This window comes from Cherax quadricarinatus, chromosome 95 (genome assembly GCF_038502225.1).
Source record: "Cherax quadricarinatus isolate ZL_2023a chromosome 95, ASM3850222v1, whole genome shotgun sequence".
Classification (NCBI taxonomy): domain Eukaryota; kingdom Metazoa; phylum Arthropoda; class Malacostraca; order Decapoda; family Parastacidae; genus Cherax; species Cherax quadricarinatus.
Genome location: NC_091386.1, coordinates 11,960,985 through 12,033,073, shown reverse-complemented (window position 1 = coordinate 12,033,073; position 72,089 = coordinate 11,960,985). Strand labels below are relative to the sequence as shown.

General features: G+C 48.8%; 1 long non-coding RNA gene across 1 annotated transcript; it reads left to right on the top strand.

The window, feature by feature from the left end:
- The first annotated feature begins 35,170 nt into the window (after positions 1-35,170).
- On the top strand, positions 35,171-66,028 carry LOC138855458 (uncharacterized). The gene is made up of 3 exons (XR_011394699.1): positions 35,171-35,371; positions 48,536-48,801; positions 65,258-66,028. It is a non-coding gene; the product is annotated as an uncharacterized lncRNA (long non-coding RNA).
- Positions 66,029-72,089: the final 6,061 nt, after the last annotated feature.

The following is a 72,089-nucleotide window of genomic DNA, read 5'->3' as shown; positions in this document are numbered from 1 at the left end:
GTCACACTGGCTGTCCTTGTATGATGCTGGTCACACTGGCTGTCCTTGTATCATGCTGGTCACACTGGCTGTCCTTGTATCATGCTGGTCACACTGGTTGTCCTTGTATCATGCTGGTCACACTGGCAGTCCTTGTATCATGCTGGTCACACTGGCTGTCCTTGTATGATGCTGGTCACACTGGCTGTCCTTTTATCATGCTGGTCACACTGGTTGTCCTTGTATCATGCTGGTCACACTGGCTGTCCTTGTATCATGCTGGTCACACTGGCTGTCCTTGTATCATGCTGGTGACATTGGCTGTCCTTGTATCATGCTGGTCACACTGGCTGTTCTTGTATCATGCTGGTCACACTGGCTGTCCTTGTATCATGCTGGTCACACTGGCTGTCCTTTTATTATGCTGGTCACACTGGCTGTCCTTGTATCATGCTGGTCACACTGTCTGTCCTTGTATCATGCTGGTCACACTGGCTGTCCTTGTATGATGCTGTTCACACTGGCTGTCCTTGTATGATGCTGGTCACACTGGCTGTCCTTGTATCATGCTGGTCACACTGGCTGTCCTTGTATCATGCTGGTCACACTGGCTGTCCTTGTATCATGCTGGTCACACTGGCTGTCCTTGTGTCATTCTGGTCACACTGGCTGTCATTGTATCATGCTGGTCACACTGGCTGTCCTTGTATCATGCTGGTCACACTGGCTGTCCTTGTATCATGCTGGTCACACTGGCTGTCCTTGTATCATGCTGGTTACACTGGCTGTCCTTCTATGACGCTGGTCACACTGGCTGTCCTTGTATGTTGCTGGTCACACTGGCTGTCCTTGTATCATGGTGGTCACACTGGCTGTCCTTGTATCATGCTGGTCACACTGGCTGTCCTTGTATCAGGCTGGTCACACTGGCTGTCCTTGTATCATGCTGGTCACACTGGCTGTCCTTGTATCATACTGGTCACACTGGCTGTCCTTGTATCATGCTGGTCACACTGGCTGTTCTTGTATGATGCTGGTCACTCTGGCTGTCCTTGTATCATGATGGTCACACTGGCTGTCCTTGTATCATGCTGGTCACACTGGCTGTCCTTGTATCATGCTGGTCACACTGGCTGTCCTTGTATCATGCTGGTCACAGTGGCTGTCCTTGTATCATGCTGGTCACACTGGCTGTCCTTGTATCATGCTGGTCACACTGGCTGTCCTTGTATCATGCTGGTCACACTGGCTGTCCTTGTATCATGCTGGTCACACTGGCTGTCCTTGTATCATGCTGGTCACACTGGCTGTCCTTTTATCATGCTGGTCACACTGGCTGTCCTTGTATCATGCTGGTCACACTGTCTGTCCTTGTATCATGCTGGTCACACTGGCTGTCCTTGTATGATGCTGTTTACACTGGCTGTCCTTGTATCATGCTGGTCACACTGGCTGTCCTTGTATGATGCTGGTCACACTGGCTGTCCTTGTATGATGCTGGTCACACTGGCTGTCCTTGTATCATGCTGGTCACACTGGCTGTCCTTGTATCATGCTGGTCACACTGGCTGTCCTTGTATCATGCTGGTCACATTGGCTGTCCTTGTATCATGCTGGTCACACTGGCTGTCCTTGTATCATGCTGGTCACACTGGCTGTCCTTGTATGATGCTGGTCACACGGGCTGTCCTTGTATGATGCTGGTCACACTGGCTGTCCTTGTATGATGCTGGTCACACTGGCTGTCCTTGTATCATGCTGGTCACACTGGCTGTCCTTGTATCATGCTGGTCACACTGGTTGTCCTTGTATCATGCTGGTCACACTGGCTGTCCTTGTATCATGCTGGTCACACTGGCTGTCCTTGTATGATGCTGGTCACACTGGCTGTCCTTTTATCATGCTGGTCACACTGGTTGTCCTTGTATCATGCTGGTCACACTGGCTGTCCTTTTATCATGCTGGTCACACTGGCTGTCCTTGTATCATGCTGGTGACATTGGCTGTCCTTGTATCATGCTGGTCACACTGGCTGTCCTTGTATCATGCTGGTCACACTGGCTGTCCTTGTATCATGCTGGTCACAGTGGCTGTCCTTGTATCATGCTGGTCACTCTGGCTGTCCTTGTATCATGCTGGTGACATTGGCTGTCCTTGTATCATGCTGGTCACACTGGCTGTCCTTGTATCATGCTGGTCACATTGGCTGTCCTTGTATCATGCTGGTCACACTGGCTCTCCTTGTATCATGCTGGTCACACTGGCTGTCCTTGTATCATGCTGGTCACACTGGCTGTTCTTGTATCATGCTGGTCACACTGGCTGTCCCTGTATAATGCTGGTCACACTGGCTGTCCTTGTATCATGCTGGTCACACTGGCTGTCCTTGTATCATGCTGGTCACTCTGGCTGTCCTTGTATCATTCTGGTCACACTGGCTGTCCTTGTATCATGCTGGTCACACTGGCTGTCATTGTATCATGCTGGTCACACTGGCTGTCCTTGTATCATGCTGGTCACACTGGCTGTCCTTGTATCATGCCGGTCACACTGGCAGTCTTGTATCATGCTGGTCACACTGGCTGTCCTTGTATCATGCTGGTCACACTGGCTGTCCTTGTATGATGCTGGTCACACTGGCTGTCCTTGTATCATGCTCGTCACACTGGCTGTCCTTGTATCATGCTGGTCACACTGGCTGTCCTTGTATCATGCTGGTCACACTGACTGTTCTTGTATCATGCTGGTCACACTGGCTGTCCTTGTATCATGCTGGTCACACTGGCTGTCCTTGTATGATGCTGGTCACACTGGCTATCCTTGTATCATGCTGGTCAAAGTGGCTGTCTTTGTATCATGCTGGTCACACTGGCCGTCCTTGTATCATGCTGGTCACACTGGCTGTCCTTGTATGATGCTGGTCACACTGGCTGTCCTTGTATCATGCTGGTCACACTGGCTGTCCTTGTATCATGCTGGTCACACTGGCTGTTCTTGTATCATGCTGGTCACACTGGCTGTCCTTGTATCATGCTGGTCACACTGGCTGTCCTTGTATGATGCTGGTCACACTGGCTATCCTTGTATCATGCTGGTCACAGTGGCTGTCTTTGTATCATGCTGGTCACGCTGGCTGTCCTTGTGTAATGCTGGTCACACTGGCTGTCCTTGTATCATGCTGGTTACACTGGCTGTCCTTTTATCATGCTGGTCACACTGGCTGTCCTTGTATCATGCTAGTCACACTGTCTGTCCTTGTATCATGCTGGTCACACTGGCTGTCCTTGTATGATGCTGGTCACACTGGCTGTCCTTGTATGATGCTGGTCACACTGGCTGTCCTTGTATCATGCTGGTCACACTGGCTGTTCTTGTATCATGCTGGTCAAACTGGCTGTCCTTGTATCATGTGGTCACACTGGCTGTCCTTGTGTCATTCTGGTCACACTGGCTGTCATTGTATCATGCTGGTCACACTGGCTGTCCTTTTATCATGCTGGTCACACTGGCTGTCCTTGTATCATGCTGGTCACACTGGCTGTCCTTGTATCATGCTGGTCACACTGGCTGTCCTTGTATGACGCTGGTCACACTGGCTGTCCTTGTATGTTGCTGGTCACACTGGCTGTCCTTGTATCATGCTGGTCACACTGGCTGTCCTTGTATCATGCTGGTCATACTGGCTGTCCTTGTATCATGCTGGTCACACTGGCTGTCCTTGTATCATGCTGGTCACACTGGCTGTCCTTGTATCATACTGGTCACACTGACTGTCCTTGTATCATGCTGGTCACACTGGCTGTTCTTGTATGATGCTGGTCACACTGGCTGTCCTTGTATCATGCTGGTCACACTGGCTGTCCTTGTATCATGCTGGTCACACTGGCTGTCCTTGTATCATGCTGGTCACAGTGGCTGTCCTTGTATCATGCTGGTCACACTGGCTGTCCTTGTATCATGCTGGTCACACTGGCTGTCCTTGTATCATGCTGGTCACACTGGCTGTCCTTGTATCATGCTGGTCACACTGGCTTTCCTTGTATCATGCTGGTCACACTGTCTGTCCTTTTATCATGCTGGTCACACTGGCTGTCCTTGTATCATGCTGGTCACACTGTCTGTCGTTGTATCATGCTGGTCACACTGGCTGTCCTTGTATCATGCTGGTAACACTGGCTGTCCTTGTATCATGCAGGTCACACTGGCTGTCCTTGTATCATGCTGGTCACACTGGCTGTCCTTGTATCATTCTGGTCACACTGGCTGTCATTGTATAATGCTGGTCACACTGGCTGTCCTTGTATCACGCTGGTCACACTGGCTGTCCTTGTATCATGCTGGTCACACTGGCTGTCCTTGTATCATGCTGGTCACACTGGCTGTTCTTGTATCATGCTGGTCACACTGGCTGTCCTTGTATCATGCTGGTCACACTGGCTGTCCTTGTATGATGCTGGTCACACTGGCTATCCTTGTATCATGCTGTTCACAGTGGCTGTCTTTGTATCATGCTGGTCACGCTGGCTGTCCTTGTGTAATGCTGGTCACACTGGCTGTCCTTGTATCATGTGGTCACACTGGCTGTCCTTGTGTCATTCTGGTCACACTGGCTGTCATTGTATCATGCTGGTCACACTGTCTGTCCTTGTATCATGCTGGTCACACTGTCTGTCCTTGTATCATGCTGGTCACACTGGCTGTCCTTGTATGATGCTGGTCACACTGGCTGTCCTTGTATGATGCTGGTCACACTGGCTGTCCTTGTATCATGCTGGTCACACTGGCTGTTCTTGTATCATGCTGGTCAAACTGGCTGTCCTTGTATCATGTGGTCACACTGGCTGTCCTTGTGTCATTCTGGTCACACTGGCTGTCATTGTATCATGCTGGTCACACTGGCTGTCCTTTTATCATGCTGGTCACACTGGCTGTCCTTGTATCATGCTGGTCACACTGGCTGTCCTTGTATCATGCTGGTCACACTGGCTGTCCTTGTATGACGCTGGTCACACTGGCTGTCCTTGTATGTTGCTGGTCACACTGGCTGTCCTTGTATCATGCTGGTCACACTGGCTGTCCTTGTATCATGCTGGTCATACTGGCTGTCCTTGTATCATGCTGGTCACACTGGCTGTCCTTGTATCATGCTGGTCACACTGGCTGTCCTTGTATCATACTGGTCACACTGGCTGTCCTTGTATCATGCTGGTCACACTGGCTGTTCTTGTATGATGCTGGTCACACTGGCTGTCCTTGTATCATGCTGGTCACACTGGCTGTCCTTGTATCATGCTGGTCACACTGGCTGTCCTTGTATCATGCTGGTCACAGTGGCTGTCCTTGTATCATGCTGGTCACACTGGCTGTCCTTGTATCATGCTGGTCACACTGGCTGTCCTTGTATCATGCTGGTCACACTGGCTGTCCTTGTATCATGCTGGTCACACTGGCTTTCCTTGTATCATGCTGGTCACACTGTCTGTCCTTTTATCATGCTGGTCACACTGGCTCTCCTTGTATCATGCTGGTCACACTGTCTGTCGTTGTATCATGCTGGTCACACTGGCTGTCTTTGTATCATGCTGGTCACACTGGCTGTCCTTGTATCATGCTGGTCACACTGGCTGTCCTTGTATCATGCTGGTCACACTGGCTGTCCTTGTATCATTCTGGTCACACTGGCTGTCATTGTATAATGCTGGTCACACTGGCTGTCCTTGTATCACGCTGGTCACACTGGCTGTCCTTGTATCATGCTGGTCACACTGGCTGTCCTTGTATCATGCTGGTCACACTGGCTGTCCTTTTATCATGCTGGTCACACTGGCTGTTCTTGTATCATGCTGGTCACACTGGCTGTCCTTGTATCATGCTGGTCACACTGGCTGTCCTTTTATTATGCTGGTCACACTGGCTGTCCTTGTATCATGCTGGTCACACTGTCTGTCCTTGTATCATGCTGGTCACACTGGCTGTCCTTGTATGATGCTGTTCACACTGGCTGTCCTTGTATGATGCTGGTCACACTGGCTGTCCTTGTATCATGCTGGTTACACTGGCTGTCCTTGTATCATGCTGGTCACACTGGCTGTCCTTGTATCATGCTGGTCACACTGGCTGTCCTTGTGTCATTCTGGTCACACTGGCTGTCATTGTATCATGCTGGTCACACTGGCTGTCCTTGTATCATGCTGGTCACACTGGCTGTCCTTGTATCATGCTGGTCACACTGGCTGTCCTTGTATCATGCTGGTTACACTGGCTGTCCTTCCATGACGCTGGTTACACTGGCTGTCCTTGTATGTTGCTGGTCACACTGGCTGTCCTTGTATCATGGTGGTCACACTGGCTGTCCTTGTATCATGCTGGTCACACTGGCTGTCCTTGTATCATGCTGGTCACACTGGCTGTCCTTGTATCATGCTGGTCACACTGGCTGTCCTTGTATCATACTGGTCACACTGGCTGTCCTTGTATCATGCTGGTCACACTGGCTGTTCTTGTATGATGCTGGTCACTCTGGCTGTCCTTGTATCATGATGGTCACACTGGCTGTCCTTGTATCATGCTGGTCACACTGGCTGTCCTTGTATCATGCTGGTCACACTGGCTGTCCTTTTATTATGCTGGTCACACTGGCTGTCCTTGTATCATGCTGGTCACACTGTCTGTCCTTGTATCATGCTGGTCACACTGGCTGTCCTTGTATGATGCTGTTCACACTGGCTGTCCTTGTATGATGCTGGTCACTCTGGCTGTCCTTGTATGATGCTGGTCACACTGGCTATCCTTGTATCATGCTGGTCACAGTGGCTGTCTTTGTATCATGCTGGTCACGCTGGCTGTCCTTGTGTAATGCTGGTCACACTGGCTGTCCTTGTATCATGCTGGTTACACTGGCTGTCCTTTTATCATGCTGGTCACACTGGCTGTCCTTGTATCATGCTGGTCACACTGTCTGTCCTTGTATCATGCTGGTCACACTGGCTGTCCTTGTATGATGCTGGTCACACTGGCTGTCCTTGTATGATGCTGGTCACACTGGCTGTCCTTGTATCATGCTGGTCACACTGGCTGTTCTTGTATCATGCTGGTCAAACTGGCTGTCCTTGTATCATGTGGTCACACTGGCTGTCCTTGTGTCATTCTGGTCACACTGGCTGTCATTGTATCATGCTGGTCACACTGGCTGTCCTTTTATCATGCTGGTCACACTGGCTGTCCTTGTATCATGCTGGTCACACTGGCTGTCCTTGTATCATGCTGGTCACACTGGCTGTCCTTGTATGACGCTGGTCACACTGGCTGTCCTTGTATGTTGCTGGTCACACTGGCTGTCCTTGTATCATGCTGGTCACACTGGCTGTCCTTGTATCATGCTGGTCATACTGGCTGTCCTTGTATCATGTTGGTCACACTGGCTGTCCTTGTATCATGCTGGTCACACTGGCTGTCCTTGTATCATACTGGTCACACTGGCTGTCCTTGTATCATGCTGGTCACACTGGCTGTTCTTGTATGATGCTGGTCACACTGGCTGTCCTTGTATCATGCTGGTCACACTGGCTGTCCTTGTATCATGCTGGTCACACTGGCTGTCCTTGTATCATGCTGGTCACAGTGGCTGTCCTTGTATCATGCTGGTCACACTGGCTGTCCTTGTATCATGCTGGTCACACTGGCTGTCCTTGTATCATGCTGGTCACACTGGCTGTCCTTGTATCATGCTGGTCACACTGGCTTTCCTTGTATCATGCTGGTCACACTGTCTGTCCTTTTATCATGCTGGTCACACTGGCTGTCCTTGTATCATGCTGGTCACACTGTCTGTCGTTGTATCATGCTGGTCACACTGGCTGTCCTTGTATCATGCTGGTCACACTGGCTGTCCTTGTATCATGCTGGTCACACTGGCTGTCCTTGTATCATGCTGGTCACACTGGCTGTCCTTGTATCATTCTGGTCACACTGGCTGTCATTGTATAATGCTGGTCACACTGGCTGTCCTTGTATCACGCTGGTCACACTGGCTGTCCTTGTATCATGCTGGTCACACTGGCTGTCCTTGTATCATGCTGGTCACACTGGCTGTTCTTGTATCATGCTGGTCACACTGGCTGTCCTTGTATCATGCTGGTCACACTGGCTGTCCTTGTATGATGCTGGTCACACTGGCTATCCTTGTATCATGCTGGTCACAGTGGCTGTCTTTGTATCATGCTGGTCACGCTGGCTGTCCTTGTGTAATGCTGGTCACACTGGCTGTCCTTGTATCATGTGGTCACATTGGCTGTCCTTGTGTCATTCTGGTCACACTGGCTGTCATTGTATCATGCTGGTCACACTGTCTGTCCTTGTATCATGCTGGTCACACTGTCTGTCCTTGTATCATGCTGGTCACACTGGCTGTCCTTGTATGATGCTGGTCACACTGGCTGTCCTTGTATGATTCTGGTCACACTGGCTGTCCTTGTATCATGCTGGTCACACTGGCTGTTCTTGTATCATGCTGGTCAAACTGGCTGTCCTTGTATCATGTGGTCACACTGGCTGTCCTTGTGTCATTCTGGTCACACTGGCTGTCATTGTATCATGCTGGTCACACTGGCTGTCCTTTTATCATGCTGGTCACACTGGCTGTCCTTGTATCATGCTGGTCACACTGGCTGTCCTTGTATCATGCTGGTCACACTGGCTGTCCTTGTATGACGCTGGTCACACTGGCTGTCCTTGTATGTTGCTGGTCACACTGGCTGTCCTTGTATCATGCTGGTCACACTGGCTGTCCTTGTATCATGCTGGTCATACTGGCTGTCCTTGTATCATGCTGGTCACACTGGCTGTCCTTGTATCATGCTGGTCACACTGGCTGTCCTTGTATCATACTGGTCACACTGGCTGTCCTTGTATCATGCTGGTCACACTGGCTGTTCTTGAATGATGCTGGTCACACTGGCTGTCCTTGTATCATGCTGGTCACACTGGCTGTCCTTGTATCATGCTGGTCACACTGGCTGTCCTTGTATCATGCTGGTCACAGTGGCTGTCCTTGTATCATGCTGGTCACACTGGCTGTCCTTGTATCATGCTGGTCACACTGGCTGTCCTTGTATCATGCTGGTCACACTGGCTGTCCTTGTATCATGCTGGTCACACTGGCTTTCCTTGTATCATGCTGGTCACACTGTCTGTCCTTTTATCATGCTGGTCACACTAGCTGTCCTTGTATCATGCTGGTCACACTGTCTATCGTTGTATCATGCTTGTCACACTGGCTGTCTTTGTATCATGCTGGTCACACTGGCTGTCCTTGTATCATGCTGGTCACACTGGCTGTCCTTGTATCATGCTGGTCACACTGGCTGTCCTTGTATCATTCTGGTCACACTGGCTGTCATTGTATAATGCTGGTCACACTGGCTGTCCTTGTATCACGCTGGTCACACTGGCTGTCCTTGTATCATGCTGGTCACACTGGCTGTCCTTGTATCATGCTGGTCACACTGGCTGTCCTTGTATCATGCTGGTCACACTGGCTGTTCTTGTATCATGCTGGTCACACTGGCTGTCCTTGTATCATGCTGGTCACACTGGCTGTCCTTTTATTATGCTGGTCACACTGGCTGTCCTTGTATCATGCTGGTCACACTGTCTGTCCTTGTATCATGCTGGTCACACTGGCTGTCCTTGTATGATGCTGTTCACACTGGCTGTCCTTGTATGATGCTGGTCACACTGGCTGTCCTTGTATCATGCTGGTCACACTGGCTGTCCTTGTATCATGCTGGTCACACTGTCTGTCCTTGTATCATGCTGGTCACACTGGCTGTCCTTGTGTCATTCTGGTCACACTGGCTGTCATTGTATCATGCTGGTCACACTGGCTGTCCTTGTATCATGCTGGTCACACTGGCTGTCCTTGTATCTTGCTGGTCACACTGGCTGTCCTTGTATCATGCTGGTTACACTGGCTGTCCTTCTATGACGCTGGTTACACTGGCTGTCCTTGTATGTTGCTGGTCACACTGGCTGTCCTTGTATCATGGTGGTCACACTGGCCGTCCTTGTATCATGCTGGTCACACTGGCTGTCCTTGTATCATGCTGGTCACACTGGCTGTCCTTGTATCATGCTGGTCACACTGGCTGTCCTTGTATCATACTGGTCACACTGGCTGTCCTTTTATCATGCTTGTCACACTGGCTGTTCTTGTATGATGCTGGTCACTCTGGCTGTCCTTGTATCATGATGGTCACACTGGCTGTCCTTGTATCATGCTGGTCACACTGGCTGTCCTTGTATCATGCTGGTCACACTGGCTGTCCTTGTATCATGCTGGTCACAGTGGCTGTCCTTGTATCATGCTGGTCACACTGGCTGTCCTTGTATCATGCTGGTCACACTGGCTGTCCTTGTATCATGCTGGTCACACTGGCTGTCCTTGTATCATGCTGGTCACACTGGCTGTCCTTGTATCATGCTGGTCACACTGGCTGTCCTTTTATCATGCTGGTCACACTGGCTGTCCTTGTATCATGCTGGTCACACTGTCTGTCCTTGTATCATGCTGGTCACACTGGCTGTCCTTGTATGATGCTGTTTACACTGGCTGTCCTTGTATCATGCTGGTCACACTGGCTGTCCTTGTATGATGCTGGTCACACTGGCTGTCCTTGTATGATGCTGGTCACACTGGCTGTCCTTGTATCATGCTGGTCACACTGGCTGTCCTTGTATCATGCTGGTCACACTGGCTGTCCTTGTATCATGCTGGTCACATTGGCTGTCCTTGTATCATGCTGGTCACACTGGCTGTCCTTGTATCATGCTGGTCACACTGGCTGTCCTTGTATGATGCTGGTCACACGGGCTGTCCTTGTATGATGCTGGTCACACTGGCTGTCCTTGTATGATGCTGGTCACACTGGCTGTCCTTGTATCATGCTGGTCACACTGGCTGTCCTTGTATCATGCTGGTCACACTGGTTGTCCTTGTATCATGCTGGTCACACTGGCTGTCCTTGTGTCATTCTGGTCACACTGGCTGTCATTGTATCATGCTGGTCACACTGGCTGTCCTTGTATCATGCTGGTCACACTGGCTGTCCTTGTATCTTGCTGGTCACACTGGCTGTCCTTGTATCATGCTGGTTACACTGGCTGTCCTTCTATGACGCTGGTTACACTGGCTGTCCTTGTATGTTGCTGGTCACACTGGCTGTCCTTGTATCATGGTGGTCACACTGGCTGTCCTTGTATCATGCTGGTCACACTGGCTGTCCTTGTATCATGCTGGTCACACTGGCTGTCCTTGTATCATGCTGGTCACACTGGCTGTCCTTGTATCATACTGGTCACACTGGCTGTCCTTGTATCATGCTGGTCACACTGGCTGTTCTTGTATGATGCTGGTCACTCTGGCTGTCCTTGTATCATGATGGTCACACTGGCTGTCCTTGTATCATGCTGGTCACACTGGCTGTCCTTGTATCATGCTGGTCACACTGGCTGTCCTTGTATCATGCTGGTCACAGTGGCTGTCCTTGTATCATGCTGGTCACACTGGCTGTCCTTGTATCATGCTGGTCACACTGGCTGTCCTTGTATCATGCTGGTCACACTGGCTGTCCTTGTATCATGCTGGTCACACTGGCTGTCCTTGTATCATGCTGGTCACACTGGCTGTCCTTTTATCATGCTGGTCACACTGGCTGTCCTTGTATCATGCTGGTCACACTGTCTGTCCTTGTATCATGCTGGTCACACTGGCTGTCCTTGTATGATGCTGTTTACACTGGCTGTCCTTGTATCATGCTGGTCACACTGGCTGTCCTTGTATGATGCTGGTCACACTGGCTGTCCTTGTATGATGCTGGTCACACTGGCTGTCCTTGTATCATGCTGGTCACACTGGCTGTCCTTGTATCATGCTGGTCACACTGGCTGTCCTTGTATCATGCTGGTCACATTGGCTGTCCTTGTATCATGCTGGTCACACTGGCTGTCCTTGTATCATGCTGGTCACACTGGCTGTCCTTGTATGATGCTGGTCACACGGGCTGTCCTTGTATGATGCTGGTCACACTGGCTGTCCTTGTATGATGCTGGTCACACTGGCTGTCCTTGTATCATGCTGGTCACACTGGCTGTCCTTGTATCATGCTGGTCACACTGGTTGTCCTTGTATCATGCTGGTCACACTGGCTGTCCTTGTATCATGCTGGTCACACTGGCTGTCCTTGTATGATGCTGGTCACACTGGCTGTCCTTTTATCATGCTGGTCACACTGGTTGTCCTTGTATCATGCTGGTCACACTGGCTGTCCTTGTATCATGCTGGTCACACTGGCTGTCCTTGTATCATGCTGGTGACATTGGCTGTCCTTGTATCATGCTGGTCACACTGGCTGTTCTTGTATCATGCTGGTCACACTGGCTGTCCTTTATCATGCTGGTCACACTGGCTGTCCTTTTATTATGCTGGTCACACTGGCTGTCCTTGTATCATGCTGGTCACACTGTCTGTCCTTGTATCATGCTGGTCACACTGGCTGTCCTTGTATGATGCTGTTCACACTGGCTGTCTTTGTATGATGCTGGTCACACTGGCTGTCCTTGTATCATGCTGGTCACACTGGCTGTCCTTGTATCATGCTGGTCACACTGGCTGTCCTTGTATCATGCTGGTCACACTGGCTGTCCTTGTGTCATTCTGGTCACACTGGCTGTCATTGTATCATGCTGGTCACACTGGCTGTCCTTGTATCATGCTGGTCACACTGGCTGTCCTTGTATCATGCTGGTCACACTGGCTGTCCTTGTATCATGCTGGTTACACTGGCTGTCCTTCTATGACGCTGGTCACACTGGCTGTCCTTGTATGTTGCTGGTCACACTGGCTGTCCTTGTATCATGGTGGTCACACTGGCTGTCCTTGTATCATGCTGGTCACACTGGCTGTCCTTGTATCAGGCTGGTCACACTGGCTGTCCTTGTATCATGCTGGTCACACTGGCTGTCCTTGTATCATACTGGTCACACTGGCTGTCCTTGTATCATGCTGGTCACACTGGCTGTTCTTGTATGATGCTGGTCACTCTGGCTGTCCTTGTATCATGATGGTCACACTTGCTGTCCTTGTATCATGCTGGTCACAATGGCTGTCCTTGTATCATGCTGGTCACACTGGCTGTCCTTGTATCATGCTGGTCACAGTGGCTGTCCTTGTAACATGCTGGTCACACTGGCTGTCCTTGTATCATGCTGGTCACACTGGCTGTCCTTGTATCATGCTGGTCACACTGGCTGTCCTTGTATCATGCTGGTCACACTGGCTGTCCTTGTATCATGCTGGTCACACTGGCTGTCCTTGTATCATGCTGGTCACAGTGGCTGTCCTTGTAACATGCTGGTCACACTGGCTGTCCTTGTATCATGCTGGTCACACTGGCTGTCCTTGTATCATGCTGGTCACACTGGCTGTCCTTGTATCATGCTGGTCACACTGGCTGTCCTTGTATCATGCTGGTCACACTGGCTGTCCTTGTATCATGCTGGTCACAGTGGCTGTCCTTGTAACATGCTGGTCACACTGGCTGTCCTTGTATCATGCTGGTCACACTGGCTGTCCTTGTATCATGCTGGTCACACTGGCTGTCCTTGTATCATGCTGGTCACACTAGCTGTCCTTGTATCATGCTGGTCACACTGGCTGTCCTTTTATCATGCTGGTCACACTGGCTGTCCTTGTATCATGCTGGTCACACTGTCTGTCCTTGTATCATGCTGGTCACACTGGCTGTCCTTGTATGATGCTGTTTACACTGGCTGTCCTTGTATCATGCTGGTCACACTGGCTGTCCTTGTATGATGCTGGTCACACTGGCTGTCCTTGTATGATGCTCGTCACACTGGCTGTCCTTGTATCATGCTGGTCACACTGGCTGTCCTTGTATCATGCTGGTCACACTGGCTGTCCTTGTATCATGCTGGTCACATTGGCTGTCCTTGTATCATGCTGGTCACACTGGCTGTCCTTGTATCATGCTGGTCACACTGGCTGTCCTTGTATGATGCTGGTCACACGGGCTGTCCTTGTATGATGCTGGTCACACTGGCTGTCCTTGTATGATGCTGGTCACACTGGCTGTCCTTGTATCATGCTGGTCACACTGGCTGTCCTTGTATCATGCTGGTCACACTGGTTGTCCTTGTATCATGCTGGTCACACTGGCTGTCCTTGTGTCATTCTGGTCACACTGGCTGTCATTGTATCATGCTGGTCACACTGGCTGTCCTTGTATCATGCTGGTCACACTGGCTGTCCTTGTATCTTGCTGGTCACACTGGCTGTCCTTGTATCATGCTGGTTACACTGGCTGTCCTTCTATGACGCTGGTTACACTGGCTGTCCTTGTATGTTGCTGGTCACACTGGCTGTCCTTGTATCATGGTGGTCACACTGGCTGTCCTTGTATCATGCTGGTCACACTGGCTGTCCTTGTATCATGCTGGTCACACTGGCTGTCCTTGTATCATGCTGGTCACACTGGCTGTCCTTGTATCATACTGGTCACACTGGCTGTCCTTGTATCATGCTGGTCACACTGGCTGTTCTTGTATGATGCTGGTCACTCTGGCTGTCCTTGTATCATGATGGTCACACTGGCTGTCCTTGTATCATGCTGGTCACACTGGCTGTCCTTGTATCATGCTGGTCACACTGTCTGTCCTTGTATCATGCTGGTCACAGTGGCTGTCCTTGTATCATGCTGGTCACACTGGCTGTCCTTGTATCATGCTGGTCACACTGGCTGTCCTTGTATCATGCTGGTCACACTGGCTGTCCTTGTATCATGCTGGTCACACTGGCTGTCCTTGTATCATGCTGGTCACACTGGCTGTCCTTTTATCATGCTGGTCACACTGGCTGTCCTTGTATCATGCTGGTCACACTGTCTGTCCTTGTATCATGCTGGTCACACTGGCTGTCCTTGTATGATGCTGTTTACACTGGCTGTCCTTGTATCATGCTGGTCACACTGGCTGTCCTTGTATGATGCTGGTCACACTGGCTGTCCTTGTATGATGCTGGTCACACTGGCTGTCCTTGTATCATGCTGGTCACACTGGCTGTCCTTGTATCATGCTGGTCACACTGGCTGTCCTTGTATCATGCTGGTCACACTGGCTGTCCTTGTATCATGCTGGTGACATTGGCTGTCCTTGTATCATGCTGGTCACACTGGCTGTTCTTGTATCATGCTGGTCACACTGGCTGTCCTTTATCATCCTGGTCACACTGGCTGTCCTTTTATTATGCTGGTCACACTGGCTGTCCTTGTATCATGCTGGTCACACTGTCTGTCCTTGTATCATGCTGGTCACACTGGCTGTCCTTGTATGATGCTGTTCACACTGGCTGTCCTTGTATGATGCTGGTCACACTGGCTGTCCTTGTATCATGCTGGTCACACTGGCTGTCCTTGTATCATGCTGGTCACACTGGCTGTCCTTGTATCATGCTGGTCACACTGGCTGTCCTTGTGTCATTCTGGTCACACTGGCTGTCCTTGTATGATGCTGGTCACACTGGCTGTCCTTGTATGATGCTGGTCACACTGGCTGTCCTTGTATCATGCTGGTCACACTGGCTGTTCTTGTATCATGCTGGTCAAACTGGCTGTCCTTGTATCATGTGGTCACACTGGCTGTCCTTGTGTCATTCTGGTCACACTGGCTGTCATTGTATCATGCTGGTCACACTGGCTGTCCTTTTATCATGCTGGTCACACTGGCTGTCCTTGTATCATGCTGGTCACACTGGCTGTCCTTGTATGATGCTGGTCACACTGGCTGTCCTTGTATGACGCTGGTCACACTGGCTGTCCTTGTATGTTGCTGGTCACACTGGCTGTCCTTGTATCATGCTGGTCACACTGGCTGTCCTTGTATCATGCTGGTCATACTGGCTGTCCTTGTATCATGCTGGTCACACTGGCTGTCCTTGTATCATGCTGGTCACACTGGCTGTCCTTGTATCATACTGGTCACACTGGCTGTCCTTGTATCATGCTGGTCACACTGGCTGTTCTTGTATGATGCTGGTCACACTGGCTGTCCTTGTATCATGCTGGTCACACTGGCTGTCCTTGTATCATGCTGGTCACACTGGCTGTCCTTGTATCATGCTGGTCACAGTGGCTGTCCTTGTATCATGCTGGTCACACTGGCTGTCCTTGTATCATGCTGGTCACACTGGCTGTCCTTGTATCATGCTGGTCACGTCACACTGTCTGTCCTTTTATCATGCTGGTCACACTGGCTGTCCTTGTATCATGCTGGTCACACTGTCTGTCGTTGTATCATGCTGGTCACACTGGCTGTCCTTGTATGATGCTGTTCACACTGGCTGTCCTTGTATCATGCTGGTCACACTGGCTGTCCTTGTATGATGCTGGTCACACTGGCTGTCCTTGTATGATGCTGGTCACACTGGCTGTCCTTGTATGATGCTGGTCACACTGGCTGTCCTTGTATCATGCTGGTCACACTGGCTTTCCTTGTATCATGCTGGTCACACTGTCTGTACTTTTATCATGCTGGTCACACTGGCTGTCCTTGTATCATGCTGGTCACACTGTCTGTCCTTGTATCATGCTGGTCACACTGTCTGTCCTTGTATCATGCTGGTCACACTGGCTGTCATTGTATCATGCTGGTCACACTGGCTGCCCTTGTATCATGCTGGTGACACTGGCTGTCCTTGTATGATGCTGGTCACACTGGCTGTCCTTGTATGATGCTGGTCACACTGGCTGTCCTTGTATCATCCTGGTCACACTGGCTGTTTTTGTATCATGCTGGTCACACTGGCTGTCCTTGTTTCATGCTGGTCACACTGGCTGTCCTTGTATTATGCTGGTCACACTGGCTGTCCTTGTATCATGCTGGTCACACTGGCTGTCCTTGTATAATGCTGGTCACACTGGCTGTCTTTGTATCATGCTTGTCACACTGGCTGTCCTTGTATCATGCTGGTCACACTGGCTGTCCTTGTATCATGCTGATCACACTGGCTGTCCTTGTATCATGCTGGTCACACTGGCTGTCATTGTATCATGCTGGTCACACTGGCTGTCCTTGTATCATGCTGGTCACACTGGCTGTCCTTGTATCATGCTGGTCTCACTGGCTGTCCTTGTATCATGCTGGTCACACTGGCTGTCCTTGTATCATGCTGGTCACACTGGCTGTCCTTGTATGATGCTTGTCACACTGGCTGTCCTTGTATCATGCTCGTCACACTGGCTGTCCTTGTATCATGCTGGTCACACTGGTTGTCCTTGTATCATGCTGGTCACACTGGCTGTCCTTGTATCATGCTGGTCACACTGGCTGTCCTTGTATCATGCTGGTCACGCTGGCTGTCCTTGTGTAATACTGGTCACACTGGCTGTCCTTGTATCATGCTGGTTACACTGGATGTCCTTGTATCATGCTGGTCACACTGGCTGTCCTTGTATCATGCTGGTCACGCTGGCTGTCCTTGTTTTAATACTGGTCACACTGGCTGTCCTTGTATCATGCTGGTTACACTGGATGTCCTTGTATCATGCTGGTCACACTGGCTGTCCTTGTATCACGCTGGTCACACTGGCTGTCCTTGTGTCATGCTGGTCACACTGGCTGCCCTTGTATGATGCTGGTCACACTGGCTGTCCTTGTATTATGCTGGTCACACTGGTCACACTGGCTGTCCTGGTATCAACCTGGTCACACTGGCTGTTCTGGTATCAACCTGGTCACACTGGCTGTCCTGGCACCAACCTGGTCACACTATCCCTGCATCATCAACCTGGTCACACTATCCCTGCATCATCAACCTGGTCACACTATCCCTGCATCATCAACCTGGTCACACTATCCCTGCATCATCAACCTGGTCACACTATCCCTGCATCATCAACCTGGTCACACTATCCCTGCATCATCATCCTGGTAACATTAATTACCCAGGTATCATGCCAGTCATACCACCGCGATCCATCATGTTAAGTTGTTGTATGAGCGTCGTCACTCGTGACGTATTTCGACGTCTACAACATGCGGGTTTATGAGTCACTGTTACCTGGTTTATGACTCACTGTTACCTGGTTTATGACTCACTGTTACCTGGTTTATGACTCACTGTTACCTGGTTTATGATTCACTGTTACCTGGTTTATGACTCACTGTTACCTGGTTTATGACTCACTGTTACCTGGTTTATGACTCACTGTTACCTGGTTTATGACTCACTGTTACCTGGTTTATGACTCACTGTGTTACCTGGTTTATGACTCACTGTTACCTGGTTTATGACTCACTGTTACCTGGTCTATGACTCACTGTTACCTGGTTTATGACTCACTGTTACCTGGTTTATGACTCACTGTTACCTGGTTTATGACTCACTGTGTTACCTGGTTTATGACTCACTGTTACCTGGTTTATGACTCACTGTTACCTGGTTTATGACTCACTGTTACCTGGTTTATGACTCACTGTTACCTGGTTTATGACTCACTGTGTTACCTGGTTTATGACTCACTGTTACCTGGTTTATGACTCACTGTTACCTGGTTTATGACTCACTGTTACCTGGTTTATGACTCACTGTGTTACCTGGTTTATGACTCACTGTTACCTGGTTTATGACTCACTGTTACCTGGTCTATGACTCACTGTTACCTGGTTTATGACTCACTGTTACCTGGTTTATGACTCACTGTTACCTGGTTTATGACTCACTGTGTTACCTGGTTTATGACTCACTGTTACCTGGTTTATGACTCACTGTTACCTGGTTTATGACTCACTGTTACCTGGTTTATGACTCACTGTTACCTGGTTTATGACTCACTGTGTTACCTGGTTTATGACTCACTGTTACCTGGTTTATGACTCACTGTTACCTGGTTTATGACTCACTGTTACCTGGTTTATGACTCACTGTTACCTGGTTTATGACTCACTGTGTTACCTGGTTTATGACTCACTGTTACCTGGTTTATGACTCACTGTTACCTGGTTTATGACTCACTGTGTTACCTGGTTTATGACTCACTGTTACCTGGTTTATGACTCACTGTTACCTGGTTTATGACTCACTGTTACCTGGTTTATGACTCACTGTTACCTGGTTTATGACTCACTGTTACCTGGTTTATGACTCACTGTTACCTGGTTTATGACTCACTGTTACCTGGTTTATGACTCACTGTTACCTGGTTTATGACTCACTGTTACCTGGTTTATGACTCACTGTTACCTGGTTTATGACTCACTGTTACCTGGTTTATGACTCACTGTGTTACCTTGTTTATGTCTCACTGTTACCTGGTTTATGACTCACTGTGTTACCTGGTTTATGACTCACTGTTACCTGGTTTATGACTCACTGTTACCTGGTTTATGACTCACTGTTACCTGGTTTATGAATCACTGTGTTACCTGGTTTATGTCTCACTGTTACCTGGTTTATGACTCACTGTGTTACCTGGTTTATGACTCACTGTTACCTGGTTTATGACTCACTGTTACCTGGTTTATTACTCACTGTTACCTGGTTTATGACTCACTGTGTTACCTGGTTTATGACTCACTGTTACCTGGTTTATGACTCACTGTGTTACCTGGTTTATGACTCACTGTTACCTGGTTTATGACTCACTGTTACCTGGTTTATGACTCACTGTGTTACCTGGTTTATGAATCACTGTTACCTGGTTTATGTCTCACTGTTACCTGGTTTATGACTCACTGTTACCTGGTTTATGACTCACTGTTACCTGGTTTATGACTCACTGTTACCTGGTTTATGACTCACTGTTACCTGGTTTATGACTCACTGTTACCTGGTTTATGACTCACTGTTACCTGGTTTATGAATCACTGTTACCTGGTTTATGACTTACTGTGACCTGGTTTATGAATCACTGTTACCTGGTTTATGTCTCACTGTGACCTGGTTTATGAATCACTGTTACCTGGTTTATGACTCACTGTTACCTGGTTTATGACTCACTGTGACCTGGTTTATGAATCAGTTACCTGGTTTATGTCTCACTGTTACCTGGTTTATGACTCACTGTTACCTGGTTTATGACTCACTGTGACCTGGTTTATGACTCACTGTTACCTGGTTTATGTCTCACTGTTACCTGGTTTATGAATCACTGTTACCTGGTTTATGACTCACTGTGACCTGGTTTATGACTCACTGTTACCTGGTTTATGTCTCACTGTTACCTGGTTTATGACTCACTGTTACCTGGTTTATGACTCACTGTTACCTGGTTTATAACTCACTGTTACCTGGTTTATGACTCACTGTTACCTGGTTTATGACTCACTGTGTTACCTGGTTTATGACTCACTGTTACCTGGTTTATAACTCACTGTTACCTGGTTTATGACTCACTGTGTTACCTGGTTTATGACTCACTGTTACCTGGTTTATGTCTCACTGTTACCTGGTTTATGACTCACTGTTACCTGGTTTATGACTCACTGTTACCTGGTTTACGAATCACTGTTACCTGGTTTATGACTCACTGTTACCTGGTTTATGAATCACTGTTACGTGGTTTATGACTCACTGTTACCTGGTTTATGAATCACTGTGTTACCTGGTTTATGAATCACTGTATTACCTGGTTTATAACTCACTGTTACCTGGTTTATGACTCACTGTTACCTGGTTTATGAATCACTGTGTTACCTGGTTTATGAATCACTGTATTACCTGGTTTATAACTCACTGTTACCTGGTTTATGACTCACTGTTACCTGGTTTATGAATCACTGTGTTACCTGGTTTATGAATCACTGTGTTACCTGGTTTATGAATCACTGTGTTACCTGGTTTATGACTCACTGTTACCTGGTTTATGAATCACTGTTACCTGGTCTTCCTGGTTCTTAACTAGTTTTGTTCATTTTTAGAAACACGAGAGACTACAATGAGTCATTATAAGGAAAGTAAGAAGTGTGACGTAATTAGGACTCGAACCTGTGTCAAGTGCGTCTTAAAACAACAGGCCAGTGCGTTAACCACTGGACCACCTGCTCTATATACCATACAGCGATTTATCATGGTCCTACTGTGGCTACAATCGCAGGATTTTACAGGCTAATCCCACAGCAGCGTGGCTGTGTTGAGCTCTAGCTCTAGGTGGAGATTAAGATATATGTGAACGTTTTGCCTACACAGTAGGTTTCTTCAGTCAAATACGGAGGGAACAGGTGTAGTAGTGAGATAGATATAATTAATCAGTCCCTCAGCCTGGAGATGAGTTCAGGTCCATGGTCTGGAGCTCAACCCTACTACCTACTGTAGCACAGTTCGCCTGAAGTGTGGGCGAGACGTTCCATCAATAAAGATACCCAACCATACCACGGGCGGGGATAGAACCCGCGATCAGAGAGTCATGTTGACGGTTTTGAGGGGACTTGAGCTAGAGTTCGTCACGGCCACGCTAGCTGGAGATTAGTCTGTAAAAAGTTGCATTTGTGGTCACAGTGGTGGCCTGTGCTAACCTTCCTATGGTGTAGAAATATACCTAGCTGGATGAATCTTATTGCAGCTAGCTGGTCCAGTGCTTAACGCGATGGTCTGGAGTTTTGAGACTCTCTGATCGCGGGTTCAAACCCCGCCCGTGGTTCGTAATAAGACGATTAGTTTACAGTCTTGTTATTACGGTCTGGTGAATTATCTCAGTGGTAGATCGTTCAGGTAAGAATCAACAGGATCCAGGTTCGACTTCTGGCAGAGGCGACACCTGAGGGTAAGTCACATATATTTATGCTGATAAATTAGACACATGTACAACATCTGCAATAAAGATACACAGATGTTACACACGTGTCTAAATTTAATCAAAGGAGAATAATGAACTTTAAGGTAATCAGTCCCTCAGCCTGGAGTTGTTGTGATCAGTCCCTCAGCCTGGAGTTATTGTAATCAGTCCCTCAGCCTGGAGTTGTTGTAATCAGTCCCTCAGCCCGGAGTTGTTATAATCAGTCCCTCAGCCTGGAGTTGTTGTGATCAGTCCCTCAGCCTGGAGTTGTTATAATCAGTCCCTCAGCCTGGAGTTGTTGTGATCAGTCCCTCAGCCTGGAGTTGTTGTAATCAGTCCCTCAGCCTGGAGTTGTTATAATCAGTCCCTCAGCCTGGAGTCGTTGTAATCAGTCCCTCAGCCTGGAGTTGTTGTGATCAGTCCCTCAGCCTGGAGTTGTTGTAATCAGTCCCTCAGCCTGGAGTTGTTGTAATCAGTCCCTCAGCCTGGAGTTGTTATAATCAGTCCCTCAGCCTGGAGTTGTTGTGATCAGTCCCTCAGCCTGGAGTTATTGTAATCAGTCCCTCAGCCTGGAGTTGTTGTAATCAGTCCCTCAGCCTGGAGTTGTTATAATCAGTCCCTCAGCCTGGAGTCGTTGTAATCAGTCCATCAGCCTGGAGTTGTTGTAATCAGTCCCTCAGCCTGGAGTTGTTGTGATCAGTCCCTCAGCCTGGAGTTGTTGTAATCAGTCCCTCAGCCTGGAGTTGTTATAATCAGTCCCTCAGCCTGGAGTCGTTGTAATCAGTCCCTCAGCCTGGAGTTGTTGTGATCAGTCCCTCAGCCTGGAGTTGTTGTAATCAGTCCCTCAGCCTGGAGTTGTTGTAATCAGTCCCTCAGCCTGGAGTTGTTATAATCAGTCCCTCAGCCTGGAGTCGTTGTAATCAGTCCCTCAGCCTGGAGTTGTTGTAATCAGTCCCTCAGCCTGGAGTTGTTGTGATCAGTCCCTCAGCCTGGAGTTGTTGTGATCAGTCCCTCAGCCTGGAGTTCTTGTAATCAGTCCCTCAGCCTGGAGTTATTGTAATCAATCCCTCAGCCTGGAGTCGTTGTAATCAGTCCCTCAGCCTGGAGTTATTGTAATCAGTCCCTCAGCCTGGAGTTATTGTAATCAGTCCCTCAGCATGGAGTTGTTGAAATCAGTCCTCAGCCTGGAGTTGTTGTAATCAGTCCCTCAGCCTGGAGTCGTTCTAATCAGTCCCTCAGCCTGGAGTCGTTGTAATCAGTCCCTCAGCCTGGAGTCGTTGTAATCAGTCCCTCAGCATGGAGTTCTTGTAATCAGTCCCTCAGCCTGGAGTTGTTGTAATCAGTCCCTCAGCCTGGAGTTATTGTAATCAGTCCCTCAGCCTGGAGTTGTTGTAATCAGTCCCTCAGCATGGAGTTCTTGTAATCAGTCCCTCAGCCTGGAGTTGTTGTAATCAGTTCCTCAGCCTGGAGTTGTTGTAATCAGTCCCTCAGCCTGGAGTTCTTGTAATCAGTCCCTCAGCCTGGAGTTGTTGTAATCAGTCCCTCAGCCTGGAGTTATTGTAATCAGTCCCTCAACCTGGAGTTGTTGTAATCAGTCCCTCAGCCTGAAGTTGTTGTAATCAGTCCCTCAGCCTGGAGTTATTGTAATCAGTCCCTCAGCCTGGAGTTGTTGTAATCAGTCCCTCAGCCTGAAGTTGTTGTAATCAGTCTCTCAGCCTGGAGTTATTGTAATCAGTCCCTCAGCCTGAAGTTGTTGTAATCAGTCCCTCAGCCTGGAGTTATTGTAATCAGTCCCTCAGCCTGGAGTTGTTGTAATCAGTCCCTCAGCCTGGAGTTGTTGTAATCAGTCCTCAGCCTGGAGTTGTTGTAATCAGTCCCTCAGCCTGGAGTTGTTGTAATCAGTCCCTCAGCCTGGAGTTGTTGCAATCAGTCCCTCAGCCTGGAGTCGTTGTAATCAGTTCCTCAGCCTGGAGTCGTTGTAATCAGTCCCTCAGCCTGGAGTCGTTGTAATCAGTCCCTCAGCCTGGAGTCGTTGTAATCAGTCCCTCAGCCTGGAGTCGTTGTAATCAGTCCCTCAGCCTGGAGTCGTTGTAATCAGTCCCTCAGCCTGGAGTCGTTGTAATCAGTCCCTCAGCCTGGAGTCGTTGTAATCAGTCCCTCAGCCTGGAGTCGTTGTAATCAGTCCCTCAGCCTGGAGTCGTTGTAATCAGTCCCTCAGCATGGAGTTCTTGTAATCAGTCCCTCAGCCTGGAGTCGTTGTAATCAGTCCCTCAGCCTGGAGTCGTTGTAATCAGTCCCTCAGCCTGAAGTTGTTGTAATCAGTCTCTCAGCCTGGAGTTGTTGTAATCAGTCCCTCAGCCTAGAGTTGTTGTAATCAGTCCCTCAGCCTGGAGTTGTTGTAATCAGTTCCTCAGCCTGGAGTTGTTGTAATCAGTCCCTCAGCCTGGAGTTGTTGTAATCAGTCCCTCAGCCTGGAGTTGTTGTAATCAGTCTCTCAGCCTAGAGTTGTTGTAATCAGTCCCTCAGCCTGGAGTTGTTGTAATCAGTCTCTCAGCCTGGAGTTGTCGTAATCAGTCCCTCAGCCTGGAGTTGTTGTAATCAGTTCCTCAGCCTGGAGTTGTTGTAATCAGTCCCTCAGCCTGGAGTTGTCGTAATCAGTCCCTCAGCCTGGAGTTGTTGTAATCAGTCCCTCAGCCTGGAGTTGTTGTAATCAGTCCCTCAGCCTGGAGTTGTCGTAATCAGTCCTTCAGCCTGGAGTTGTTGTAATCAGTCCCTCAGCCTGGAGTTGTTGTAATCAGTCTCTCAGCCTGGAGTTGTCGTAATCAGTCCCTCAGCCTGGAGTTGTTGTAATCAGTCCCTCAGCCTGGAGTTGTTGTAATCAGTCCCTCAGCCTGGAGTTGTTGTAATCAGTTCCTCAGCCTAGAGTTGTTGTAATCAGTCCCTCAGCCTGGAGTTGTTGTAATCAGTCCCTCAGCCTAGAGTTGTTGTAATCAGTCCCTCAGCCTGGAGTTGTTGTAATCAGTCCCTCAGCCTAGAGTTGTTGTAATCAGTCCCTCAGCCTGGAGTCGTTGTAATCAGTTCCTCAGCCTGGAGTTGTTGTAATCAGTCCCTCAGCCTGGAGTTGTTGTAATCAGTCTCTCAGCCTGGAGTTATTGTAATCAGTCCCTCAGCCTGGAGTTATTGTAATCAGTCCCTCAGCCTGGAGTCGTTGTAATCAGTCCCTCAGCCTGGAGTCGTTGTAATCAGTCCCTCAGCCTGAAGTTGTTGTAATCAGTCTCTCAGCCTGGAGTTGTTGTAATCAGTCCCTCAGCCTAGAGTTGTTGTAATCAGTCCCTCAGCCTGGAGTTGTTGTAATCAGTTCCTCAGCCTGGAGTTGTTGTAATCAGTCCCTCAGCCTGGAGTTGTTGTAATCAGTCCCTCAGCCTGGAGTTGTTGTAATCAGTCTCTCAGCCTAGAGTTGTTGTAATCAGTCCCTCAGCCTGGAGTTGTTGTAATCAGTCTCTCAGCCTGGAGTTGTCGTAATCAGTCCCTCAGCCTGGAGTTGTTGTAATCAGTTCCTCAGCCTGGAGCTGTTGTAATCAGTCCCTCAGCCTGGAGTTGTCGTAATCAGTCCCTCAGCCTGGAGTTGTTGTAATCAGTCCCTCAGCCTGGAGTTGTTGTAATCAGTCCCTCAGCCTGGAGTTGTCGTAATCAGTCCTTCAGCCTGGAGTTGTTGTAATCAGTCCCTCAGCCTGGAGTTGTTGTAATCAGTCTCTCAGCCTGGAGTTGTCGTAATCAGTCCCTCAGCCTGGAGTTGTTGTAATCAGTCCCTCAGCCTGGAGTTGTTGTAATCAGTCCCTCAGCCTGGAGTTGTTGTAATCAGTTCCTCAGCCTAGAGTTGTTGTAATCAGTCCCTCAGCCTGGAGTTGTTGTAATCAGTCCCTCAGCCTAGAGTTGTTGTAATCAGTCCCTCAGCCTGGAGTTGTTGTAATCAGTCCCTCAGCCTAGAGTTGTTGTAATCAGTCCCTCAGCCTGGAGTCGTTGTAATCAGTTCCTCAGCCTGGAGTTGTTGTAATCAGTCCCTCAGCCTGGAGTTGTTGTAATCAGTCTCTCAGCCTGGAGTTGTTGTAATCAGTTCCTCAGCCTAGAGTTGTTGTAATCAGTCCCTCAGCCTGGAGTTGTTGTAATCAGTCCCTCAGCCTAGAGTTGTTGTAATCAGTCCCTCAGCCTGGAGTCGTTGTAATCAGTTCCTCAGCCTGGAGTTGTTGTAATCAGTCCCTCAGCCTGGAGTCGTTGTAATCAGTTCCTCAGCCTGGAGTTGTTGTAATCAGTCCCTCAGCCTGGAGTTGTTGTAATCAGTCTCTCGGCCTGGAGTCGTTGTAATCAGTTCCTCAGCCTGGAGTTGTTGTAATCAGTCCCTCAGCCTGGAGTCGTTGTAATCAGTCCCTCAGCCTGGAGTTGTTGTAATCAATCCCTCAGCCTGGAGTTGTTGTAACCAGTCCCTCAGCCTGGAGTTGTTGTAACCAGTCCCTCAGCCTGGAGTTGTTTTAATCAGTCTCTCAGCCTGGAGTCGTTGTAATCAGTCCCTCAGCCTGGAGTTGTTGTAATCAGTCCCTCAGCCTGGAGTTGTTGTAACCAGTCCCTCAGCCTGGAGTTCTTGTAATCAGTCCCTCAGCCTGGAGTTGTTGTAATCAGTCTCTCAGCCTGGAGTCGTTGTAATCAGTCCCTCAGCCTGGAGTTCTTGTAATCAGTCCCTCAGCATGGAGTTATTGTAATCAGTCCCTCAGCCTGGAGTTGTTGTAATCAGTCCCTTAGCCTAGAGTTCTTGTAATCAGTCCATCAGCCTGATTTTGTTGTGATCAGTCCCTCAGCCTGGAGTTGTGGTAATCAGTCCCTTAGCCTGGAGTTGTTGTAACCAGTCCCTCAGCCTGGAGTTCTTGTAATCAGTCCATCAGCCTGGAGTTGTTGTAACCAGTCCCTCAGCCTGGAGTTGTTGTAACCAGTCCCTCAGCCTGGAGTTGTTGTAACCAGTCCCTCAGCCTGGAGTTGTTTTAATCAGTCTCTCAGCCTGGAGTCGTTGTAATCAGTCCCTCAGCCTGGAGTTGTTGTAATCAGTCCCTCAGCCTGGAGTTGTTGTAACCAGTCCCTCAGCCTGGAGTTCTTGTAATCAGTCCATCAGCCTGAATTTGTTGTGATCAGTCCCTCAGCCTGGAGTTGTGGTAATCAGTCCCTTAGCCTGGAGTTGTTGTAATCAGTCCCTCAGTAGGCCTACTGACCCATACCAGGCAGGTCCTTCTCTACAACAAGCATTCCCACATACCCTCTGCTCCATCCTTTTCCCAGAGCTTCCCAAGGTTTGGGTATGTAAACACTTGAAAGGGTCTGGTGATACCGACAAGATATTTAAAAGCACAGTCAGGTTGGTCAGGTGACCAACCCGACTGTGGTTCTTAAGTAAGTTTGTGTGCAGCCAGCAGTAACAGCCTGGTTGATCAGACCCTGATCCACCGCGAGGCCTGGTCTCATACCACTCCACGAGGGCATATACCCCCGAAACCCTCTTCAGGTAAACTCCAGGTGAGGGGCTAAGCAGTCCAAGCTGGTTGTACCCACTTGACGCAACAGAACCACCAGCTTTGTACCCACTTGACGCAACACAACCACCAGCTTTGTACCCACTTGACGCAACACAACCACCATCTTTGTACCCACTTGACGCAACACAACCACCAGCTTTGTACCCACTTGACGCACCACAACCACCATCTTTGTACCCACTTGACGCAACACAACCACCAGCTTTGTACCCACTTGACGCAACACAACCACCAGCTTTGTACCCACTTGACGCACCACAACCACCATCTTTGTACCCACTTGACGCAACACAACCACCAGCTTTGTACCCACTTGACGCACCACAACCACCATCTTTGTACCCACTTGACGCAACACAACCACCATCTTTGTACCCACTTGACGCACCACAGCCACCAGTTTTGTACCCACTTGACGCTCCTCAGCCACCAGCTTTGTACCCACTTGACGCAACACAACCACCAGCTTTGTTCCCACTTGATGCAACACAACCACCATCTTTGTACCCACTTGACGCACCACAGCCACCAGTTTTGTACCCACTTGACGCTCCTCAGCCACCAGCTTTGTACCCACTTGACGCACCACAACCACCATCTTTGTACCCACTTGACGCACCACAATCACCAGCTTTGTACCCACTTGACGCACCACAACCACCATCTTTGTACCCACTTGACGCACCACAACCACCAGCTTTGTGCCCACTTGATGCGCCACAACCACCAGCTTTGTACCCACTTGACGCACCACAACCACCAGCTTTGTACCCACTTGACGCACCACAACCCCCAGCTTAGTACCCACTTGATGCAACACAACCACCAGCTTTGTACCCACTTGACGCAACACAACCACCAGCTTAGTACCCATTTGACGCAACACAACCACCAGCTTTGTACCCACTTGACGCAACACAACCACCAGCTTTGTACCCATTTGACGCAACACAACCACCAGCTTTGTACCTACTTGAAGCAACACAACCACCAGCTTTGTACCCACTTGACGCACCACAATCACCAGCTTTGTACCCACTTGACGCACCACAACCACCATCTTTGTACCCACTTGACGCACCACAACCACCAGCTTTGTGCCCACTTGATGCGCCACAACCACCAGCTTTGTACCCACTTGACGCACCACAACCACCAGCTTTGTACCCACTTGACGCACCACAACCCCCAGCTTAGTACCCACTTGACGCAACACAACCACCAGCTTTGTACCCACTTGACGCAACACAACCACCAGCTTAGTACCCATTTGACGCAACACAACCACCAGCTTTGTACCCACTTGACGCAACACAACCACCAGCTTAGTACCCATTTGACGCAACACAACCACCAGCTTTGTACCTACTTGAAGCAACACAACCACCAGCTTTGTACCCACTTGACGCACCACAATCACCAGCTTTGTACCCTCTTGACGCGCCACAACCACCAGCTTAGTACCCACTTGACGCAACACAACCACCATCTTTGTACCCACTTGACGCAACAGAACCACCAGCTTTGTACCCACTTGACGCAACACAACCACCAGCTTTGTACCCACTTGACGCAACAGAACCACCAGCTTAGTACCCACTTGACGCAACACAACCACCATCTTTGTACCCACTTGACGCAACAGAACCACCAGCTTAGTACCCACTTGACGCAACACAACCACCAGCTTTGTACCCACTTGACGCAACAGAACCACCAGCTTTGTACCCACTTGACGCAACACAACCACCATCTTTGTACCCACTTGACGCAACAGAACCACCAGCTTAGTACCCACTTGACGCAACACAACCACCAGCTTTGTACCCACTTGACGCAACAGAACCACCAGCTTTGTACCCACTTGACGCAACAGAACCACCAGCTTTGTACCCACTTGACGCAACAGAACCACGAGCTTTGTACCCACTTGACGCAACAGAACCACCAGCTTTGTACCCACTTGACGCAACAGAACCACGAGCTTTGTACCCACTTGACGCAACAGAACCACCAGTTTTGTACCCACTTGACGCACCATAACCACCATCTTTGTACCCACTTGACGTAACACAACCACCATCTTTGTACCCACTTGACGCACTACAACCACCAGCTTTGTACCACTTGACGCAACAGAACCACCAGCTTTGTACCCACTTGACGCAACAGAACCACCAGCTTTGTACCCACTTGACGCAACAGAACCACCAGCTTTGTACCCACTTGACGCAACAGAACCACCAGCTTTGTACCCACTTGACGCAACAGAACCACCAGCTTTGCACCAAAGTGAAGCCATGTTGTTGAGGTTGTCAGAGGCCACAGGAATGTTGGCTTCCATTGGTATCAGAACGTAATTCTTTGAGTTTCATTCCTATTCTGTTAGCGGCGAAGAATTTCCCATCCGTTACTGAACAGCGAGATAAGTGTAATGTTAATCTTGTTCTGTTGCAGCTCTAGTCGAGGTAATCTTGCAAGATTGAAATGTTGACCTCAGGAGGATTCAAGGGATTTCCCGTTTGTTTGCAATATCATGACATTCATGGAGTATTTTAGAGGTGGCAGCGTCGTTCAGTTTAAGAACGAATGTTGCTCGTGCGTGTTTACCCTCATCTTGGACGCTGCCAGAATTTGCGAACGTGTCCGGCAAGTGTATTGTGTTCAAAGATTTGTGCTTGCTATGACGATAAATTGCTGACACTGTTACAGCCAGTCACTGCATGTAAAAATACTGCTTTCTGGTATATTCTGAGTTATATATATATTGTTCCGTGCTTGGGGTTGGTGAGGCATAAATGCGGATCAGTAACAGTGGTCGGTCTAGCCACCAGTGTAGTCAATAAGACAGTGTCTACCCATCAACAACTCACAGATTAAGATTTAGACACATTTGCAACATCTGGGTATCTTTTTTGTAGACGTTTCGCTATCCAGTGACTTTATCAATACAGATTCTAGGACATAATTAGAAGACAGTAGAACTATATACAAAAGATGAGGTAATCTGTCCCTCAGCCTTGGAGGTGGTGTTGAGAGCACCGTAGTTGTGAAGATTCTGGAGCAGAGACAAAGGAGGCTGGTGCTTATATACTGATAGTCAGGTGGAAAGAGACGGGTATTGTTAAAACCACTGGATGACAAAGCGTCTACAATAAAGCTACCCAGATGTGCACATGTGTCTAAATCTTTATGTTGATGGTATTGTCTACCATTCTTGTACAACTGACAGAATCCCTGACTCCGCAGTGGCAGGAGCTGTTGAGACAGTGTGTCTGTCTGTGCCTCAATCTGCTTCACATATATGCCAGCCAGAAGCATCATTCCCGGGATGCACATTCCCGGGATGCACATTCCCGGGATGCACATTCCCGGGATGCACATTCCCGGGATGCACATTCCCGGGATGCACATTCCCGGGATGCACATTCCTGGGATGCACATTCCCGGGATGCACATTCCTGGGATGCACATTAGAAGTCATTCACAGATTCATGAAAGCCTCGTCCCATACATTATTTCCCGGCTTGCCAAACGATTATTTTTCCCTCTGATCTCTATTCCGGAGGAATGTCTGATCACAATTACAATGACGCTTTACCTCATTTGCAACTGAATCAATGGCATTCCCATTGCATAAGCGCTCTGCAACAGAATTTCCACATTTACCTTATCTCCCTCTAGCACAATTTAAGTCACTCGTTTGAGTTCTAGAGATACAACGTCGCTTATAACTTATCTGCCTTTGGAATTTTACTGAAGGGAATTTGCAGTCAAACACTGTCCAATGTTGGAACACTTGACCGTAACTGTGATGATTTACAGTCGCACACTGTCCAATGTTGGAACACTTGACCGTAACTGTGATAATTTACAGTCACACACTGTCCAATGTTGGAACACTTGACCGTAACTGTGATAATTTACAGTCACGCACTGTCCAATGTTGGAACACTTGACCGTAACTGTGATAATTTACAGTCACACACTGTCCAATGTTGGAACACTTGACCGTAACTGTGATAATTTACAGTCACACACTGTCCAATGTTGGAACACTTGACCGTAACTGTGATAATTTACAGTCACACACTGTCCAATGTTGGAACACTTGACCGTAACTGTGATAATTTACAGTCACACACTGTCCAATGTTGGAACACTTGACCGCAACTGTGATAATTTACAGTCACACACTGTCCAATGTTGGAACACTTGACCGTAACTGTGATAATTTACAGTCACGCACTCTCCAATGTTGGAACACTTGACCGTAACTGTGATAATTTACAGTCACACACTGTCCAATGTTGGAACACTTGACCGCAACTGTGATAATTTACAGTCACACACTGTCCAATGTTGGAACACTTGACCGTAACTGTGATAATTTACAGTCACACACTGTCCAATGTTGGAACACTTGACCGTAACTGTGATAATTTACAGTCACGCACTGTCCAATGTTGGAACTTTCCATTTGTTATTGTACTTCCAAGTGTATAGTTGCTGCTGTAAAGTCTTCAGTGGATGCTGATGAGTGAGACACATGTGCAAGAGATAGGTATCTTGACTCCAAAACTCTTCACTAACAGTAGGCTTTTCTCCAGTCGAATACAAAGTATAATCAGAAGTCTACTGTGTAGGTGAAATGTTTCGTCACTGTTGTATACCACCATTATTATCATATTCAGTTGATGCTGTTCTCTCCAAGGTCTCCTGAGGTCCATCATCTCGCATGATGCTCGCCAACACAAGGGTATTGCGGCCATTACCTCCAACATTTACGCAACCAGTGGAACCTAGCGTCCCTCTGCAAAGATTGCGGCCATTACCTCCAACATTTACACAACCAGTGGAACCTAGCGTCCCCCTGCAAAGTACACAATGTAAACCCATAATCAGAAATCAAAAAACAGCCTAGATAACCATGGTATACACTACACATTATTGTGGCTAGCTTGTCCAGTGGCTAACGCGACGGTCTGGAGTGTTGAGACTCTCTGACCTCGGGTTCTATCTCTGACCGCGGGTTCTATCCCCACCCGTGGTATGGTGTTTTAATACATTTCGTACCCACGTAATATATACATTACATGTACATTAATTATTATTTATAATTCTGTTGTATTTTCATGACTTGTGTCAGAAAACCTATGTTCCGAGACTCTCATTATATTTCTGTCATGTCTGAATGTAAACACGAATAAAACAAGAAACGGCAGCCATATTGGACGCCATCTTGAATTCCTGCTTTACCATAAGGGTTTACTGGGGGGGGGGAATATTGATTTTTTTAAATAATACTCTCACAAATATTTCCCAAAATTTTGATCTTGTCACCAGATTTTGTCACCAGATTTGACCTGAGACTCTTGGATTAAAAGGCAGCCACATTTAAGTGTGACCAGGTGACGTTTATCATGATTGACCAGGTGACGTTTATCGTGAGTGACCAGGTGACGTTTATCGTGAGTGACCAGGTGACGTTTATCGTGAGTGACCAGGTGACGTTTATCGTGAGTGACCAGGTGACGTTTATCGTGAGTGACCAGGTGACGTTTATCGTGAGTGACCAGGTGACGTTTATCGTGAGTGACCAGGTGACGTTTATCGTGAGTGACCAGGTGACGTTTATCATGATTGACCAGGTGACGTTTATCGTGAGTGACCAGGTGACGTTTATCGTGAGTGACCAGGTGACGTTTATTGTGAGTGACCAGGTGACGTTTATCGTGAGTGACCAGGTGACGTTTATCGTGAGTGACCAGGTGACGTTTATCGTGAGTGACCAGGTGACGTTTATTGTGAGTGACCAGGTGACGTTTATCGTGAGTGTCGAAGTGTCGTTCACCTTGAGTGACCAGGTGTCATTCATCGTGGGTGACCAGGTTTAATTCACCGTGAGTGACCAGGGGCCGTTCATCGTGAGTGTCCAAGTGCCGTTCACTTTGAGTGACCAGGTGCCGTTCAACGTAAGTGACCAGGTGCCGTTCAACGTAAGTGACCAGGTGCCGTTCATCGTGAGTTACCAAGTGCCGTTCATCGTGAGTTACCAAGTGTCGTTCATCGTGAGTTACCAAGTGCCGTTCATCGTGAGTTACCAAGTGCCGTTCATCGTGAGTTACCAAGTGCCGTTCATCGTGAGTTACCAAGTGCCGTTCATCGTGAGTTACCAAGTGTCGTTCATCGTGAGTTACCAAGTGCCGTTCATCGTGAGTGACCAGGTTCAATTCACCGTGAGTGACCAGGTGACGTTCATCGTGAGTGACCAGGTGGCGTTCATCGTGAGTGTCCAGGTGGCGTTCACTGTGAGTGACCAGGTGGCGTTCAATGTGAGTAGCCAGGTGCTGGTGATGATTTGTTGATCAGGTGTCGTTCTCTGCCCACAGGACTGATCGTGGTGTGCACCGTGTACGCCGTTCTCACCCGGAAGATCCCCGAGGCGTTCAACGAGAGTAAACACATCGGCTTCACCATGTATACAACGTGTATTATCTGGCTCGCCTTCGTCCCTATATATTTCTCCACTGCTAACAATGTTGAGGTATGTGATACTCTCTCACTCTCTCACTCTCTCTCTCTCTCTCTCTCTCTCTCTCTCTCTCTCTCTCTTGCTCTCTCTCGCTCTCTCTCTCTAGGGCTCTGGACAAGGTTTCATGATTCTATAGGTTTATTAATTCAATGCTTAAGAAGCTAAGAGCTGTTCTTATGTCAGCTCATTTGAAAGCATTTTTATTGTTATGAGACATACAAGTAGGGAACAGGATGAAGTTGGAGCCATCTGTGGGGCAGTTGTGGACCATCTGTGGGACAGTTGTGGACCATCTGTCGGCCAGAATTTTAATTTGATCAACTGACTTTGTTTCGTTGACATCATTATGCTGTATGAATGTGTTCCAGACTCCAGTCATCCTGAGGATAAATAATCTCAGATGAAGTGATGTTCTGGAGAAGGCTACAGCCAGGGTGAAATTGCTGCTGGCTGCCCGTCTTGTGGCATAAAAGCTTGCTTCACGCTGTCCTCGAAGTGGATCCAAGTGTGGTATTTTGACAATATTGGCCTTGTACATAACAGTAAGGCCACCCACATCCCTCCTATGTTGAAGGCTCTGCTGAAATGACAGATCTATCCTGGACTGGTCCAGGCGAGAGATGAGACGTCTTGCTCTGTTCTCTACTCTGTCAAGCAGTCGCAGCCTCTTTTTTTTACACAGGGTTTGACAAGGTTAAAGATCCCTAGCTTTATTGACAGCTATTTACAGGTTAAGGATTCCTTACTCTCTCTCTCTCCCTCTCTCTTTCTCTCTCTCTCTCTCTCTCTCTCTCTCTCTCTCTCTCTCTCTCTCTCTCTCTCTCTCTCTCTCTCTCTCTCTCTCTCTCTCTCTCTCTCTCTCTCTCTATCTCTCTCTCTCTCTCTCTCTCTCTCTCTCTCTCTCTCTCTCTCTCTCTCTCTCTCTCTCTCTCTCTCTCTCTCTCTCTCTCTCTCTCTCTCTCTCTCTCTCTCTCTCTCTCTCTCTCTCTCTCTCTCTCTCTCTCTCTCTCTCTCTCTCTCTCTCTCTCTCTCTCTCTCTCTCTCTCTCTCTCTCTCTCTCTCTCTCTCTCTCTCTCTCTCTCTCTCTCTCTCTCTCTCTCTCTCTCTCTCTCTCTCTCTCTCTCTCTCTCTCTCTCTCTCTCTCTCTCTCTCTCTCTCTCTCTCTCTCACTCTCTCTCCCACAGTTACGTATCACCACCACATCCGTCACTGTCTCACTCTCTCTCTCCCACAGCTACGTATCACCACCACATCCGTCACTGTGTCCCTCTCAGCAACAGTAGCAATAGTCTGCTTGTTCACCCCCAAACTGTACATTATTTTAATACGACCAGAAAGGAACGTTCGACAGTCAATGAGGATGGGATCAAAATATTCGACCATCAGACACCATCTTTCTGTGTCGTCCCAGAGAGTCGACTCTGCCACTCAGAGTGAAGGTAATGTTACTGCTACTTGATGTTACTTAGTGTTACTTAGTGTTACTTAGTGTTACTTGATGTTACTTAGTGTTACTTGATGTTACTTAGTGTTACTTGATGTTACTTAGTGTTACTTGATGTTACTTAGTGTTACTTGATGTTACTTAGTGTTACTTGATGTTACTTAGTGTTACTTGATGTTACTTAGTGTTACTTGATGTTACTTAGTGTTACTTGATGTTACTTAGGATTACTTGATGTTACTTAGTGCTACTTGATGTTACTTAGGATTACTTGATGACACTTAGTGTTACATGATGTTACTTAGTGGTACTTGATGTTACTTAGTGTTACTTGATGTTACTTAGTGTTACTTGATGTTACTTAGTGCTACTTGATGTTACTTAAGATTACTTGATGTTACTTAGTGTTACTTGATGTTACTTAGTGCTACTTGATGTTACTTAGTGCTACTTGATGTTACTTAGGATTACTTGATGTTACTTAGTGTTACTTGATGTTACTTAGTGTTACTTGATGTTACTTAACGTTACTTGATGTTACTTAGTGTTACTTGATGTTACTTAGTGCTACTTGATGTTACTTAGTCTTACTTGATGTTACTTAGTGCTACTTGATGTTACTTAGTGTTACTTGATGTTACTTAGTGCTACTTGATGTTACTTAGTGTTACTTGATGTTACTTAGTGCTACTTGATGTTACTTAGTGTTACTTGATGTTACTTAGTGCTACTTGATGTTACTTAGTGTTACTTGATGTTACTTAGTGCTACTTGATGTTACTTAGTGCTACTTGATGTTACTTAGTGCTACATGATGTTACTTAGTGCTACATGATGTTACTTAGTGTTACTTGATGTTACTTAGTGTTACTTGATGTTACTTAGTGCTACTTGATGTTACTTAGTGCTACTTGATGTTACTTAGTGTTACTTGATGTTACTTAGTGTTACTATATGTTACTTAGTGCTACAGGATGTTACCTAGTGTTACTTTATGTTACTTAGTGCTACATGATGTTACTTAGTGTTACTTGATGTTACTTAGTGTTACTTGATGTTACTTAGTGTTACTTGATGTTACTTAGTGTTACTTGATGCTACTTAGTGCTACATGATGTTACTTAGTGTTACTTGATGCTACTTAGTGCTACATGATGTTACTTAGTGCTACTAGATGTTACTAAGTGTTACTTGATGTTACTTAGTGCTACATGATGTTACTAAGTGTTACTTGATGTTACTTAGAGTTACTTGATGTTACTTAGTGCTACTTGATGTTACATAGTGTTACTTGATGTTACTTAGTGCTACTTGATGTTACTTAGTGCTACTTGATGTTACTTAGTGTTACTTGATGTCACTTAGTGTTACTTGATGTTACTTAGTGTTACTTGATGTTACTTAGTGTTACTTGATGTTACTTAGTGTTACTTGATGTTACATAGTGTTACTTGATGTTACTTAGTGTTACTTGATGTTACTTAGTGTTACTTGATGTTACTTAGTGTTACATGATGTTACTTAGTGTTACTTGATGTTACTTAGTGTTACTTGATGTTACTTAGTGTTACTTGATGTTACTTAGTGTTACTTGATGTTACTTAGGATTACTTGATGTTACTTAGTGCTACTTGATGTTACTTAGGATTACTTGATGTTACTTAGTGTTACATGATGTTACTTAGTGGTACTTGATGTTACTTAGTGTTACTTGATGTTACTTAGTGTTACTTGATGTTACTTAGTGTTACTTGATGTTACTTAGTGCTACTTGATGTTACTTAGGATTACTTGATGTTACTTAGTGTTACTTGATGTTACTTAGTGCTACTTGATGTTACTTAGTGCTACTTGATGTTACTTAGGATTACTTGATGTTACTTAGTGTTACTTGATGTTACTTAGTGTTACTTGATGTTACTTAACGTTACTTGATGTTACTTAGTGTTACTTGATGTTACTTAGTGCTACTTGATGTTACTTAGTCGTACTTGATGTTACTTAGTGCTACTTGATGTTACTTAGTGTTACTTGATGTTACTTAGTGCTACTTCATGTTACTTAGTGTTACTTGATGTTACTTAGTGCTACTTGATGTTACTTAGTGTTACTTGATGTTACTTAGTGCTACTTGATGTTACTTAGTGTTACTTGATGTAACTTAGTGCTACTTGATGTTACTTAGTGCTACTTGATGTTACTTAGTGCTACATGATGTTACTTAGTGCTACATGATGTTACTTAGTGTTACTTGATGTTACTTAGTGTTACTTGATGTTACTTAGTGCTACTTGATGTTACTTAGTGCTACTTGATGTTACTTAGTGTTACTTGATGTTACTTAGTGTTACTATATGTTACTTAGTGCTACAGGATGTTACCTAGTGTTACTTTATGTTACTTAGTGCTACATGATGTTACTTAGTGTTACTTGATGTTACTTAGTGTTACTTGATGTTACTTAGTGTTACTTGATGTTACTTAGTGTTACTTGATGCTACTTAGTGCTACATGATGTTACTTAGTGTTACTTGATGCTACTTAGTGCTACATGATGTTACTTAGTGCTACTTGATGTTACTAAGTGTTACTTGATGTTACTTAGTGCTACATGATGTTACTAAGTGTTACTTGATGTTACTTAGAGTTACTTGATGTTACTTAGTGCTACTTGATGTTACATAGTGTTACTTGATGTTACTTAGTGCTACTTGATGTTACTTAGTGCTACTTGATGTTACTTAGTGTTACTTGATGTTACTTAGTGCTACTAGATGCTACTTAGTGCTACTTGATGCTAATTAGAGTTACTTGATGTTGCTAAGTGTTACTTGATGTTACTTAGTGTTACTTGATGTTGCTTAGTGTAACTTGATGCTACTTAGTGTTACTTGATGCTAATTAGTGTTACTTGAGGTTACTTAGTGCTACTTGATGTTACTTTGTGTTACTTGATGTTACTTAGTGATACTTGATGTTACTTAGTGTTACTTGATGTTACTTAGTGCTACTAGATGCTACTTAGTGCTACTTGATGCTAATTAGAGTTACTTGATGTTACTAAGTGTTACTTGATGTTACTTAGTGTTACTTGATGTTGCTTAGTGTAACTTGATGCTACTTAGTGTTACTTGATGCTAATTAGTGTTACTTGAGGTTACTTAGTGCTACTTGATGTTACTTAGTGTTACTTGATGTTACTTAGTGATACTTGATGTTACTTAGTGATACTTGATGTTACTTAGTGCTCCTTGATATTACATAGTATTACTTGATGTTACTTAGTGTTACTTGGTGTTACTTAGTGCTACTTGATGTTACTTAGTGTTACTTGATGTTACTTAGTGCTACTTGATGTTACTTAGTGTTACTTGATGTTACTTAGTGCTACTTGATGTTACTTAGTGCTACTTGATGTTACTTAGTGTTACTTGATGTTACTTAGTGCTACTTGATGTTACTTAGTGCTACTTGATGTTACTTAGTGTTACTTGGTGTTACTTAGTGCTACTTGATGTTACTTAGTGTTACTTGATGTTACTTAGTGTTACTTGATGTTACTTAGTGTTACTTGATGTTACTTAGTGCTACTTGATGTTACTTAGTGTTACTTGGTGTTACTTAGTGTTACTTGGTGTTACTTAATGTTAATTGGTGTTACTTAGTGTTACTTGAAATTACTTAGTGGTTCTTGATGCTACTTAGTGTTACTTGATGCTACTTAGTGCTACTTGATGTTACTTAGTGCTACTTGATGTTACTTAGTGTTACTTGAAGTTACTTAGTGTTACTTGATGCTACTTAGTGTCACTTGAGGTTACTTAGTGCTACTTGATGTTACTTAGTGTTACTTGATGTTACTTAGTGTTATTTGATGCTACTTAGTGTCACTTGAGGTTACTTAGTGCTACTTGATGCTACTTAGTGTTACTTGATGTTACTAAGTTTTGCTTGATGTTACTTAGTGTTACTTGATGCTACTTAGTGTTACTTGAGGTTACTTAGTGCTACTTGATGTTACTTAGTGCTACTTGATGTTACTTAGTGTTACTTGATGTTACTAAGTGTTGCTTGATGTTACTTAGTGTTACTTGATGCTACTTAGTGTTACTTGAGGTTACTAAGTGTTGCTTGATGTTACTTAGTGTTACTTGATGCTACTTAGTGTTACTTGAGGTTACTAAGTGTTGTTTGATGTTACTTAGTGCTACTTGATGTTACTTAGTGTTACTTGATGCTACTTAGTGCTACTTGATGTTACTTAGTGCTACTTGATGTTACTTAGTGCTACATGATGTTACTTAGTGCTACTTGATGTTACTTAGTGCTACTTGATGTTACTTAGTGCTACTTGATGTTACTTAGTGCTACATGATGTTACTTAATGTTTCTTGATGTTACTTAGTGCTACTTGATGTTACTTAGTGTTTCTTGATGTTACTTAGTGTTACTTGATGTTACTTAGTGCTACATGATGTTACTTAGTGCTACTTGTTGTTACTTAGTGCTACATGATGTTACTTAATGTTTCTTGATGTTACTTAGTGCTACTTGATGTTACTTAGTGTTTCTTGATGTTACTTAGTGTTACTTGATGTTACTTAGTGTTACTTGATGTTACTTAGTGTTACTTGATGCTACTTAGTGCTACATGATGTTACTTAGTGCTACTTGATGTTACTTAGTGCTACTTGATGTTACTTAGTGCTACTTGATGTTACTTAGTGCTACTTGATGTTACTTAGTGTTACTTGATGTTACTTAGTGCTACTTGATGTTACTTAGTGTTAGTTGATGTTACTTAGTGTTACTTGATGTTACTTAGAGCTACTTGATGTTAGTGTTACTTGATGTTACTTAGTGTTACTTGGTGTTACTTAGTGCTACTTGATGTTACTTAGTGTTACTTGATGTTACTTAGTGCTACTTGATGTTACTTAGTGTTACTTGATGTTACTTAGTGCTACTTGATGTTACTTAGTGTTACTTGGTGTTACTTAGTGTTACTTGATGTTACTTAGTGCTACTTGATGTTACTTAGTGTTACTTGATGCTACTTAGTGCTACTTGATGTTACTTAGTGTTACTTGGTGTTACTTAGTGTTACTTGATGTTACTTAGTGCTACTTGATGTTACTTAGTGTTACTTGATGTTACTTAGTGCTACTTGATGTTAGTGTTACTTGATGTTACTTAGTGCTACATGATGTTACTTAGATGTTACTTAATGTTATTTAGAAATGTATTGTGCTACTTAGTGATGGAATGCCAGTGCTACTTGCGCTACTCAGAGCTATTTCATGGCATCAGTGCTACTTGGTGTTACTTGATGCTTTTAACGATACTGTGTGCTACTTGCTGCTACTTTGTGCATCATTGATGGTACTCTGGGCTACATTGATGATAATTAATGTTACTAGTTGTCTCATTGACATTATTCGATGATATATTGATGATCGATGATGCTATATTGATGGAGGGGAGGGACCAGGTAGATGGAGGGGACCAGGTAGATGGAGGGGACCAGGTAGATGGAGGGGACCAGGTAGATGGAGGGGACCAGGTAGATGGAGGGGACCAGGTAGATGGAGGGGACCAGGCAAATGGAGGGGACCAGGTAGATGGAGGGGACCAGGTAGATGGAGGGGACCAGGTAAATGGAGGGGACCAGGTAGATGGAGGGGACCAGGTAGATGGAGGGGACCAGGTAGATGGAGGGGACCAGGCAAATGGAGGGGACCAGGTAGATGGAGGGGACCAGGTAGATGGAGGGGACCAGGTAGATAGAGAGGAGGGACCAGGTAGATGGAGGGGACCAGGTAGATGGAGGGGACCAGGTAGATGGAGGGGACCAGGTAGATGGAGTGGACCAGGTAGATGGAGGGGACCAGGTAGATGGAGGAGACCAGGTAGATGGAGGGGACCAGGTAGATAGAGAGGAGGGACCAGGTAGATGGAGGGGACCAGGTAGATGGAGGGGACCAGGTAGATGGAGGGGACCAGGTAGATGGAGTGGACCAGGTAGATGGAGGGGACCAGGTAGATGGAGGAGACCAGGCAAATGGAGGGGACCAGGTAGATGGAGGGGACCAGGTAGATGGAGGGGACCAGGTAGATAGAGAGGAGGGACCAGGTAGATGGAGCGTACCAGGTAGATGGAGGGTACCAGGTAGATGGAGAGTACCAGGTAGATGGAGGGGACCAGGTTGATGGAGGGGACCAGGTAGATGGAGAGTACCAGGTAGATGGAGGGTACCAGGTAGATGGAGGGTACCAGGTAGATGGAGGGGACCAGGTTGATGGAGGGTACCAGGTAGATGGAGAGTACCAGGTAGATGGAGGGGACCAGGTTGATGGAGGGTACCAGGTAGATGGAGGAGACCAGGTAGATGGAGGGGACCAGGTAGATAGAGAGGAGGGACCAGGTAGATGGAGGGGACCAGGTAGATGGAGGGGACCAGGTAGATGGAGGGGACCAGGTAGATGGAGTGGACCAGGTAGATGGAGGGGACCAGGTAGATGGAGGAGACCAGGTAGATGGAGGGGACCAGGTAGATAGAGAGGAGGGACCAGGTAGATGGAGGGGACCAGGTAGATGGAGGGGACCAGGTAGATGGAGGGGACCAGGTAGATGGAGTGGACCAGGTAGATGGAGGGGACCAGGTAGATGGAGGAGACCAGGCAAATGGAGGGGACCAGGTAGATGGAGGGGACCAGGTAGATGGAGGGGACCAGGTAGATAGAGAGGCGGGACCAGGTAGATGGAGGGGACCAGGTAGATGGAGGGGACCAGGTAGATGGAGGGGACCAGGTAGATGGAGTGGACCAGGTAGATGGAGGGGACCAGGTAGATGGAGGAGACCAGGTAGATGGAGGGGACCAGGTAGATAGAGAGGAGGGACCAGGTAGATGGAGGGGACCAGGTAGATGGAGGGGACCAGGTAGATGGAGGGGACCAGGTAGATGGAGTGGACCAGGTAGATGGAGGGGACCAGGTAGATGGAGGAGACCAGGCAAATGGAGGGGACCAGGTAGATGGAGGGGACCAGGTAGATGGAGGGGACCAGGTAGATAGAGAGGAGGGACCAGGTAGATGGAGCGTACCAGGTAGATGGAGGGTACCAGGTAGATGGAGAGTACCAGGTAGATGGAGGGGACCAGGTTGATGGAGGGGACCAGGTAGATGGAGAGTACCAGGTAGATGGAGGGTACCAGGTAGATGGAGGGTACCAGGTAGATGGAGGGGACCAGGTTGATGGAGGGTACCAGGTAGATGGAGAGTACCAGGTAGATGGAGGGGACCAGGTTGATGGAGGGTACCAGGTAGATGGAGAGTACCAGGTAGATGGAGGGTACCAGGTAGATGGAGGGTACCAGGTAGATGGAGAGTACCAGGTAGATGGAGGGTATCAGGTAGATTGAAGAGTACGAGGTAGATGGAGGGTACCAAGTAGATGAAGGGTATCAGGTAGATTGAAGGATACCAGGTAGATGGAGGGTACCAGGCAGATGGAGGGTATCAGGTAGATTGAAGGATACCAGGTAGATGGAGGGTACCAGGTAGATGGAGGGTACAAGGTAGATGGAGGGTACCAGGTAGATGGAGGGTATCAGATAGATTGAAGGGTACTAAGTAGATGGAGGGTATCAGGTAGATGGAGGGTATCAGGTAGATGGAGGGTACAAAGTAGATGAAGGGTACCAGGTAGATGGAGGGTACCAGGTAGATGTAGGGTACCAGGTAGATGGAGGGTACCAGGTAGATGGAGGGTACCAGGTAGATGGAGGGTACCAGGTAGATGGAGGGTAACAGGTAGAATGAGGGTACAAGGTAGATGTAGGGTACCAGGTAGATGGAGGGTACCAGGTAGATGGAGGGTACCAGGTAGATGGAGGGTACCAGGTAGATGGAGGGTAACAGGTAGAATGAGGGTACAAGGTAGATGGAGGGTACCAGGTAGATGGAGAGGACGAGGGACGAGGTAGATGGAGAGGACGAGAGACGAGGTAGATGGAGAGGACGAGAGACGAGGTAGATGGAGAGGACGAGAGACGAGGTAGATGGAGAGGACGAGAGACGAGGTAGATGGAGAGGACGAGAGACGAGGTAGATGGAGAGGACGAGGGACGAGGTAGATGGAGAGGACGAGGGACGAGGTAGATGGAGAGGACGAGAGACGAGGTAGATGGAGAGGACGAGAGACGAGGTAGATGGAGAGGACGAGGGACGAGGTAGATGGAGAGGACGAGAGACGAGGTAGATGGAGAGGACGAGAGACGAGGCAGATAAAGGGGACGAGGGACGAGGTAGATAAAGGGGACGAGGGACGAGGTAGATAAAGGGGACGAGGTAGATGGAGAGGACGAGAGACGAGGTAGATAAAGGGGACGAGGGACGAGGTAGATAAAGGGGACGAGGGACGAGGTACATAAAGGGGACGAGAGACGAGGTAGATAAAGGGGACGAGGTAGATAAAGGGGACGAGGTAGATAAAGGGGACGAGGTAGATAAAGGGGACGAGGTAGATAAAGGGGACGAGGTAGATAAAGGGGACGAGGTAGATAAAGGGGACTAGGTAGATAAAGGGGACGAGGTAGATAAAGGGGACGAGGTAGATAAAGGGGACGAGGTAGATAAAGGGGACGAGGTAGATAAAGGTGACGAGGTAGATAAAGGGGACGAGGTAGATAAAGGGGACGAGGTAGATAAAGGGGACGAGGTAGATAAAGGGGACGAGGTAGATAAAGGGGACGAGAGACGAGGTAGATAAAGGGGACGAGGTAGATAAAGGGGACGAGGTAGATAAAAGGGACGAGGTAGATAAAGGGGACGAGGTAGATAAAGGGGACGAGGTAGACAAAGGGGACGAGGTAGATAAAGGGGACCAGGTAGATAAAGGGGACGAGGAAGATAAAGGGGACGAGGTAGATAAAGGGGAGGAGGTAGATAAAGGGGACGAGGTAGACAAAGGGGACGAGGTAGATAAAGGGGACGAGGTAGATAAAGGGGACGAGGTAGATAAAGGGGACGAGGTAGATAAAGGGGACGAGGTAGATAAAGGGGACGAGGTAGACAAAGGGGACGAGGTAGATGAAGGGGACGAGGTAGATAAAGGGGACGAGGTACATAAAGGGGACGAGGTAGATAAAGGGGACGATGTAGATAAAGGGGACGAGGTAGATAAAGGGGACGAGGTAGATAAAGGGGACGAGGTAGATAAAGGGGACGAGGTAGATAAAGGGGACGAGGTAGACAAAGGGGACGAGGTAGATAAAGGGGACGAGGTAGATAAAGGGGACGAGGTAGATAAAGGGGACGAGGTAGACAAAGGGGACGAGGTAGATAAAGGGGACGATGTAGATAAAGGGGACGAGGTAGATATAGGGGACGAGGTAGATAAAGGGGACGAGGTAGAGAAAGGGGACGAGGTAGATAAAGGGGACGAGGTAGACAAAGGGGACGAGGTAGATAATGGGGACGAGGTAGATAAAGGGGACGAGGTAGATAAAAGGGACGAGGTAGATAAAGGAGACGAGGTAGATAAAGGGGACGAGGTAGACAAAGGGGACGAGGTAGATAAAGGGGACGAGGTAGATAAAGGGGACGAGGTAGATAAAGGGGACGAGGTAGATAAAGGGGACGAGGTAGATAAAGGGGACGAGGTTGATAAAGGGGACGAGGTAGATAAAGGGGGCGAGGTAGAAAAAGGGGACGAGGTAGATAAAGGGGACGAGAGACGAGGTAGATAAAGGGGACGAGAGACGAAGTAGATAAAGGGGACGAGGTAGATAAAGGGGACGAGGTAGATAAAGGGGACGAGGTAGATAAAGGGGACGCGGTAGATAAAGAGGACGAGGTAGATAAAGGGGACGAGGTAGATGAAGGGGACGAGGTAGATAAAGGGGACGAGGTTGATAAAGGGGACGAGGTAGATAAAGGGGGCGAGGTAGACAAAGGGGACGAGGTAGATAAAGGGGACGAGGTAGATAAAGGGGACGAGGTAGATAAAGGGGACGAGGTAGATAAAGGGGACGAGGTTGATAAAGGGGACGAGGTAGATAAAGGGGGCGAGGTAGACAAAGGGGACGAGGTAGATAAAGGGGACGAGAGACGAGGTAGATAAAGGGGACGAGGTAGATAAAGGGGACGAGGTAGATAAAGGGGACGAGGTAGATAAAGGGGACGAGGTAGATAAAGGGGACGAGGTAGATAAAGGGGACGAGGTAGATAAAGGGGACGAGGTAGATAAAGGGGACGAGGTAGATAAAGGGGACGAGGTAGATAAAGGGGACGAGGTAGATAAAGGGGACGAGGTAGATAAAGTGAAAATATAGATACTAGTAGCAGAGGATCTTTTTAGTACAACATTTCGCTCAAGGCTGAGCGAAACGTGCTGAGAGACCAGGAATATCGTCCAGCATTACCAACTTATCAAGGAATGCACACTAGAAGCTCTTCAGTCCAGTATGCTACATCAGTCATATACAGAGCTAACAGTGTTTGCGGTGGTCAGTCCCGCAGTCTGGAGGGACTGACCACCTCAAACTGAAGCTGAATTACAAGACCGAAGTCGTAAATACCGTCGGAGGTGAGGTGGAAGACCTGGAAGACGTTGTACGGGACGGGATTCATTAGTGGAAGTGAGAAGGCAGGTGCCTCTGGAATCCAACCTGACCAAAACCTTTATCTCCAAGGATGAGGGACTGATTCACTACTATACCTGCTCCCTCTGTATTTGACTGAAGAAACCTACTGTGTAGGCAAAAGTTTTATCAACAAAGATACCCAACTGTTGCACATGTATCTTAATGTTGGGGCAGCACAAAGGTATCTTGGTACAAGGCACATCTTTCAGTCTTCATGGTGTTATGACAGAGTTATGACTGAGAAGGGTTGGATTCCACAGGGACCTGACTTCTTAAACTAGTGAATCCCGTTCCCTGCAGCGTCTTCGAGATCTTCCACCTCAGTAAGTAGCTCAAACTTGCAACATTCTGCAGAAATTACCAGACTCAACAGTGTGGTCGTCAAAAATTACGTGACCTCCATCTGAAACTGAGTCCCCAATGATCAAACAATTGTCTACCTTCCCTGCTTGTTTATACTGCAGATTTCACCTCGACTCCTCCCACAAAGGATTTTTTTTGACCCTTTAGAGCATGTGTCATGTATTGTGTCTTATGGTGTCAAAGGTATATTATCTGGCTAATATAACCTCTTGATTGTTCCTAGACGTATCAGCCTAGATGGGTTCAAAGTCACTTAACAAACCATACCACGGGTGGGGTTAGAACCCGCGGTTCAGACCGTTGCGTTAACCACTGGACCAGCTGGTACAATAATATTTATCCAGCTAGGTATATTTATACTCCATAGGCACCTCTGGGACCGCAAATGCATTTCTGGTCACAGTGGTGGCCTATGCTAACCTTCCCATGGTGTAGAAATATACCCAGTTGGATAAATGTTATTGTAGCCAGCTGGTCCAGTGGCTAACGCGACGATCTGGAGTTTTGCGACTCTCTGATCGCGGGTTCTAACCCCACCCGTGGTACGGTTTATAATCGTGTCATTACGATTACGTGAGTCACATAACATAGTTGAACCTTTCGTACCATTAACAGTACATACGGACCCGACTCCATCAAAGTTGAAAATACATCTGAAAGCACTCAGAATTTACAGAGATAAATATATTTTAGAAGAACAAGAATATACCCAGAAAAAATCACAAACCTTAAATTCCCAACGCGCATTATTGGCTCCAGCCGACACAAATATTTCCTGAGTCACAACACAGAGAAGATCCCAACATCGACTGGTTCTTACCACTTGGTAAACTGCAATCGCCGGCTTCCTCAGAAGCGCCAGTGGCTCGGTTGACAACGCATTCACCTCACATACCGAGTGTCCGTTGTTCGATCCCCGGTATGAGTGAGAAATATTAAGATTTAGAGATTACCATCTATATGTGGCTTGTTCCGCATGTCATTCTGTGATATATATGTCATGTCGAATACGTAAAACTTGCGATTTTGGCTTAAATAGCAACGCTCTTCTTGCCGAATAGGGCAAGCGAAAATTTGTTTATGTAATAATTTCGCAAAAATAATTCTGAACCTAAAGAAAAATGTATTTTATTGTCTTTGTTTATTATTAAATAATTCTAAACTTATCTAAAATATATTTAATTGGATAATGCTAAATAAAACTGCGTTTGTTATAATAAGGTCAGATAAGTTTTCTAAGGTTCTTTTGGTACAAAATGATTAATTTTTAAATTAACGTGAATGAAAAAAATATATCTTTAAACGTATAAGAGAATTTTTATTACAAACGACTAATATGACATGAGTTCTTGCTAATTGACCAGTTTTACCTATTCGGCACGATATATATATATATATATATATATATATATATATATATATATATATATATATATATATATATATATATATATATATATATATATATATATATATATATATATATATATATATATATATATATATGTATATATATATATATATATATATATATATATATATATAAATATATATATATATATATATATATATATATATATATATGTCGTGCCGAATAGGCAGAACTTGCGATCTTGGCTTAAATAGCAACGCTCATCTTGCCATATAGGACAAGTGAAAATTTGTGTATGCAATAATTTCGCCAAAATCATTCTGAACCTAACGAAAAAAATATATTTCACTGTGTTTGTTTAGTATTAAATTATTGTAAACAAATCTAAAATATATTTAGTTGGGTTAGGCTAAAATAAATTGTCCTTGTTATAATAAGGTTAGGTAAGTTTTCTAAGTTCCTTTTGGTGCAAAATTATAAATTTTTACATTAACATTAATGAAAAAAATGTATCTTTAAACATATAAGAGAAAATTTTAGAAAGGGCTTAATTTTAAATGAGTTCTTGCTAATTGGTCAGTTTTACATATTCGGCACGACATATATATATATATATATATATATATATATATATATATATATATATATATATATATATATATATATATATATATATATATACATATATATATGTATATTATAAGCTAGTAAACGAACTAACGACATCATTGCTCTCCTCCCTCGGCCTGGTTGTGCCTCCTGCTGGTGGCTGCACAGTGATCGTACCTCTGGACTACGAACTCAAGGAGAAGATGAGCACCACGGAACACGGAGGAGTTCGTGCCAGGTGTACGGCAGCCTCCACACAGACGTGCCCCGCCTCCTGTGTTCTACCCAACCATAAATGCCCGCTAGCCACAACCACCGCCTCCAGAGAGACTAACTCAGCCACCAATGGGCCCATACAAGACGTTCCTGATGTTCAACTTTAGACTCTTCTGCTAGTCTAAGAGTCTAACATGAGTCTAACAAGAGTCTATCAAGTACGTCGTAATTCTTAGCTGTCACAGCCGTGTTCAGTACTTGCTCACGAACGCCCAGGATGTGACACACACCAGTCCACTAACACCCAGGATGTGACCTACACCAGTCCACTAACACCCAGGATGTGACTCACACCAGTCCACTAACACCCAGGATGTGACCCACACCAGTCCACTAACACCCAGGATGTGACACACATCAGTCCACTAACATCCAGGATGTGACCCACACCAGTCCACTAACACCCAGGATGTGACCCACACCAGTCCACTAACACCCAGGATGTGACCCACACCAGTCCACTAACACCCAGGATGTGACCCACACCAGTCCACTAACACCCAGGATGTGACACACACCAGTCCACTAACACCCAGGATGTGACACACACCAGTCCACTAACACCCAGGATGTGACCCACACCAGTCCACTAACACCCAGGATGTGACCCACACCAGTCCACTAACACCCAGGATGTGACACACACCAGTCCACTAACACCCAGGATGTGACACACTCCAGTCCACTAACACCCAGGATGCCACCCAAACAAGTCCACTAACACCCAGGATGTGACCAACACCAGTCCACTAACACCCAGGATGTGTCCCACGCCAGTCCATTAACACCCAGGATGTGACCCACACCAGTCCACTAACACCCAGGATGTGACCCACACCAGTCCACTTAGATCCAGGATGTGACACACACCAGTCCACTAACACCCAGGATGTGACACACACCAGTCCACTAACACCCAAGATGCCACCCACATAAGTCCACTAACACCCAGCATGTGACCAACACCAGTCCACTAACACCCAGGATGTGTCCCACACCAGTCCATTAACACCCAGGATGTGACCCACAGCAGTCCACTAACACCCAGGATGTGACCCACAATAATGCACTAACACCCAGGATGTGACCCACACCAGTCCACTAACACCCAGGATGTGACCCACACCAGTCCACTAACATCCAGGATGTGACACACCAGTCCACTAACACCCAGGATGTGACCCACACCAATCCACTAACACCCAGGATGTGACCCACACCAGTCCACTAACACCCAGGATGCCACCCACACAAGTCCACTAACACCCAGGATGCAACCCACACCAGTCCACTAGCACCCAGGATGCCACCCACACCAGTCCACTAACACCCAGGATGACACCCACACTAGTCCACTAACACCCAGGATGCCACCCACACCCGTCCACTAACACCCAGGATGTGACCCACTCCAATCCACTAACACCCAGGATGCCACCCACACCAGTCCACTAACACCCAGGATGCCACCCACACCAGTCTACTAACACCCAGTATGCCACCCACACCAGTCAACTAACACCCAGGATGCCACCCACACCAGTCCACTAACACCCAGGTACCCATTTTAAACTGATGGGTGAACAGGGACAGGGACAGCAGGTGTCTTACGGAAACCCATCGCTAATGTTTCCAGCCCTACCGGAGGAGATTCGAACCCCCGACCTCAGTGTTTTAGGTGAGTGCGCTACCGATGGAGCTACGGGACAGCTGGGTACAATACAGTTGTCCTGGACGCCACCTTACATGAGCAGACATAGAAGATACGAGAGTAATTATGTACAAGGTTGATTATAGTGGGAAGTAAACAGGATATTTAGGAGACAGGGAACCTAAGGCTCCTCTGAAGGTAATCATGTATTGTGGTCATAATTTCTTCACTAATGCTTCGCACCTAGTGGCCTCTTCAGTCCTTTAGGATTAAAGGAACCATGTAGCTCAGTCACTAGTACATTCAGCTCACACACTGAGATCAGGGGATCGTTCCCCGGTACGGCTGGAAACTTTAGGATATGTTTCTTTAAAATACTTGCTGTTTATGTTCACCTATTAGTAAAATAGGTACCTGGGTATTAGTGGATTGGTGTGGGTGGCATCCTGGGTATTAGTGGATTGGTGTGGGTGGCATCCTGGGTATTAGTGGATTGGTGTGGGTGGCATCCTGGGTATTAGTGGATTGGTGTGGGTGGCATCCTGGGTGTTAGTGGACTGGTGTGGGTGGCATCCTGGGTGTTAGTGGACTGGTGTGGGTGGCGTCCTGGGTGTTAGTGGACTGGTGTGGGTGGCATCCTGGGTGTTAGTGGACTGGTGTGGGTGGCATACTGGGTGTTAGTGGAGTGGTGTGGGTGGCGTCCTGGGTGTTAGTGGACTGGTGTGGGTGGCATCCTGGGTGTTAGTGGAATGGTGTGGGTGGCATTCTGGGTGTTAGTGGACTGGTGTAGGTGGCATCCTGGGTGTTAGTGGACTGGGGTGTGTGGCATCCTGGGTGTTAGTGGACTGGTGTGGGTGGCATCCTGGGTGTTAGTGGACTGGTGTGGGTGGCATCCTGGGTGTTAGTGGACTGGTGTGGGTGGCATCCTGGGTGTTAGTGGACTGGTGTGGGTGGCATCCTGGGTGTTAGTGGACTGGTGTGGGTGGCATCCTGGGTGTTAGTGGACTTGTGTAGGTTGCATCCTGGGAACAAATCCTAATTTGAGAGAATCGAGGGTAACGTTCTCTGGCAAACATAGTGTTGTTGATCAAATAAGTAGTAAAGAATCTTAGCGTTAAGCTAAGAGTCTTCACTATACCTGCACTATACGTCGTCCACCGAGGGCAGGCAGAGTGGCTGGTCCAGCTGGTGGGGCAGGCAGAGTGGCTGGTCCAGCTGGTGGGTCAGGCAGAGTGGCTGGGTCAGCTGGTGGGTCAGGCAGAGTGGCTGGTCCAGCTGGTGGGGCAGGCAGAGTGGCTGGTCCAGCTGGTGGGGCAGGCAGAGTGGCTGGTCCAGCTGGTGGGTCAGGCAGAGTGGCTGGTCCAGCTGGTGGGTCAGGCAGAGTGGCTGGGTCAGCTGGTGGGTCAGGCAGAGTGGCTGGGTCAGCTGGTGGGGCAGGCAGAGTGGCTGGTCCAGCTGGTGGGGCAGGCAGAGTGGCTGGTCCAGCTGGTGGGTCAGGCAGAGTGGCTGGGTCAGCTGGTGGGTCAGGCAGAGTGGCTGGGTCAGCTGGTGGGTCAGGCAGAGTGGCTGGGTCAGCTGGTGGGTCAGGCAGAGTGGCTGGGTCAGCTGGTGGGGCAGGCAGAGTGGCTGGGTCAGCTGGTGGGTCAGGCAGAGTGGCTGGGTCAGCTGGTGGGGCAGGCAGAGTGGCTGGGTCAGCTGGTGGGGCAGGCAGAGTGGCTGGGTCAGCTGGTGGGTCAGGCAGAGTGGCTGGGTCAGCTGGTGGGGCAGGCAGAGTGGCTGGGTCAGCTGGTGGGTCAGGCAGAGTGGCTGGGTCAGCTGGTGGGGCAGGCAGAGTGGCTGGGTCAGCTAATGGGTCAGGCAGAGTGGCTGGGTCAGCTGGTGGGGCAGGCAGAGTGGCTGGGTCAGCTGGTGGGTCAGGCAGAGTGGCTGGGTCAGCTGGTGGGTCAGGCAGAGTAGCTGGGTCAGCTGGTGGGTCAGGCAGAGTGGCTGGGTCAGCTGGTGGGTCAGGCAGAGTGGCTGGGTCAGCTGGTGGGTCAGGCAGAGTGGCTGGGTCAGCTGGTGGGTCAGGCAGAGTGGCTGGGTCAGCTGGTGGGTCAGGCAGAGTGGCTGGGTCAGCTGGTGGGGCAGGCAGAGTGGCTGGGTCAGCTGGTGGGTCAGGCAGAGTGGCTGGGTCAGCTGGAGGGTCAGGCAGAGTGGCTGGGTCAGCTGGTGGGTCAGGCAGAGTGGCTGGGTCAGCTGGTGGGTCAGGCAGAGTGGCTGGGTCAGCTGGTGCGTCAGGCAGAGTGGCTGGGTCAGCTGGTGGGTCAGGCAGAGTGGCTGGGTCAGCTGGTGGGTCAGGCAGAGTGGCTGGGTCAGCTGGTGGGGCAGGCAGAGTGGCTGGGTCAGCTGGTGGGTCAGGCAGAGTGGCTGGGTCAGCTGGTGGGTCAGGCAGAGTGGCTGGGTCAGCTGGTGGGTCAGGCAGAGTGGCTGGGTCAGCTGGTGGGTCAGGCAGAGTGGCTGGGTCAGCTGGTGGGTCAGGCAGAGTGGCTGGGTCAGCTGGTGGGTCAGGCAGAGTGGCTGGGTCAGCTGGTGGGTCAGGCAGAGTGGCTGGGTCAGCTGGTGGGGCAGGCAGAGTGGCTGGGTCAGCTGGTGGGTCAGGCAGAGTGGCTGGGTCAGCTGGTGGGTCAGGCAGAGTGGCTGGGTCAGCTGGTGGGGCAGGCAGAGTGGCTGGGTCAGCTGGTGGGTCAGGCAGAGTGGCTGGGTCAGCTGGTGGGTCAGGCAGAGTGGCTGGGTCAGCTGGTGGGTCAGGCAGAGTGGCTGGGTCAGCTGGTGGGTCAGGCAGAGTGGCTGGGTCAGCTGGTGGGTCAGGCAGAGTGGCTGGGTCAGCTGGTGGGTCAGGCAGAGTGGCTGGGTCAGCTGGTGGGTCAGGCAGAGTGGCTGGGTCAGCTGGTGGGGCAGGCAGAGTGGCTGGGTCAGCTGGTGGGTCAGGCAGAGTGGCTGGGTCAGCTGGTGGGTCAGGCAGAGTGGCTGGGTCAGCTGGTGGGTCAGGCAGAGTGGCTGGGTCAGCTGGTGGGTCAGGCAGAGTGGCTGGGTCAGCTGGTGGGTCAGGCAGAGTGGCTGGGTCAGCTGATGGGGCAGGCAGAGTGGCTGGGTCAGCTGGTGGGTCAGGCAGAGTGGCTGGGTCAGCTGGTGGGTCAGGCAGAGTGGCTGGGTCAGCTGGTGGGGCAGGCAGAGTGGCTGGGTCAGCTGGTGGGTCAGGCAGAGTGGCTGGGTCAGCTGGTGGGTCAGGCAGAGTGGCTGGGTCAGCTGGTGGGTCAGGCAGAGTGGCTGGGTCAGCTGGTGGGTCAGGCAGAGTGGCTGGGTCAGCTGGTGGGTCAGGCAGAGTGGCTGGGTCAGCTGGTGGGTCAGGCAGAGTGGCTGGGTCAGCTGGTGGGTCAGGCAGAGTGGCTGGGTCAGCTGGTGGGGCAGGCAGAGTGGCTGGGTCAGCTGGTGGGTCAGGCAGAGTGGCTGGGTCAGCTGGTGGGTCAGGCAGAGTGGCTGGGTCAGCTGGTGGGGCAGGCAGAGTGGCTGGGTCAGCTGGTGGGTCAGGCAGAGTGGCTGGGTCAGCTGGTGGGTCAGGCAGAGTGGCTGGGTCAGCTGGTGGGGCAGGCAGAGTGGCTGGGTCAGCTGGTGGGGCAGGCAGAGTGGCTGGGTCAGCTGGTGGGTCAGGCAGAGTGGCTGGGTCAGCTGGTGGGTCAGGCAGAGTGGCTGGGTCAGCTGGTGGGCCAGGCAGAGTGACTGGGTCAGCTGGTGGGTCAGGCAGAGTGGCTGGGTCAGCTGGTGGGTCAGGCAGAGTGGCTGGGTCAGCTGGTGGGTCAGGCAGAGTGGCTGGGCCGGCTGGTGGGGCAGGCGGAGTGACTGGGTCAGCTGGTGGGTCAGGCAGAGTGGCTGGGTCAGCTGGTGGGTCAGGCAGAGTGACTGGGTCAGCTGGGGGGTCAGGCAGAGTGGCTGGGTCAGCTGGTGGGTCAGGCAGAGTGGCTGGGTCAGCTGGTGGGTCAGGCAGAGTGGCTGGGTCAGCTGGTGGGTCAGGCAGAGTGACTGGGTCAGCTGGTGGGTCAGGCAGAGTGGCTGGGTCAGCTGGTGGGTCAGGCAGAGTGGCTGGGTCAGCTGGTGGGTCAGGCAGAGTGGCTGGGCCGGCTGGTGGGGCAGGCGGAGTGACTGGGTCAGCTGGTGGGTCAGGCAGAGTGGCTGGGTCAGCTGGTGGGTCAGGCAGAGTGGCTGGGTCAGTTGGTGGGTCAGGCAGAGTGGCTGGGCCGGCTGGTGGGGCAGGCGGAGTGACTGGGTCAGCTGGTGGGGCAGGCAGAGTGGCTGGGTCAGCAGGTGGGTCAGGCAGAGTGGCTGGGTCAGCTGGTGGGTCAGGCAGAGTGGCTGGGCCGGCTGGTGGGGCAGGCGGAGTGACTGGGTCAGCTGGTGGGTCAGGCAGAGTGGCTGGGTCAGCTGGTGGGTCAGGCAGAGTGGCTGGGTCAGCTGGTGGGTCAGGCAGAGTGGCTGGGCCGGCTGGTGGGGCAGGCGGAGTGACTGGGTCAGCTAGTGGGTCAGGCAGAGTGGCTGGGTCAGCTGGTGGGTCAGGCAGAGTGGCTGGGTCAGCTGGTGGGTCAGGCAGAGTGGCTGGGCCAGCTGGTGGGGCAGGCAGAGTGGCTGGGTCAGCTGGTGGGTCAGGCAGAGTGGCTGGGTCAGCTGGTGGGTCAGGCAGAGTGGCTGGGCCGGCTGGTGGGGCAGGCGGAGTGACTGGGTCAGCTGGTGGGTCAGGCAGAGTGGCTGGGTCAGCTGGTGGGTCAGGCAGAGTGGCTGGGTCAGCTGGTGGGTCAGGCAGAGTGGCTGGGCCGGCTGGTGGGTCAGGCGGAGTGACTGGGTCAGCTGGTGGGTCAGGCAGAGTGGCTGGGTCAGCTGGTGGGTCAGGCAGAGTGGCTGGGTCAGCTGGTGGGTCAGGCAGAGTGGCTGGGCCGGCTGGTGGGGCAGGCGGAGTGACTGGGTCAGCTGGTGGGTCAGGCAGAGTGGCTGGGTCAGCTGGTGGGTCAGGCAGAGTGGCTGGGTCAGCTGGTGGGTCAGGCAGAGTGGCTGGGCCGGCTGGTGGGGCAGGCGGAGTGACTGGGTCAGCTGGTGGGGCAGGCAGAGTGGCTGGGTCAGCTGGTGGGTCAGGCGGAGTGGCTGGGTCAGCTGGTGGGTCAGGCAGAGTGGCTGGGCCGGCTGGTGGGGCAGGTGGAGTGACTGGGTCAGCTGGTGGGTCAGGCAGAGTGGCTGGGTCAGCTGGTGGGTCAGGCAGAGTGGCTGGGTCAGCTGGTGGGTCAGGCAGAGTGGCTGGGCCGGCTGGTGGGGCAGGCGGAGTGACTGGGTCAGCTGGTGGGTCAGGCAGAGTGGCTGGGTCAGCTGGTGGGTCAGGCAGAGTGGCTGGGTCAGCTGGTGGGTCAGGCAGAGTGGCTGGGTCAGCTGGTGGGTCAGGCAGAGTGGCTGGGTCAGCTGGTGGGTCAGGCAGAGTGGCTGGGTCAGCTGGTGGGGCAGGCAGAGTGGCTGGGTCAGCTGGTGGGTCAGGCAGAGTGGCTGGGTCAGCTGGTGGGTTAGGTGGAGTTGCTGGGTCAGCTGGTGGGTCAGGCAGAGTGGCTGGGTCAGCTGGTGGGTCAGGCAGAGTGGCTGGGCCAGCTGGTGGGGCACGCAGAGTGGCTTGGTCAGCTGGTGGGTCAGGCAGAGTGGCTGGGTCAGCTGGTGGGTCAGGCAGAGTGGCTGAGCCGGCTGGTGGGGCAGGCGGAGTGACTGGGTCAGCTGGTGGGTCAGGCAGAGTGGCTGGGTCAGCTGGTGGGTCAGGCAGAGTGGCTGGGTCAGCTGGTGGGTCAGGCAGAGTGGCTGAGCCGGCTGGTGGGGCAGGCGGAGTGACTGGTTCAGCTGGTTGGGCAGGCAGAGTGGCTGGGTCAGCTGGTGGGTCAGGCAGAGTGGCTGGGTCAGCTGGTGGGTCAGGCAGAGTGGCTGGGCCGGCTGGTGGGGCAGGCGGAGTGACTGGGTCAGCTGGTGGGTCAGGCAGAGTGGCTGGGTCAGCTGGTGGGTCAGGCAGAGTGGCTGGGTCAGCTGGTGGGTCAGGCAGAGTGGCTGGGTCAGCTGGTGGGTCAGGCAGAGTGGCTGGGTCAGCTGGTGGGGCAGGCAGAGTGGCTGGGTCAGCTGGTGGGTCAGGCAGAGTGGCTGGGTCAGCTGGTGGGTCAGGCAGAGTGGCTGGGTCAGCTGGTGGGTCAGGCAGAGTGGCTGGGTCAGCTGGTGGGTCAGGCAGAGTGGCTGGGTCAGCTGGTGGGTCAGGCAGAGTGGCTGGGTCAGCTGGTGGGTCAGGCAGAGTGGCTGGGTCAGCTGGTGGGTCAGGCAGAGTGGCTGGGTCAGCTGGTGGGTCAGGCAGAGTGGCTGGGTCAGCTGGTGGGTCAGGCAGAGTGGCTGGGTCAGCTGGTGGGGCAGGCAGAGTGGCTGGGTCAGCTGGTGGGTCAGGCAGAGTGGCTGGGTCAGCTGGTGGGTTAGGTGGAGTTGCTGGGTCAGCTGGTGGGTCAGGCAGAGTGGCTGGGTCAGCTGGTGGGTCAGGCAGAGTGGCTGGGCCAGCTGGTGGGGCAGGCAGAGTGGCTGGGTCAGCTGGTGGGTCAGGCAGAGTGGCTGGGTCAGCTGGTGGGTTAGGTGGAGTTGCTGGGTCAGCTGGTGGGTCAGGCAGAGTGGCTGGGTCAGCTGGTGGGTCAGGCAGAGTGGCTGGGTCAGCTGGTGGGTCAGGCAGAGTGGCTGGGTCAGCTGGTGGGTCAGGCAGAGTGGCTGGGTCAGCTGGTGGGTCAGGCAGAGTGGCTGGGTCAGCTGGTGGGTCAGGCAGAGTGGCTGGGTCAGCTGGTGGGTCAGGCAGAGTGGCTGGGTCAGCTGGTGGGTCAGGCAGAGTGGCTGGGTCAGCTGGTGGGGCAGGCAGAGTGGCTGGGTCAGCTGGTGGGTCAGGCAGAGTGGCTGGGTCAGCTGGTGGGTTTGGTGGAGTTGCTGGGTCAGCTGGTCGGTCAGGCAGAGTGGCTGGGTCAGCTGGTGGGTCAGGCAGAGTGGCTGGGCCAGCTGGTGGGGCAGGCAGAGTGGCTGGGTCAGCTGGTGGGTCAGGCAGAGTGGCTGGGTCAGGTGGTGGGTTAGGTGGAGTTGCTGGGTCAGCTGGTGGGTCAGGCAGAGTGGCTGGGTCAGCTGGTGGGGCAGGCAGAGTGGCTGGGTCAGCTGGTGGGTCAGGCAGAGTGGCTGGGCAAGCTGGTGGGGCAGGCGGAGTGGCTGGGTCAGCTGGTGGGTTAGGCGGAGTGGCTGGGTCAGCTAGTGGGGCTGGCGAAGTGGCTGGGTCAGCTGGTGGGGCAGGCAGAGTGGCTGGGCAAGCTGGTGGGGCAGGCGGTGTGGCTGGGTCAGCTGGTGGGTTAGGTGGAGTTGCTGGGTCAGCTGGTGGGTCAGGCAGAGTGGCTGGGTCAGCTGGTGGGGCAGGCAGAGGGGCTGGGTCAGCTGGTGGGGCAGGCGGAGTGGCTGGGTCAGCTGGTGGGTCAGGCGGAGAGGCTGGGTCAGCTGGTGGGTCAGGCGGAGTGGCTGGGTCAGCTGGTGGGTCAGGCGGAGTGGCTGGGTCAGCTGGAGGGTCAGGCGGAGTGGCTGGGTCACCTGGTGGGTCAGGCGGTGTGGCTGGGTCAGCTGGTGGGTCAGGCGGAGAGGCTGGGTCAGCTGTTGGGTTAGGCGGAGTGGCTGGGTCAGCTGGTGGGGCTGGCGAAGTGGCTGGGTCAGCTGGTGGGGCAGGCAGAGTGGCTGGGCAAGCTGGTGGGGCAGGCGGAGTTCCTGGGTCAGCTGGTGGGTTAGGTGGAGTGGCTGGGTCAGCTGGTGGGGCAGGCGAAGTGGCTGGGTCAGCTGGTGGGGCACTCAGAGTGGCTGGGTCAGCTGGTGGGTCAGGCAGAGTGGCTGCGTCAGCTGGTGGGGCAGGCAGAGTGGCTGGGCCTGCTGGTGGGACAGGCGGAGTGGCTGGTCCAGCTGGTGGGGCAGGCGGAGTGGCTGGGTCAGCTGGTGGGGCAGGCAGAGTGGCTGGGTCAGCTGGTGGGGCAGGCGGAGTGGCTGGGTCAGCTGGTGGGTCAGGCGGAGTGGCTGGGTCAGCTGGTGGGGCAGGCAGAGTGGCTGGGTCAGCTGGTGGGTCAGGCGGAGTGGCTGGGTCAGCTGGAGGGTCAGGCGGAGTGGCTGGGTCACCTGGTGGGTCAGGCGGTGTGGCTGGGTCAGCTGGTGGGTCAGGCGGAGTGGCTGGGTCAGCTGGTGGGTTAAGCGGAGTGGCTGGGTCAGCTGGTGGGGCAGGCAGAGTGGCTGGGCAAGCTGGTGGGGCAGGCGGAGTGGCTGGGTCAGCTGGTGGGTCAGGCAGAGTGGCTGGGCAAGCTGGTGGGGCAGGCGGAGTGGCTGGGTCAGCTGGTGGGTTAGGCGGAGTGGCTGGGTCAGCTGGTGGGGCTGGCAAAGTGGCTGGGTCAGCTGGTGGGGCAGGCAGAGTGGCTGGGCAAGCTGGTGGGGCAGGCGGAGTGGCTGGGTCAGCTGGTGGGTTAGGTGGAGTTGCTGGGTCAGCTGGTGGGTCAGGCAGAGTGGCTGGGTCAGCTGGTGGGGCAGGCAGAGTGGCTGGGTCAGCTGGTGGGGCAGGCGGAGTGGCTGGGTCAGCTGGTGGGTCAGGCGGAGTGGCTGGGTCAGCTGGTGGGTCAGGCGGAGTGGCTGGGTCAGCTGGTGGGTCAGGCGGAGTGGCTGGGTCAGCTGGAGGGTCAGGCGGAGTGGCTGGGTCACCTGGTGGGTCAGGCAGTGTGGCTGGGTCAGCTGGTGGGTCACGCGGAGTGGCTGGTCCAGCTGGTGGGTCAGGCAGAGTGGCTGGGTCAGCTGGTGGGTCAGGCAGAGTGGCTGGGTCAGCTGTTGGGTCAGGAGAATTGGCTGGGTCAGCTGGTGGGTCAGGCGGAGTGGCTGGGTCAGCTGGTGGGGCAGGTAGAGTGGCTTGGTCAGCTTGTGGGGCAGGCAGAGTGGCTGGGTCAGCTGATGGGGCAGGCGGAGTGGCTGGGTCAACTGGTGGGGCAGGCAGAGTGGCTGGGTCAGCTGGTGGGGCAGGCAGAGTGGCTGGGCCAGCTGGTGGGGCAGGCAGAGTGGCTAGGTCAGCTGGTGGGTCAGGCGGAGTTGCTGGGTCAGCTGGTGGGGCAGGCAGAGTGGCTGGGCCAGCTGGTGGGGCAGGCAGTGTGGCTGGGTCAGCTGGTGGGTCAGGCGGAGTGGTTGGGTCAGCTGGTGGGTCAGGCGGATTGGCTGGGTCAGCTGGTGGGTCAGGCAGAGTGGCTGGGTCAGCTGGTGGGACAGGCAGAGTGGCTGGGTCAGCTGGTGGGGCAGGCAGAGTGGCTGGGTCAGCTGGTGGGGCAGGCAGAGTGGCTGGGCCAGCTGGTGGGGCAGGTGGAGTGGCTGGGTCAGCTGGTGGGTCAGGCAGAGTGGCTGGGTCGGCTGGTGGGTCTGGTGGAGTGGCTGGGTCAGCTGGTGGGTCAGGCGGAGTGGCTGGGCCGGCTGGTGGGGCAGGCGGAGTGACTCTGTCAGCTGGTGGGTCAGGCAGAGTGGCTGGGTCAGCTGGTGGGGCAGGCAGAGTGGCTGGGTCAGCTGGTGGGTCAGGCGGAGTGGCTGGGTCAGCTGGTGGGTCAGGTGGAGTTGCTGGGCCAGCTGGTGGGGCAGGCAGAGAAGCTGGGTCAGCTGATGGGTCAGGTGGAGTGGCTGGGTCAGCTGGTGGGGCAGGCAGAGTGGCTGGGCCAGCTGGTGGGGCAGGCAGAGTGGCTGTGTCAGCTGGTGGGTCAGGCAGAGTGGCTGGGTCATCTGGTGGGTCAGGCGGAGTGGCTGGGTCAGCTGGTGCGTCAGGTGGAGTGGCTGGGCCAGCTGGTGGGGCAGGCGGAGAAGCTGGGTCAGCTGGTGGGTCAGGTGGAGTGGCTGGGTCAGCTGGTGGGGCAGGCAGAGTGGCTGGGCCAGCTGGTGGGGCAGGCGGAGTGGCTGGACCAGCTGGTGGGGCAGGCAGAGTGGCTGGGTCAGCTGGTGTGGCAGGCAGAGTGGCTGGGTCAGCTGGTGGGTCAGGCAGAGTGGCTGGGCCAGCTGGTGGGTCAGGCAGAGTGGCTGGGCCAGCTGGTGGGGCAGGCAGAGTGGCTGGGCCAGCTGGTGGGGCAGGCAGAGTGGCTGGGTCAGCTGGTGGGTCAGGTGGAGTGGCTGGGTCAGCTGGTGTGTCAGGCAGAGTGGCTGGGTCAGCTGGTGGGTCAGGCGGAGTGGCTGGGTCAGCTGGTGGGTCAGGCGGAGTGGCTGGGTCAGCTGGTGGGTCAGGCAGAGTGGCTGGGCCAGCTGGTGGGTCAGGCAGAGTGGCTGGGTCAGCTGGTGGGGCAGGCAGAGTGGCTGGGTCAGCTGGTGGGTCAGGCGGAGTGGCTGGGTCAGCTGGTGGGTCAGGCAGAGTGGCTGGGCCAGCTGGTGGGTCAGACGGAGTGGCTGTGTCAGCTGGTGGGGCAGGGAGAGTGGTTGGCCAGCTGGTGGGGCAGGCGGAGTGGCTGGCCAGCTGGTGGGGCAGGCGGAGTGGCTGGACCAGCTGGTGGGGCAGGCAGAGTGGCTGGACCAGCTGGTGGGGCAGGCAGAGTGGCTGGACCAGCTGGTGGGGCAGGCGGAGTGGCTGGGTCGGCTGGTGGGGCAGGTGGAGTGGCTGGACCAACTGTTTGTGGAGGATTTGATTGTATGGTGATGCCAGTCTATTCTATCGATAAATTATCACATACTGCACAAGGGAACTTTACAGAGACAATTATCAACATTAAATACTAATGGTGTACAATTCGGGTAAATCGATGAATGAGGCAGAAACGTGCTCAGCAAGTTAGGGAAACGTTCTTCTGGTGGTTTACCTGCCAAGATTAAATTAGTTTACAAACCGTACCACGGGCAGGGTTAGAACCCGCGATCACAGTCTCACATCCAGACCGGCACGTTAACCACTAGTCCAGTGGCTAAGACGTCGGTCTGGAGTTGTATGACTCTCTGATCGCGGGTTCTAACCCCGCCTGTATTATGGCTTGTTTGAAATCAAGTCATTACGGCTCCGTGAGTCTTAAGTTAGTTTCTACGTGATCTACAACTATTAACAAAATAATAATCATGTTTGAGACAGAAGAGGACATTTCCACTGCCAGGGTCACAACACAAGCGATGCGCTTCCAGTCATTCTTATGTTTGATTATTTATATGTTAATGGGAATCACAACTGATGAACAACACTCACTCAAGTTTATTAATGAGACATTTAGCCAATAAATTACTTTTTTCAGTCTATTAACACACACACACACACACGAAACATCCTATACAGACGTCATAATATAGACGTCATAGTATAGACGTCATAATATAGACGTCATAATATAGACGTCATAGTATAGACGTCATAGTGTAGACGTCATAATGTAGACGTCATAGTATAGACGTCATAATATAGACGTCATAGTGTAGACGTCATAATATAGACGTCATAGTGTAGACGTAATAATATAGACGTCATAGTATAGACGTCATAGTATAGACGTCATAGTGTAGACGACATAATATAGACGTCATAGTGTAGACGTCATAATATAGACGTCATATAATAGACGTCATAATGTAAACGTCATAGTGTAGACGTCATAATATAGACGTCATAGTGTAGACGTCATAATATAGACGTCATAGTGTAGACGTCATAGTATAGACGTCGTAGTGTAGACGTCATAGTATAAACGTCATAGTATAAACCTCAAAGTATAGACGTCATAGTGTAGACGTCATAGTATAGACGTCATAGTATAGACGTCATAATATAGACGTCATAGTGTAGACGTCATAGTATAGACGTCATAGTATAGACGTTATAATGTAGACGTCAAAATACAGACGTCACAGTATAGACGTCATAATATAGACGTCATAATAAAGACGTCATAATATAGACGTCATAGTATAGACGTCATAATATAGACGTCATAGTGTAGACGTCATAGTATAGACGTCATAGTATAGACGTCATAATATAGACGTCATAATACAGACGTCACAGTATAGACGTCATAGTATAGACGTCATAGTATAGACGTCATAGTACAGACGTCATGATATAGACGTCATAGTATAGACGTCATAGTATAGACGTCATAGTATAGACGTCATAGTATAGACGTCATAGTATAGACGTTATAATATAGACGTCATAGTGTAGACGTCATAGTATAGACGTCATAGTATAGACGTCATAATATAGACGTCATAATACAGACGTCACAGTATAGACGTAATAGTATAGACGTCATAGTATAGACGTCTTAAAATAGACGTCATAATATAGACGTCATAGTATAGACGTCATAATATAGACGTCATAATACAGACGTCACAGTATAGACGTCATAATATAGACGTCATAGTATAGACGTCATAATATAGACGTCATAGTGTAGACGTCATACTATAGACGTCATAGTATAGACGTCATAATATAGACGTCATAATACAGACGTCACAGTATAGACGTCATAGTATAGACGTCATAGTATAGACGTCATGATATAGACGTCATAGTGTAGACGTCATAGTATAGACGTCATAGTATAGACGTCATAGTATAGACGTCATAGTATAGACGTTATAATATAGACGTCATAGTGTAGACGTCATAGTATAGACGTCATAGTATAGACGTCATAATATAGACGTCTTAATACAGACGTCACAGTATAGACGTAATAGTATAGACGTCATAGTATAGACGTCATAAAATAGACGTCATAGTATAGACGTCATAGTATAGACGTCATAATATAGACGTCATAATACAGACGTCACAGTATAGACGTCATAGTATAGATGTCATAGTATAGACGTCATAATATAGACCTCATAGTGTAGACGTCATAGTATAGACGTCATAGTGTAGACGTCATAGTATAGACGTCATAGTGTAGACGTCATAGTATAGACGTCATAGTGTAGACGTCATAGTATAAACGTCATAGTATAGACGTCATAGTTTAGACGTCATAGTATAGACGTCATAATATAGACGTCATAATACAGACGTCACAGTATAGACGTCATAATATAGACCTCATAGTGTAGACGTCATAGTATAGACGTCATAGTGTAGACGTCATAGTATAGACGTCATAGTGTAGACGTCATAGTATAGACGTCATAGTGTAGACGTCATAGTATAAACGTCATAGTATAGACGTCATAGTATAAACGTCATAGTATAGACGTCATAGTGTAGACGTCATAGTATAAACGTCATAGTATAGACGTCATAGTATAGACGTCATAGTATAGACGTCATAATATAGACGTCAAAATACAGACGTCACAGTATAGACGTCATAATATAGACGTCATAATATAGACGTCATAGTATAGACGTCATAATATAGACGTCATAGTGTAGACGTCATAGTATATACGTCATAGTATAGACGTCATAATATAGACGTCATAATACAGACGTCACAGTATAGACGTCATAGTATAGACGTCATAGTATAGACGTCATAATATAGACGTCATAGTGTAGACGTCATAGTATAGACGTCAGAGTGTAGACGTCATAATATAAACGTCATAGTATAGACGTCATAGTATAGACGTCATAGTATAGACGTCATAGTATAGACGTTATAATATAGACGTCATAGTGTAGACGTCATAGTATAAACGTCATAGTATAGACGTCATAGTATAGACGTCATAGTATAGACGTCATAATATAGACGTCATAGTGTAGACGTCATAGTATAGACGTCATAGTATAGACGTCATAATATAGACGTCATAATACAGACGTCACAGTATAGACGTAATAGTATAGACGTCATAGTATAGACGTCATAATATAGACGTCATAATATAGACGTCATAGTATAGACGTCATAATATAGACGTCATAATACAGACGTCACAGTATAGACGTAATAGTATAGACTTCATAGTATAGACGTCATAATATAGACGTCATAATATAGACGTCATAGTATAGACGTCATAATATAGACGTCATAGTGTAGACGTCATAGTATAGACGTCATAGTATAGACGTCATAATATAGACGTCAAAGTGTAGACGTCATAGTATAGACGTCATAGTGTAGACGTCATAGTATAGACGTCATAGTATAGACGTCACAGTATAGACGTCATAATATAGACGTCATAGTGTAGACGTCATAGTATAGACATCACAGTATAGACGTCATAGTATAGATGTCATAGTATAGACGTCATAGTATAGACGTCATAGTATAGACGTCATAGTATAGACGTCTCAGTATAGACGTCATAGTATAGACGTCACAGTATAGACGTCATAGTATAGACGTCACAGTATAGACGTCATAGTATAGACGTCTCAGTATAAACCTAACAGTATAGGCGTCACATTATAGACGTCTCAGTATAGACGCCATAGTATGAACGTCTCAGTGTAGAAGTCATATTATAGAGTCACAGTATAGACGTCACAGTGTAGACGTCTCGGTATAGACGTCTCGGTATAGACGTCACGGTATAGACGTCACAATATAGACGTCACAGTATAGACGTCTCAGTATAAACGTCTCAGTATAGACGTCTCAGTGTAGACGTCACAGTATAGACGTCTCAGTATAAACGTCTCAGTATAAACGTCATAGTATAGACGTCACAGTATAGACGTCATAGTATAGACGTCTCAGTATAAACCTAACAGTATAGGCGTCACATTATAGACGTCTCAGTATAGACGCCATAGTATGAACGTCTCAGTGTAGAAGTCATATTATAGAGTCACAGTATAGACGTCACAGTGTAGACGTCTCGGTATAGACGTCACAATATAGACGTCACAGTATAGACGTCTCAGTATAAACGTCTCAGTATAGACGTCTCAGTATAGACGCCATAGTATATATTTATTATATTGTTCTCCACAGTTCTGGCTAAATATCGGTCGGGTCACCATCTGGAAAGGTCTCCAGCTGCCAGAATTACCATCTGCCTGATATACCATCTATCAAGGACATTACCCGCTGAGGTCACTATCTGCCAAAGTTGCCATCTGCCAAGGTCTCCATTTGACTTAGACATCGTATGATTGGGTCACCGCCTGTCAGAGTCATCATCTGCCTGGGTCACCGTCTGCCCAGGTCATCGTCTACCTGAGACACCATCTGATAGAATTACCACCTGTCAGAGTCATCATCTGCCTTGGTTACCATCTGTCGAGGTCATCATCTGCCTGAGACACCACCTGATAGTCACCGCCTGTCAGTCATTATCTGCAGAGGTCACCATCTGTCGAGGTCATCATCTGCCTGAGACACCATCTGGAGTCACAACCTGTCAGAGTCATCATCTGTCTGGGTCACCATCTGTCCAGGTCATCATCCACCTGAGACACCATCTGATAGAGTCACCACCTGTCAGAGTCATCATCTGCCTGGGTCACCATCTGTCCAGGTCACCATCTACCTGAGACATCACCTGATAGAGTCAATACCTGCCACAGTCATCTGCCTGGGTCACCATCTGTCGAAGTCATTATCTACCTGAGACACAATCTGATAGAGTCACCGCCTGTCAGTGTCATCATCTGCCTGGGTCACCTTCTGTCCAGGTCATCATCTACCTGAGACACCACCTGATAGAGTCACCACCTGCCAGAGCCATCATCTGCCTGGGTCACCATCTGTCGAATTCATTATCTACCTGAGACATCATCTGATAGAATCACCGCCTGTCAGAGTCATCATATGCCTGGGTCACCATCTGTCCAGGTCATCATCTACCTGAGACACCACCTGATAGAGTCACCACCTGCCAGAGTCATCATCTGCCTGGGTTACCATCTGTCGAGGTCATCTTCTACCTGAGACACCACCTGATAGAGTCACCGCCTGTCAGAGTCATTATCTGCCTGGGTTACCATCTGTCGAGGTCATCTTCTACCTGAGACACCACCTGATAGAGTCACCACCTGTCAGAGTCATTATCTGCCTGGGTTACCATCTGTCCAGGTCATCATGTACCTGAGACACCTTCTGATAGAGTCACTGTCTATCAGAGTCACTATCTTCAGAGGTCACATCTTGTGAATATAATGACATTGTAACAAGAAGACATATGCAGAACATGTCATTGTATCATTGTTTCTGTGCCCAAGTAAATCTCAAGACACACCAGAAAGATGTCATTGTATCAGTTCTTACGTGCCCAAGGCACAAATGTGCCTCATGTGTCTCATTTATCAATGTGACGTTTTCTAATCCATTTATTGTGCCTCGGTATACGACCTTAATTAATACCAGAGGGCTGTTCGCCTACCGATCTGTTCGAGTACCAAAAGAATTAGTTCTCATCAGGAATAATGAACATTAATCCGTTTCAGGCTCCCAAAAATACACTTTACAGGGTTGTTCGAGATTGGAGGTGTTCGTAAACCGAGGTACCACTGTATCATAATAAAATTTCATGTGACGATTACTATATCTCAAGAAAAACATGATTTTTCTCTACAAATTTAAAACATATATTTTTAAATGGAAAAAATCGAAAAGGAGAAATTAAAAAAATATATGTGTGAGGTGTAGCATTGTTCAGCTAGATGGTACAACCAGTAATGTGTGAGGTGTAGCATTGTTCAGCTAGATGGTACAACCAGTAATATGTGAGGTGTAGCATTGTTCAGCTAGATGGTACAACCAGTAATATGCGAGGTGCAGCATTGTTCAGCTAGATGGTACAACCAGTAATATGCGAGGTGTAGCATTGCTCAGCTAGATGGTACAACCAGTAATATGCGAGGTGTAGCATTGTTCAGCTAGATGGTACAACCAGTAATATGCGAGGTGTAGCATTGTTCAGCTAGATGGTACAACCAGTAATGAGAGAGGTGTAGCATTGTTCAGCTAGATGGTACAACCAGTAATATGCGAGGTGTAGCATTGTTCAGCTAGATGGTACAACCAGTAATATGCGAGGTGTAGCATTGTTCAGCTAGATGGTACAACCAGTAATGTGTGAGGTGTAGCATTGTTCAGCTAGATGGTACAACCAGTAATGTGTGAGGTGTAGCATTGTTCAGCTAGATGGTACAACCAGTAATGTGTGAGGTGTAGCATTGTTCAGCTAGATGGTACAACTAGTAATGTGTGAGGTGTAGCATTGTTCAGCTAGATGGTACAACCAGTAATATGCGAGGTGTAGCATTGTTCAGCTAGATGGTACAACCAGTAATGTGTGAGGTGTAGCATTGTTCAGCTAGATGGTACAACCAGTAATATGCGAGGTGTAGCATTGTTCAGCTAGATGGTACAACCAGTAATATGCGAGGTGTAGCATTGTTCAGCTAGATGGTACAACCAGTAATGAGAGAGGTGCAGTGTTGTTCAGCTAGATGGTACAACCAGTAATATGTGAGGTGTAGCATTGTTCAGCTAGATGGTACAACCAGTAATGTGTGAGGTGTAGTGTTGTTCAGCTAGATGGTACAACCAGTAATGTGTGAGGTGTAGCATTGTTCAGCTAGATGGTACAACCAGTAATGTGTGAGGTGTAGTGTTGCTCAGCTAGATGGTACAACCAGTAATGTGTGAGGTGTAGCATTGTTCAGCTAGATGGTACAACCAGTAATGTGTGAGGTGTAGCATTGTTCAGCTAGATGGTACAACCAGTAATGTGTGAGGTGTAGCATTGTTCAGCTAGATGGTACAACCAGTAATATGCGAGGTGTAGCATTGTTCAGCTAGATGGTACAACCAGTAATATGCGAGGTGTAGCATTGTTCAGCTAGATGGTACAACCAGTAATATGCGAGGTGTAGCATTGTTCAGCTAGATGGTACAACCAGTAATATGCGAGGTGTAGCATTGTTCAGCTAGATGGTACAACCAGTAATGTGTGAGGTGTAGCATTGTTCAGCTAGATGGTACAACCAGTAATATGCGAGGTGTAGCATTGTTCAGCTAGATGGTACAACCAGTAATATGCGAGGTGTAGCATTGTTCAGCTAGATGGTACAACCAGTAATGTGTGAGGTGTAGCATTGTTCAGCTAGATGGTACAACCAGTAATGAGAGAGGTGCAGTGTTGTTCAGCTAGATGGTACAACCAGTAATGTGTGAGGTGTTGCATTGTTCAGGTAGATGGTACAACCAGTAATGTGCGAGGTGTAGTGTTGTTCATCTAGATGGTACAACCAGCAATGTGTGAGGTGTAGCATTGTTCTGCTAGATGGTACAACCAGTAATGTGTGAGGTGTAGCATTGTTCAGCTAGATGGTACAACCAGTAATGTGCAAGGCATAGCATTGTTCAGCTAGATGGTACAACCAGTAATGTTTGAGGTGCAGCATTGTTCAGCTAGATGGTACAACCAGTAATGTGCAAGGCATAGCATTGTTCAGCTAGATGGTACAACCAGTAACGTGTGAGGTGTAGCATTGTTCAGCTAGATGGTACAACCAGTAACGTGTGAGGTGTAGCATTGTTCAGCTAGATGGTACAACCAGTAACGTGTGAGGTGTAGCGTTGTTCAGCTAGATGGTACTTTCGGGAGGGTTCGTGGAGATGTGATGGAGTTAAACACAGTCGTTGGATAGTAACACTTATATTAGCAGAGTGTGAGACGGAGAGGCCCAGCCTGCCTGTGTTGCCTGTCGTAGACCTAAGCGCAGAGTGAGGACGAGGCCGGGAGCACAGCGCTCTCATGCGGCATCACGTGACGTCACACAAGCTAGTCACTGAGCCTAGCAAGGGGTCAACTATGTAAAATAAATGGATGGTACTATGATACTCAGATTACATATACAGGGGATCAGCAACTATACTGACAGCTCGGTCATGTTATGTATGTCGTCCTGACATACAATACTATGCTATAGGCTGGATAGGCAGGTGGCTCTGGGCTGATTCTATACAATAGCAAAGACATACCTAACTTAGAACTAATGGGTGGTATCGTAATGGGTGGTATCATAATGTATTACGAATTATAAGAACAAGTCATAGTATAATAAAGGATGGAATTGATCAATCGATCTGTGTTCATGCACTCTACGGATTCTGAGGAAGAATACATGTATTTAAAAAGGTGAAAGAAATTAACAGCAAAGGCAGATCTGGTGCACACAGATCATTTCTGCTAAATCTCAGAATTCAGAGGCAACGTGAACACCAAAATCAAATTTCTGAAAATTGATCAGCTAACAATAAACACATATTGGACAACTTCATTAATCTTGAACAGCTAATTATACAGACTATGTACATTTAAACCCAACTCTGCGAAGGTAAGATTTACATATGCAGAATGTTTAGGATCGAATTCCTTTGCAATGGCTAACACATGCCTTGACTGAGGGAGACCTGAACAAGTATCTACAAAAGATACTTGTGGATTTCTCATTACTTGCCGTGTACACAAAGAATAACGACATTCAGGTTGATTATCTGACTGAGTATTAGAGGTAAAGGGTACAGAGTCAGGAGGATTGTCAGCGACTGTCACATTAGTCTGGTTAGAAATATCATCCTCGACATAACATACTAACTTCATATGATCTAAATGCGATTCCTTATACTGACCGGTACTAATTTCACTAATCTTATACTTATTGCCATTGATTTGTTCAACTACTAGATAAGGACCAACAAAGTTTTGATCGAGCTTAGGCATTCCGAATGTTTTGTTGGTCCTTATAGAGAAATTAAACATATCAGTGACCATAAGTATAAGGTTAGAGAAATTAGTAATGTGAGAGGTGTAGCGTTGTTCAGCTAGATGGTACAGTTAATAATGTGAGAGGTGTAGCGTTGTTCAGCTAGATGGTACAGTCAATAATGTGAGAGGTGTAGCGTTGTTCAGCTAGATGGTACAGTCAATAATGTGTGAGGTGTAGCGTTGTTCAGCTAGATGGTACAGTCAATAATGTGAGAGGTGTAGCGTTGTTCAGCTAGATGGTACAGTCAATAATGTGAGAGGTGTAGCGTTGTTCAGCTAGATGGTACAGTCAATAATGTGTGAGGTGTAGCGTTGTTCAGCTAGATGGTACAGCCAATAATGTGTGAGGTGTAGCGTTGTTCAACTAGATGGTACAGTCAATAATGTGTGAGGTGTAGCGTTGTTCAGCTAGATGGTACAGTCAATAATGTGTGAGGTGTAGCGTTGTTCAACTAGATGGTACAGTCAATAATGTGTGAGGTGTAGCGTTGTTCAGCTAGATGGTACAGCCAATAATGTGTGAGGTGTAGCGTTGTTCAACTAGATGGTACAGTCAATAATGTGTGAGGTGTAGCGTTGTTCAGCTAGATGGTACAGCCAATAATGTGTGAGGTGTAGCGTTGTTCAACTAGATGGTACAACCAATAATGTGTGAGGTGTAGCGTTATTCAGCTAGATGGTACAGCTAATAATGTGTGAGGTGTAGCGTTGTTCAGCTAGATGGTACAGCCAATAATGTGTGAGGCACAACGTTGTTCCACTAGATGGTACAGTCAATAATGTGTGAGGTGTAGCGTTGTTCAGCTAGATGGTACAGCCAATAATGTGTGAGGTGTAGCGTTATTCAGCTAGATGGTACAGCTAATAATGTGTGAGGTGTAGCGTTATTCAGCTAGATGGTACAGTCAATAATGTGTGAGGTGTAGCGTTATTCAGCTAGATGGTACAGCTAATAATGTGTGAGGTGTAGCGTTGTTCAGCTAGATGGTACAGCCAATAATGTGTGAGGTGTAGCGTTATTCAGCTAGATGGTACAGCCAATAATGTGTGAGGTGTAGCGTTATTCAGCTAGATGGTACAGCCAATAATGTGTGAGGTGTAGCGTTATTCAGCTAGATAGTACAGCTAATAATGTGTGAGGTGTAGCGTTGTTCAGCTAGATGGTACAGCCAATAATGTGTGAGGTGTAGCGTTATTCAGCTAGATGGTACAGCTAATAATGTGTGAGGTGTAGCGTTGTTCAGCTAGATGGTACAGCCAATAATGTGTGAGGCACAACGTTGTTCCACTAGATGGTACAGTCAATAATGTGTGAGGTGTAGCGTTGTTCAGCTAGACGGTACAGCCAGTAATGTGTGAGGTGTAGCGTTGTTCAGCTAGATGGTACAACCAGTAATATGCGAGGTGTAGCATTGTTCAGCTAGATGGTACAACCAGTAATGTGTGAGGTGTAGCATTGTTCAGCTAGATGGTACAACCAGTAATATGCGAGGTGTAGCATTGTTCAGCTAGATGGTACAACCAGTAATATGCGAGGTGTAGCATTGTTCAGCTAGATGGTACAACCAGTAATGAGAGAGGTGCAGTGTTGTTCAGCTAGATGGTACAACCAGTAATATGTGAGGTGTAGCATTGTTCAGCTAGATGGTACAACCAGTAATGTGTGAGGTGTAGCATTGTTCAGCTAGATGGTACAACCAGTAATGTGTGAGGTGTAGTGTTGCTCAGCTAGATGGTACAACCAGTAATGTGTGAGGTGTAGCATTGTTCAGCTAGATGGTACAACCAGTAATATGCGAGGTGTAGCATTGTTCAGCTAGATGGTACAACCAGTAATATGCGAGGTGTAGCATTGTTCAGCTAGATGGTACAACCAGTAATGTGTGAGGTGTAGCATTGTTCAGCTAGATGGTACAACCAGTAATGAGAGAGGTGCAGTGTTGTTCAGCTAGATGGTACAACCAGTAATGTGTGAGGTGTTGCATTGTTCAGGTAGATGGTACAACCAGTAATGTGCGAGGTGTAGTGTTGTTCATCTAGATGGTA